This window comes from Mytilus californianus, unplaced genomic scaffold (assembly GCF_021869535.1).
Source record: "Mytilus californianus isolate M0D057914Y unplaced genomic scaffold, xbMytCali1.0.p SCAF_6, whole genome shotgun sequence".
Taxonomy (NCBI): Eukaryota; Metazoa; Mollusca; class Bivalvia; order Mytilida; family Mytilidae; genus Mytilus; species Mytilus californianus.
The window spans coordinates 109479828-109540775 of record NW_026262712.1 but is presented as its reverse complement, the minus strand read 5'-3'; the positions used below and the strand labels follow the sequence as shown (position 1 = coordinate 109540775).

Here is a 60948-nt window from a genome sequence, read left to right as displayed (position 1 = left end):
TATCATTCCATCTATCAAAAGGGTGTTTGAGAATAGAAAGCCGAAATTATAAGTTCCAAGTTTCAGAGGAAAGTAAGTTATTCATAATTATTTCCTTCTTTGGAAGTTTAAAAAAACCTGTAATTACTTGAAAAAATGCCATTTTCAACCAGTCCATGACAATTTTTAACTTACAAAAATAAAGGAAGGTGAAATATGGAATAGTTATTTAAGAAAGTGTCGAAATATAGCTACAATCATCACTTTTACTCGAATTTACTGTTGTGAACTTGCAATTTCCTACGATGCGTGTACGGAGTTATCTCCCTTTGATCTCCACTTCGCCACGAATAAGCCGGTAAATTTGGGGTCGATTATTACCAAGATCTAATCTAAAAAATGGTTTTACTTCATATTTTATACCCCTCCATACGGTACCATACCTTTTTAAGGAATAATTAGGGATTTTCCGTGGACCTACGCAAGTTTTCAGAAAAAAAGTTTCACTTCACTCGTCAATTTAGACTACTTTAACACTTTTTAGTAATAAATATAAAGAATAATGAAATCTTATTCACTCAAGATTTGAACACTTTGAGTTTTATTAATTTACGAGTAAAAATAAGACAATACTAGTAAAAAAAACCACGAGGCATGCACGTTTACCAAAAAACCTCAAACTCTGACCTTTTGTCACGTGACCAATGTCTTGATCTTAGAAGCCATTAAATCGGTTGCTGTCCAACTAATATTACTGTCTCACATGGTTACTTCCTGCATATAAGTATGCATTCATCGCCTTGATGCATGCTACCGTGCATTGTCAAATGTGAAGTCTACTTTAAAATAAGCCTGAATTTATAAGAAAGATTGTTACCTTTGCATGAAATGTTAGTAAACATTGGATGGAAAATATAATAAATACAAATTTATTCAGTTTTGGAACGTCGAATCATTGATTATGTCGTTGTGAAATAATGAAAATGGGCTATGATAATGTTTTACACTAGTAAATACGGATTTGAATATTATATTTATATTGACCTTAATTCGAGATAGTTATTGGTTTAGACAACATCCACGGACCAAGGTAGTTTTTGTGATGATGTGTATATCATTAGGCAACCACATTTTTGTAAAAACAAAAGTTCTATGAAATAGACGTCGTCAAGATGCTTAAGATATATTCTTTGCTTTTATTTATAACTGATTGACATTATTTCAACGGAGTCGTGATTTCTATATGAACCATTTATGTTTTCACCGATTTGTTTCTTACTTTATACAGGAGCTTCTTGAAGAAGAGCGAGAAAAAGCGAGTTTTATCACTTACCCTCACGTTCCGCTATAAAAATGATGAACTGTCACTAAGTCTGAAAAAATTAAAGTTTAGTGACTATGTTGACTGCATTTATCCCATTGAGCTTCAAATGAAAGATACGGACATAGTGAATTCTGCTTCATATAGTAGATAACATTTACGCTTAGTGTTGGTTGAGATCTAACCATTATATAAATGTATGTTCTCATTGTCAATTTCCCATTTTTGAAAGCAATATTCCAATATCACCCGTATATGGAGTTTATATCCCTGTTGATACGATATTAAAGGTCTTTCTTTTTTGAAAATTATTTCCTTGATAACGAAACAGCTTTCAATGAATCATTTTAATCAACGGTTCTTAATGGTAATGTGAAATCATCTTTTAGAAAGTTATGGTTTACTCTTGTGGATTGTTTGTGTTCCACTTGTCATAGCCACAATTTTCTTCGGTTACGACATAACCGAATATGACATACCTCCGGATTCTTACTTGACATTAGTTAAGACAAAAGGTGTCATTAGTGGAGCAAAAGCCACTCATTCTTCTAATAAAACTATGTTCACCTTGGTTTCTTGTAATTTGCGTGATTTTCCATTATCTGCACTTATGGAAAATAATTCGTATAAAAAATAGGAAGTGCACAATGGCATAATATGGTGAAAATTTTGAAAGGTTTTATTCAATTCTGCTAGTTTAGGAGGAAAACCAAATACAAATTTGTCACTTTCGTGCAGAAATGAGCCCCGAAAATCATTCGGATGAAAAATTAGAAAAAAGATGAGTAAGACAGGTTCTGTGAAAGTTTAACAAAAAACTGTCACACACAGTACACGAACAATAGCGGATACAAAATGACAAACAGACGAATAAAAAAACGGACGCACGAACACCCAAATCAAGTTATACCACCGCTTCATACAGCGAGGGGTAAACAAATGGTCATCAAAGCAATAGTACATACTAGAAAAGAACAGTTTACGAAAACTTAAACTTTATAAACAATTTGATAATGTTGAAATAGGGAGAAATATTCCAGACTGATATGTACTGAGCTATATATGATAAGTGTATATTGAACTTTAAGTTAACTTAAGTTGATATATGATGTATGATAATTGAGAATCTGGCCGAATTACGAAATTTCGACATGTGGATGGGATGTGAAAATGAAACCAGTAAAGATACGAACGTCTACGACCCAACCATAAACGGGTTTAAAAAGAAAAACTATAAATAAACATAGAATAATAATTAAAACAAAACCTTATACAGAAAACTTGAGATACAGCAAAAAACCAAGGTCAACTCTGGTGGTTTTGAAGTTTCTGCTCTACATGCTGCACCCGTCGCATGGCCACTGCAAGTGAAAATCCGGAGATGAGTTGCATTGTGTCATGTCATAATCGAGTTAAAAGGCATAGGATTGATGTTACGAAAGTGGTCATTTGTAACACAGATATTCCACAACGGTTACACAAATCAATATGGCGTCCGTAAAACTTTCGAAACAACGACTCAAACTTTACTACTTGAAATTCATGATGCAATAGCTTCCTTGTTAACAAAAACCCTCTATCAAGTAAATCATGTTAGGAAATGCAAGCCATTGAATATCGTATCAACTGGGAGATATACACTCTATATCCAGGTGCCGCTGGTAAGAAATAATCCTAGCTGGAAAATTGAAATCATCTCATTTGTTGTAAAGTGTAGTTCTCAACCGACCTGCATTGTTGTTAATTCCTGGTCAAGATAAGAGGCAGATTTATCTTTTTCTGTATCATCAATTGTCCGAAACTGAAACATTGGCTGAACATTGTTTTCATATCTTCCCGATAAGACTTTTCAGGTTGGTTCATAAAAAATATGTTCGCAGTCTAAAAACTGTTAGATTTACCAGCTCTGAAATGTCGCTCTAGACTACATTTATTATCTCTCATAATAAAATTCAGAAGTCTGCAATACATATTTTGTTTACATATTGATCATAAAATATTATTTTTATAACAAGATAAAAAAATGTGTTTAATTTATACAAATAACAATGACCCTCAATGAAAGCATACATTTTAGTCTTAGATGCATGATTTTTTTGGATTAGTTGTTATTGGCCTTGAACTAGCTGTCAGTAACTGCGAGTACTCTCAGATCTGTACGTGTATGTTTGTTGTGTGGATGTATAAGTACCCTGCCACATCCACTCTGTTTTTGTTAGATGTATTTCTGCTTTGTATCTTTCTGATGAGTTAAGACCTTTTCAACTGATTTTTATAGTATGTTCTTATGTTGTACTGTTACACCACTTTCCCAGGTGAGGGGAGGGTTGGCGCGCCTTCAAACTAGTTCAACCCCGCCACATTCTGTATGTGCCTGTCCCAAGTCAGGAGCCTGTAATTCAGTGGTTGTCGTTTGTTGCTGTATATCATATTTGTTTTTCGTTCATTATATTGTTCATAAATCAGGCCGTTAGTTTTCTCGTTTGAATTGTTTTACATTAGTCATTTCGGGGCCTTTTATAGCTGACTATGCGGTGTGGGTTTTACTCATTTTTGAAGGCCGTACGGTGACCTATAGTTGTTAATTTCTGTGTCATTTGGTCTCTTGTGGAGAGTTGTCTCATTGGCAATCATACCACATCTTCTTATTCTTATATAACTATGATCCTTAATATGATTATTGTAAACATTGTAAAACCATTCACATCACAAATTTACAAATTCAATGCCCTAATTGTTTATTTTCGAAACTGTCAACCACAATTGAAATTTTGATCGCTATAAACTATTTTCATAGGAAGTTTACATTTGTACGAAAATGTATATTTCGTCAGGATAAATATACCGATAAAAACCGTTGAAAATAAACATTCAAAACGTATTCAAATGGATTCAATTCGACAAATTGTACAAATTGTGCATTGCTTCAGAAACAACCATGCAAATACAAGACTTAGTAATGATGTTTACAATGAATTGTTATTGTATGTTATTTGTTTATCTCACATTACTATATTTGAAATATCGTGGCTCATTTCATAAACAATCTTACATGAAACATAATGGTAAAGCATGTGCATTTCAGAAATAAACAAACGATCAATTCTAGAAATCATTTTTTTAGATGAACAATGGGAACAAAATACAAAGATTACTAATAAAAACATTGTGATCTTTATAACTAAGTTTGAAATATAATATTTTGATAAACATGAACACCATGAAAAAGAAATGATACAGATTGTCCAATCTTTTGAAATGGTTCATTATGAAGAAGGTGAAAACATGTCCTTTCGTTGAAATTCATCCTTTCAATACAGATTACACTTCTTGGCAGGATTCATTGGAGAGTTAACTGGACATCTAAATGCTTGTGAAAACTCTCTAACATGTGACATTGCACTGTTTGTACTGTAATGAACAAAATGCGTTTTAAACAAGAAAAATAGATATTTTAATATGCGATACCATTTATGTACTATTAACAATTAACTAATACAAACAAATTCAAGTGTATAAATTCATCACTATATTTTGGTACGCTTAATTTTAGTGGTGAATAGAAAATCGAAAGAATCACAAACTCTTTAAAATCACTGAACTATTAATTGTAGGAAGCATATATCTAGATCCCTGTCAACGAGCATGCGTCTCTTTCACATATTTTGAAGACAATATTAATATTTAATGCGAACACTTGATTTTATCAAATGATATTTTAGAGTTTTTATATGAATTAAGGAGCCACTTAAAGGGCTATTAAACAAAATTGTACGTCCAAACATAGTTAGCTTCAGTGGAGGGACCCTGTCGTTAATCGTTAAATTATTCATCTAACATTGAAACAAAAGGTTAGTTATTTCAAAGAACGATGGTGATTTTTGAACCACTTGTGCCAAAACAAGGAACAAGTATTTTTTTTCTTTTTTTTTGTAATATCCTTATATCTTATACGATCACGAAAAAATATTAAGATCATAACATGAAAAAAAATAATCATAGAAACAAATCCAAACAATCAAAATATATCATTTTATTAATGTTATACATGCATCTGGTGGTTTTTTTAACTGGAATTGCGTATCTTTAGATTGTATGAATCTAGGTTCTGCTACCCTTCAAAACGTTTCTTGTTGCACAACTTATCTTTTCAAGGAATAAAGGGAGGAAAACATAGCCATTTTGGGAATTAAAAATGTGTTCTCCTGAACCGTAAATGTTGTGGTACAGTGTTATGACATTCTTTGATCTAATAATATTTTACTTGAACCTTTCAATGAAATTGTTGTGTTTGAATTCACTAGCGATATGTTTTTGCAGTCTTATATCTTAAGATACCAGAGTAGTAGTTTAATCTCTAATTTAACCGATTATGGTCTATTCCAGATTGTGACATTTCGACTCAGTGTAGATTCGTATAACGTTTGAAGCATGAAAAGCAAGAGACTGTCACCTTGTAGAGGCAGCCGGTCTCGCTCCTTTTGAAGTTCGTGAGGATTCCCTTGACTTTGATTTGTCTTTTTAATCAACTGGTGAAATACAAACATCAGTAAACTACTTCATTTGAACTTTGGTGGATAGTTGTCTCATTGGCAATCATACCACATCTCTGGTGGATAATTGTCTCATTGGCAATCATACCACATCTCTGGTGGATAGTTGTCTCATTGGCAATCATACCACATCTAATTATTGTTATACTGTTGGCTATGTTAATTAGATATAGAAACATCATAAAAATACGTTTGATAAAACAATGGATATACGTACGCTATATCTTCAGATACCCTGCCTCGTATAGCTCTGTCATATGCTATTCTGTCATTCCTATTAAAGCATTCACTCTGAAAAGTAAAACATTTATTTCAAGTACTTACTATTTCTGGAATATGAATAAAAAGATAATTCGGTCATACGTCAACAAGACAGCAACCAGACGAAGCATAAAACTAAAAGTGTCAGAGGTCACAGTGGCGGATCAAGGGGGAGGCAGAGGGCATAAGTCACCCCCGTTTCGTTCGCCATAAAAAAAAATCATGTTTCTCACGATTTATATGAATTTCTAGTTTAAAATTGTCAAAAAATATTTCCCACCGTATATATTTAATTTTCCGGAATAACGCCCCTTTCAAAAATCATGGATCCGCCTTTTGGTCATCATACAGTCCTCAGCAATAGACAAATGTCCTTTCAGTTTGTCAAGCTCTTAGTTGGTCCGATTCGTCTAAAATAGTTGTGAACAAAAGAATAGAGGCAATTTTCTCTGAATTCATTTCCCACCAGGGCCATTTTCAGAAAGTCTTTCTATCTTTGATTTAATGTATAGTATCACAGTCAAATATGTCTACATTAAAGTTCTAACAATGATTTGGGTCGATGCCACTGCTGGTGGACGTTTCGTCCCCGAGAATAAAACCAGCCCAGTTGTCAGCACTTCGGTGTTGACATGAATATCATTTATATGGTCATTTTTTTTTATAAATTTCCTGTTACAAAACTTTGATTTTTTCAAAAAACTAAGGATTTTCTTATCCCAGGAATTGATTACCTTAGCTGTATTTGGCACAACTTTTTTGAATTTTGGTTCAATGCTCTTCAACTTTGCACTTGTTTGGCTTTATAACTATTTTGATATGAGCGTCACTGATGAGTCTTATGTAGACGAAACGCGCGTCTGGCGTATTAAATTATAATCCTGGTACCTTTGATAACTATTTACACCACTGGGTCGATGCCACTGTTGGTGGACGTTTCATCCCCGAGGGTATCACCAGCCCAGTAGTCAGCACTTCGGTGTTGACATGAATATCAATTATATGGTAATTTTTTTTTTATAAATTTCCTGTTACAAAACTTTGAATTTTTCGAAAAACTAAGGATTTTCTGTTCCCAGGAATAGATTACCTGAGCAGTATTTGGCACAACTTTTTGGAATTTTGGTTCAATGCTCTTCAACTTTGCACTTGTTTGGCTTTATAACTATTTTGATATGAGCGTCACTGATGAGTCTTATGTAGACGAAACGCGCGTCTGGCGTATTAAATTATAATCCTGGTACCTTTGATAACTATTGGATGAATTCTAAACCGGCTGTCAAATTGTAAACGCATGAATTATGTCAAGATCCACAACTTTGAGAAATTTGGCCAAATACCAATCTACAACTCTTTGGTTCAACCATACTTCCACAAGACAACCGTGTCGGTTACACTACATAAGAGAACATACCTGTGCATACGACACAAAGAACATTTGTTCATTCGATAGTCCTAATCCTGGAGCTAATTTCTCAATCCTGTTAGCAGCCATCCATTTTTGATAAGCCTTTCAATAAATCAATTATTATTAAATAGATGATAAACAAAAGACATTTTTTTATGTTTAAAGTTTAAGATCACCCCCAGTTTTTGGTGGGGTTCGTGTTGCTTAGTCTTTAGTTTTCTATGCTGTGTCATCTGTACTATTATTTGTCTGTTTGTCTTTTTATTTTTGGCCATGGCGTTGTCAGTTTGTTTTCGATCTATGAGTTTGACTGTCCCTCTGGTATCTTTCGTCCCTCTTTTAAAGATGTCTCAATTACATCTTGAGATAAATGTATATCAAGACTGTAGGAATTATCAAAAAAATCAGATACCATGCTATTGTGATTGCATTGTTTACTGACTTCAGATAACAAATTATTTTGATAAATTAAAATCTTTAGCTGTACTCTTACTTTCTCTGGCAAAACTATGTAACTTGAGTCTCGGGTCGAGGTAACAGGTGTTGTGGTAGTTAAAAACGTAATATTTATTTAATTATTATTATGACATAATACGCTTTTTTTCACATATTTAATTTTATGTTTTTAATAAATATACTAGTTACTCTATTTATAAATAATGTGAATCATGTAATAAAGATTTTACGTAAAGAGGTTTGTATGAAGCACAATTAGATAAATTCAAATAAAAGAATTTGACTGCGTTTTCTCTTCTTCTTTTTTTCACAGTATAGAAATGATAAAACTTTTACAAAACAACTAAATGATGAAATTATGGTTAAACTCTGTACACAATTTCTGACCAATTAATATCCCTCGGTCCTGTAGTCTCTTTTATACTTGTTTCATGTATTTTGCATTTTTTTAATTAAAATATTGCATCAAAAACGATTTATCAGTACGATGATTTATAAATATTTTTTCGTTTATTTTATTTTGTCAAATTAACAATAGGTATTTTGAAACAATAGTCTGCAGCGCCGACTGAAATGGAACATGGATGTCTTACGTTTATATCAGATCAATAAAATGACATTGACAACAACTAAATTGATTTCACCAAATATAAAAATCCTTCAAAAACAATTAACCCTTTATAAGATCTGACAATTACCCTGAATGCTAGCTTGACTCCACTTGCGATTGCCATTCCTTCACGAGCATATCTCCGTCCATTTACAGGAACCTTGGATGAAAATATACAAAATGCAGAGGGTTTATATGTTATCTTCTTGTTCAAATTTAATACTGGTTCTATTGCAGTTTGATTATGTATTCATTACTACATTTATGAGACTGGCTCGTTAGGCTAATTTGTCAACATTTTTCTGTTTCGGTTTCGGGAGCTTGGCAATATAGACATTTTTTAATTGTTAAAGACAATATGATGACGTTTAAGCCTTGTTTTTTTCTGTTTTGTGAGATTGCTGTCCTAAAAATGGTTAAAAAATAAGGTTCAAACTCCTTCAGGCAAAGTTGAATTACAATATTAGCCTCTTTTAGCCTCAAGCATACCTCATTTATTATGTTAAGTTTTTTCACTTCAAATGTAAACTACAGGACATTTGTTTTCACAATTGTTTTAAATAAATATTAATGGTTCGGTCCATGTTTTTCAATAGAAAGCCCAAAAATAAAATCTGATAAAAAACACACCTCATGTTTACATCAACAGTTTTGCAATTGCATACCACAAATATAATCCTTAAATCTGAGAAAAACTAAATATCTTATTTAAAGAAATAAAACTAATACTTTATAAATCTATTTCGTACGATGCTCTTGTAATGATTTACCTACAGGAGGCTCATACCCAACATATGAAAGCCAAAGATGTATGATAACTACCTAAACATGCGAAGAGCTTAATCATCATCAAAAGGGACTAAAAAAGAATAACCAAATCAATCTGAGGTCAACTTTTGATTTATACTTTGAATTATACTGTAGCGATCAGTTGATATTTGTATTTTACTTTATGTAAAGACATGCAAGCCTTCTAATGGTAAAATAACAGTGATTATGTGTTAGTAGTGAGAGAAATTGTGAGTGTGAATAGCCTTTTTTTCCCCGGTAACTATATTCTTGTATAATATAAATTACTGATTTAAAACACAAAATGGATAGTCTTGTACATATTATTCAATGTTTACCCCCAAAACCATAGTCAGGTGTTGGTTGTAGGGGTATTATAGTCATGACTACTGAAAAACAAATAAAAGATAAAAAAAATTCTGCATCAGGGAGTTGGAACCTTAGTTTTTTTTTATTCTTTTATGGTGCATAGCCAGATAAAGTGTATGAATTGAAGCAGTTCTGCTAAGTTTCATTTAAACGGACAGATGAACGCACAGTTAGACAGAACAAGAACACAACGCCTCTTTTTGGGATTCATTATTATCAAAACTATTACTGTAAATTCAGAAATTATTGCGTGCATTTATTATTGCGAATTTTAAAGAATGGACTAAAATGTGAGATTAATTATTGCGATTTCAGGAAAATCTGCATACAGTTATATGTATCAAATATCAGAATGCGAATTTTTATTATTGCGATACTCATTCATTCGCATTATTCGCATTAATAAAAACCTCGCAATAATTTCTGAATTTACAGTATTCAAAACCAACAATATGATTTACATTTCGGATGCCCTTCTGAAACAGAAAACATACCGCTTGTAGAGAAAATTGGCCAGGTACAGCAAAGGGTCCCATAGTTTTATTATTGAAATAATCAATAAAACAATTTGTGGTAGTATTATATGACAGTTTGGTTTTATTTGACCACCATCCTTGCACATTGTAGTCTCCATTCTTATCGTAAATGGAACCTAAAAATAGAATTTAAACTTTAGAAAAATGAAATGTACTAGTTTAGAGAATCCTTTCACATTTGCAAATAATTTTATTTATCGGTGTCATAAAAAAAATAATTCAAAATTTTTGAACTAGACTGTATATAACCGTTCAGAATTTATGTATTAATTAATTGATTGTGTCTGAAGAAAACCTCTGTATAACATGTATATCTCTTATTTTTACATTTTAAGTTTGTACATACCAAATCGGTCTATTGCATGTACAAGATAATGCCCCAACAAACTACCCATAGAACCAAAGTTTATGTAATGTGGAAGTGAATAATCATAGACAGGAAATTGCAGCAAACCAGCTGGCACAATTAGCTCATGCCAAGGTCCATAGTATTCCATATAAGTGTCGTAAGTATGTAAAACCCATCTTGATCTGTCTTCTCCGACACGTAACCTGTTGTTCCAGTCTTTTAGTTTGAATTTGTTAAGGCTCAGTTCATTTTCAAAATAATCAGTTCTGCTAACTTTTAACTGTAAAAGTAAAAATTTTGATTGAGACAAATATAAGTTCTGATGTAAATTTGCTGAGACAACTGATCAGATTTCGTACATAAGCTATTAGGAATTCAAGCATGTCATTAAACAACGCACCTAATGTATGATACTGAAATTACTAATATATGGGTAATAGGAAAGATATAATCAGGAAGATTTGGACAATTGGGAATTATAAATAAATCCAGTTCAGACAATATATTTTAAGTGCTAAAGTTACAATTTGTTAATCCGTTTATCTAACCTTTTACGTTTCTTTGTGTTTAATTAATTCTATTGTTAAATATATGTTTGTCGTGATGGAAATCACTCTGACCATGACAAGTTAATCCGTTGGACACTAACCCTTTTCTATAGTAACTGTTTTTTATATATGCTTTTGTATGTTATTTTGTAGTCAGTTTAGGTCTTAGGTCTGGTACTGTCCGGACCTTGCTAATAAAGTTTAAAGTATTGGTATTCCGTCTTTGAGTTACTATAACACGGAAAACTCCCCGGTTATATATTGGTGGAGGTACCCGCGGCACGATCTTGAGCTAGTTCCCCCAAACTAGTAATGAATACCTCTAGAAGCAACTATATGGAAGGAACCTGGAATTACCAGCCTTGCAGAAATGGACATCCGTTTCCGATGAGAAAAGCAGATACCTATTTGGACTTTCTGTGCAAATATTGCGGTAGGACATTGAACGTTTTCACCTACCATCGGTGTTATGCAGCTAACGCTTATTGTTACAAGTGCAGACATCATGGACATTTTGCCCGTATGTGTAGTTTTCACGTTAAGTCGTGTGAAAACCCAAAACCGAAGAAGAAATCAAAGTCAAAAATTCAAAGAGACAGCGACCGAATGAGAACGTTTATTGAGAAGAAACAAATGTCTCAATTTCCGTTTTAAGAACTCGAGGACAAGGAACTCTCCGCTTTTACGTGCTCCATACAGGACGAATCCGCGAAACTACACATTAACAAGTTGAAAGTGTCTAACCGAAACTTCATCAAACACTAGTAACGGGTTTTACTACTGAAACGGTCATTTTAAACTGAACAACTCTTAAATGCCTGAATTTACCGCAAGGAAAAATGTCAAGATCTTTTTCAGTTGTTCAGTACATGTTCAGTACACTAACTACTGCGATCGATTAAGTACCAGTTAGTACTGGTTCAGGTAATTAAGAAAAAACGCCTAGCGTTAAATCTAGTACTGACAAGTACATTTTAGTATACTTCAGTTCATCGATAGAATCGTTGTCCAGTACTTTTCAGTGTATCAAAATAATATGAGGATAGCTTCCCTTTGATTAGCAGAGGAATCGAAATAAAAAAATAAAAAAAAATCGAAAAAAAAAATGAATAAATAAATATAAAGAGACATGATCGGCAACGGGACTGTAGATACACGGTTTTGTTAACATGCGTTTCATTTTCATAAATTGGTAATTTATAACATAGATAATAACTGTTAAAATATTTGTATGAAAATAGCAATAACCAAATAACATTCTAATAATTATTCTTTAATGGTTATGCAAATATAAAATATTGATGACTGTAAACCGAGACTACAGCTGTAAATCGATTTCCGTAAAGATTAGAATGATGAAAAATCCCGATAGCTTTCGAAAATATCAACGCTATGATTTCGCGCCGTTTGTCTGGTCTTTTAGTAGTTTCTTGCTGTGTCCGACTGAATTAACGTAAGTATATATTTTGAAAACATTTTGACAGTTTCGATTGATATACATTCCTTACTTTACACAAGGATTTGCTATACAAATCCTTGCTTTACAAGAGTGTTTGTTTGATTTGTGAACTAGTTGAATGATCATTATCTGTTTATATCGACGACTTTCACAAGAAAGGGGGTTTGGTTATAATACATCTGTTCATTGAAATTCCTGTTCTTCGACATTTAAAACAAAATAATCTAAAACGAGCAGCTGATCAATATCAAGCATTAATAGTATAAAATTTAGCCTTAACATCAAAATAAACATGGACAGCAGGGGCGGATCCAGCCATTTCTAAAAGGGGGTTCCACAGAAATCGCTGTGCTGAAGTGTGAAAATTCTAAATTTGATACCATAGTGAAAGATAATGCAATGTTGAGTAACAGTTTGGACAAATTAAATTTGGAACGTTTAGAACATGGCCGGATAATTCAAAAGATCGAACATGAATTAGCCGAACATACAAGTCGAACTAAAAATTTTGAAAAAGAAATAAGTGGTTATACAGATAGAAATGAACATTTGGAAAGAGTAATAGTTCAACTGAAAGAGGAAAACCTAAATTTAACGAACACCAGACAACGCTTAACAATGGAGTTCAAAAATTCTGACATGCAGTACAATCGCATCTTAAATGATATGGAAGACAAAATTCAGAGACTTAAGGAAGAGAACGTAAACAGTAGACACGAGATTCAACATCTAGATATAAAACATTCAAACCGAGATGTGCGTTCGACCCTTGCAATTTGCTCGCGTGGCAATTCGCAGCAACGTCATCGGCGAGGAGGAGGATACCCACGAGGATAACAAAATTCATTCGGCAACATCGGAGACCGAGTTTAGGTGGAGTAGTGGCGAATATAACCAGGAAGATTTGGACAAATGTGAAATAGAAATAAAGCTAATTCCGACAATATATATTTTAAGTGCTATAGTGACAATTTATTAATCCGTTTATCAAACCTTTTACATTTCTTTTTGTTTAATTAATTCTATTGTTAAATATATGTTTGTCGTAATGGAAATCACTCTGACGATGACAAGTTAATCCTTTGGACACTAATCCTTTGCTATAGTAAATGTCTTCTATATATGCTTTTGTATGTTATTTTGTAGTCAGTTTAGGTCTTAGGTCTGGTACTGTCCGGACCTTGCTAATAAAGTTTAAAGTATTGGTATTCCGTCTTTGAGTTAATATAACACGGAAAACGCCCGATTATAAAGACGCCATGTTATTTTTGTTACCCATTTTTGCATATTATGTCACAAATCGGAACTTGTGTATATTTTCCGCTTATCGTTGACATAGCCCCGTCTCATTTTCCACGTTTGAGACCGCACTAAATGTCACTTATCATCGAATGTAAACTTGCGAAGAGCAACAGGTGGCACATGAGCGGTTTACCCTTTGGTAGCAGCTTAATTAATCCCCCTTTTTACAGTGGGGTTCGTGTTGCTACATCTGTAGTATTGTGTTGACTGTTATCTTTATCTTTTAAATAAGGTGTGGACTGCTTGTGCATCCGTTAGTACAAGGGTGTGCATTTTAAATAAGGTGTGGACTGCTTGTGCATCCATTAGTACAAGGGTGTGCATTTTAAATAAGGTGTGGACTGCTTGTGCATCCGTTAGTACAAGGGTGTGCATTTTAAATAAGGTGTGGACTGCTTGTGCATCCGTTAGTACAAGGGTGTGCATTTTAGATAATGTGTGGACTGCTTGTGCATCCGTTAGTACAAGGGTGTGCATTTTAGATGATACATTTCCATTTGTTTTATGTTGCTTTTTTCTTTTCTGTTATTGATTTTGTTTATTGTATGGTTGCTTGCTTGCTTGCTTTGTTTTGTTTTGTTTTGTTTTGTTTTTATTGTTTTTTGTGGGTTTTGTTTCTTGTTGAAGGCCTACGGTGACCTTGATTAATAAAATCTTTGTCCTTTAATCTCACTGACACACATAATACATCTCATTATTTTTATACATCTAACATTTAATCAGTGTAAATTTCCACAATAGTATGATTGCCGTTCCGCCTATATTACAGCAAATAGATGTTTCAAAAGTAATATAACATTTTGATTGGAAAATAAGTTGAACAACAATACGGTGATATTCATCTCCAATGAAACGCAACAACAATAACTTCCTTTTAACTGTGACAAAACCTTTCTGAATTTTGGATCCAAAATGCTCTTCAAATTCTTTCTTGATTTTTTTTAACTATTTTGATTCAAGCGTCACTGGTGAAACGCGCGTCTGGCGTACACAATTGTAAGCTTGGTATCTTTGACGAGTTTTTTTTCACGAAGTCTCCGTGACGACATTACAACAATTTGTAGGAATATTTTAAAAAGAAACAAAACTTGCTTTAGTATTAAGACATTTTAATAAGAACCCAATGTTTCTACAATTAAGTGGCGTTGTAAAAGTTTTGACTTCGGCGAACGTTTTATACCCCAATGAAAAATCAAATAAAGGCATTCAGTTCTTTAAACAAGAGTGCACACGCTGAAATATCTCGCCTACTATACTGACCATTGATTTTATGTTGATAGTCCTACATATAAAGTTTTACTACAAGTATCACATTAACATTTATGATCCAAGAAAATGAGGTCAAGGTCAGATAAACAAAGCCGGAAATATATGTACACCTTTAATACAATCATTCCATACACAGAATATAGATGACCTATTGCTTATAGTATAAAAGAAACAGACCAAACCGTGCAAATTCTATACTAACTAATGAACCATGAAAATGAAGTCAAGGTCAGATGAACCCTGCCAGACATACATGTACACCTTAAAATCATTCCATGCATTAAATATAGTTGACCTATTGCTTAAAGTATCTAAGAAACAAAGTTAACCCGGAAAACTGAACATTGACCAATCAACCATGAAAATGAGGTGAAGGTCAGATTATACCTGCCAGACAGACATACACACATTACAATCATTCCATACAACAAATATAGTTGACCTATTGCTTAAATTTTAAGAAAAACAAACCAAAACACAAAAACTTAACATAAGCAATGAACCATGAAAATGCGGTCATTGTCAAATAAAACCTGCCAGAATGACATATACATCATAAAATATTTCTATATACCAAATATAGTTGACCTACTGCATACAGTATTAGAAAAACAGACCAAAACACAAAAAACTTAACATTGAGCAATGAACCATGAAAACGAGGTCAAGGTCAAATAAAACCTGCCAGACTGACATGTACATCGTGAAATATTTCCATATACCAAATATAGTTGACTTAATGCATACAGTATTAGAAAAACAGACCAAAACACAAAAACTTAACATTGAGCAATGAACCGTGAAAATGAGGTCAAGGTCAAATAAAACCTGCACGATTGACATGTACATCGTAAAATATTTCCATACACCAAAAATAGTTGACCTACTGCATACAGTATTAGAAAAACAGACCAAAACACAAAAAACTTAACATTAAGCAATGAACCGTGAAAATGAGGTCAAGGTCAAATAAATCCTGCCAGACTGACATGTACATCGTAAAATATTTCTATATACCAAATATAGTTGACCTATTGTATACAGTATTAGAAAAACAGACCAAAACACAAAAACTAACTTATGACCACTGAACCATGAAAATAAGGTCAAGGTCAGATGACACTTGCCAGTTGGACATGTACACCTTACAATCATTACATACACCAACTATAGTAGACCTATAGCTTATAGTATCCGAGATATGGACTTGACCACGAAAACTTAACCTTGTTCACTGATCAATGAAATAAGGTCGAGGTCAAGTGAAAACTGTCTGACAGGTATGAAGACCTTGCAAGGTACGCACATACCAAATATAGTTATCCTTTTACTCATAATAAGAGAGAAATTAACATTACAAAAAATCTGAACTTTTTTTTCATGTAGTCACTGAACCATGAAAATGAGGTCAAGGACAATGGGCATATGAAAGACGGAAACTTCATATCATAAGGCATCTTTCTACCTTTTGAAATATTAGGCTTTTAAGAAGTTAGTTAACGCCGCCGCTGCCGGATCACTATCCCTATGTCGAGCTTTCTGCGGCAAAAGTCGCAGGCTCGACAAAAATGGTGCTGCCTTTTAATATCGAAAATTTGCTATGGCAAATTATGTCATCAGCGAAGTTTACTGAATACGTCCGAAATTTACTGAATATGTCCGAATGTACAATTTATTGACCGACTAACATGTTGAATAAGTAAATGACTACTCACTGACTGGTATATAGACGTGAGTTGATCATCGTTCATCATAAAATCAGGGTAGCCCATTTTGTCCAAAGATGTCATTATCTGTTATAAAATAATCAATACAAAATTGACATGCTACAAAATACCAAATCTCATAAACTTAACTTTACGGAAATTTTTTTGTCGAATTATCCAATTGTTCTTTTTTTATTCTATCTTCGGATAAATTGCTTAATTGGTAAAAAAAATAATATCAATATACAAGGGACTTCGTATTTATGCGTGTTAATTTTGTAATGGCACTGAAAATGAGGGTTATTGGATATGGACAGAAATTTATCCTTGCAACAGGCCACCTACGTACCATCAAAGTGTTGTTGCAAAGGTTCTCAACGTCAAAGAGCGTGGCACTCTCTCAACACGTTAGCGTCCCCATTCTGACCGGACGTGGCTGCGAATTTATACATCCCGCACAGCAAAACCGATGTTCCACTTTTGCAAGGGTTTGAATACCAATCGCCGATGAACAAGAGATGACCATATTTCTATACCAAGTCACCATGTCGTCTCGTGCATTTACATGTATATAAATTATGTTCAAACGTACATTTGATAGAAATTCAAGTGAAATATTGGAAAAAGGCAGGCGAGGCAAAAAAAGCAGTTCAGAATAACATGGGTAACATTAATATGATAACAGAACTTGGAAATTGAATTAATAAAACAGAATGGAGAGCAACCATAAACTACGGGCTAAGTGACATAAATCATATGATATATGGTTATTTTTCTTGAATACTCTGCACAGTTGTATGGTTGTATGTCAATTAGCATCTTTGAACTATAGCTTCAGACTTAGGTATACATGTATATCAAGGTATCCAATAGTACCACATGACATTTCCGAGGTCAACGAAAAAATGATAGAATACCTTCTCTTTTGCCAAGTCTTTAGTAACACGATCCATAAACACATTCTGCACAATACCGTCTGACATTGCCTTTTTAATGTAGTCCAATATTTCGTGAACCTACAGGAAAAGAAATAAAGATGCAGCTGAACCAATGATACATTCATTAAAAAATGACGTCAACATATTCAAAGAACTGGATTTCTTTAAAATATTAATAAAACCATTGCACAATGATGTTCTCCTTCAGAAATGGAAATAAACATTAAGGGGACAACCTTATATTATGAGAAGTGCAGGAGCATTTTTTGCTGATTGCATATTGATTTTTATCTGTTGCTATGCATGTTTATATTTTGTCACTTTTGTATTCAATTATATTCTGCATTTTGTGTTGCAGACTATTGTTTGCATCCTCTCTTGAGCAAGATTATTCAATTTCAGTTCTTAACAGGCCACGATAATCATCTTCAAAATCCTCCTCCCCCAACCCAACCAGAAAATCAAATGATGGTCCCCTAATGTAGACTAAAAATAAATTGACGATGTCACAGATTTTTGTAACATTTTGCTTAAACTAGTTTTTCTTCACATTAAACTGGAAATAGAAAAAATATTGATTTAATTGTTTTATTTTCTAAAATATGATTGTATATACAATGTCAGTTAACTGCATTTGTTGTTAAATCTGAGGCATCACTCATTGAATATAACTAGACCTTTATTAACATACATTTGGAGAATTTCAGTCTAGCCCCATTCTTTGAAACTAGAAATACATCGTGCAATGTATTAATTTTATTGACTGTAACAATGCTGACCTTTTGTTTGTTTCTATCAGCAAAATGATCCTTAACATAAAGTGAACTAAGAGCATCTCCCATATTTGTATCCATGTTGTAAAAACAATAATACCACGTGCCAAGGAATTGTGGTATACCATATCTATCTACGTAAAATTCGCGATTAGCATGAACATACTCCCAAGACAACTGTTGAACATAGCGATATGCCATCCTCCATGTAAAGTAGTTGTTCAGCATCCTTTAATGTAAAGAAAAGAAAATGCTCGTCCTTTGAAAGCTTTTGTTTTAAAATGATTCTTATACAGTTCTAAAGTGAATACTAGTATACAAATTATATTGACATATATAAATATAATAAATTAATAATTTAGATATAAGAGTAATGCCAATATATAGTATGAAGTCTATACTTGTCTGAAATAAGAACAATACCCTTTTAAAAAGTTAAAAATAAAGATACACAATTTTCACAAATTCAGCGCTATACAAAAATAGTATGATTGATTGATTGATAATTTTTTAAGATATCAATAGGGAAATAAATATATAATGTGAAAAATGTATATAAAGACACGATCATCTTCAGCTGCCTTGTCCTGTAACAAACCACGTAAACACTAAATTTAAAAAAAATATATTCAATTGAAGAACAAATTCAGAGAATTTGCGACTAATCTATACACATCACTAACACGCAAGACAGCACATAACAGGAGTATTCTATATACTAGTAACTGGTTACATCAAGTATTGTATATTTGTAAATATGTAACAAGAAGAAAGACTTAATCACAAACAAAGTTCTTTTTTCGTTAAAATTAATCTTAGAATTAACAAAAGCTCGATTAAAACATCTAGAGATAATCATATTGACGAGAGAAAAATACAAGTTTTTATTTGTTTACAAAAAGATATATAAAGCCAAGTATGCACCGATTTTTATCAGGTCCTAGATTTTTCACCATGTCAACCATCTGTCTTAACCAATCATCCTCCATAATGACAACCTTTGTATAAGCGTTTACACCAGCTTCTCTAAACATTTTGGTTAACATGGAAGTGAAGTCAATCTACAAGCAGAAAAGGTTTTTTTAAATCACTTCGTTCTGATATCATTAAATCAAGAATGTATCTAAGTAACTTGGATTGAAAAAATTAAACCCCTACATGTACTTCTGTAAACAGACCTATAGAATGACAACCAAAAGCATATAACCTGTAGGTCAAATAAAACATTTTTAAGAACATTTTAAGTGTCCTTATATTATATTCACTCCGACAGGGGAATTTAAGAGCTGTGCCTTGGTGTTTGAAAAATTATATAAATTGTACTATCTTTTAATCAGTTTAATGTACAAAATATCGACAGTGTTTTCACAAGGTAGTGTGTAAACACCTTTCGGAGCATTTTCGGGCTTGAGAAATTGCATGATGATATAAATAAACTATGTAGTAGTTCGGATTCCCGGAAAACCCGTCTTTTAAAGTAGAATTCAATAATGTATTTATTCTGATTTTGCTTTCACTTTATGACTGTGAAAACCTTTTGGTATCATATGGGAATATATACTCTTTTCTTTGACACGTAGAAAGAAGTTTTATAAAAATATTTTTCTGATGACTATGATAATGATGGTTTAGGGCTGCATTATCTCTCAACATGAAAAATCAAAATGACGGCAAAAATATACTGAGGGCAAACTAAACAACCCTGTTACACAATTGAAATCGTTTATTAAGATATTTGAGAATGTGGAATATTTGAATCTTCTACTAGACCTTATGTAAATTTAACATCAAATCTTTGCAAATTAAATAATTCTAAAAATGTGTCCATAAATGTTTACTATCACAAATTACTCATGAATGCTTGGTATATAAATTGCTACTGTATAACAGTGCATGGTCAAAAGTATTCGTTACCTACATTTTTTTGAAAATTAATTTTGAAGGCATTTATGGTTGGATTTTTACAAATCAGGTGTTGAAAGACACAGAATTGGCTAAAGAATAGTTATTTGTATGGTCGTAGTTTTGTCTTCAATTGTTTTTTTTTTCTATCAATGTGAACACGTATAATAATTCTTTACAATTTAATTTGGTTGAAATATATAGCAAATTTCTAAACAGAAAATAATATTTGTGTTTATCTCATGTGAAAATGAAAATACTCCACAACAATAATACAACCAAATAAACAAATAAAACCTGTGACAATTCTGCTTCTGTTGGTTCCAAATTGCTTCAAATCAAACCAGAAATGACCCCAAAATAACATAGTTTTATATGAAATATTAGTGAAATATGTCAAGTATCGGATACTTATGGCCACGCTCTGTATAATAATTCCAACTTACGACGTTTCCAGTTTGTGCTGTAAAATCTCGTAAAGAAATTCTTTTTTCATCAGCATGAGGATCATATGTGGGATAGGTGTAAGCAGTTAGCTAAAAGAGATATCAGAACGACTCTTTATTGGAGTTATTGCTCTTAAAAGAAGTTTTTTACCAATTTTTAGGGTTTTTACCTATTATCTTAAAAACTATAAAACTATAATAGATCATAGACACTTTTTAAAAATAGCAAAAATGATCAGAAAGACAAGATCTGCAGATAAGTCAACATGGCTAAAATCGTCAGTCAATTTCTTCAATGGAGTTATTGCTTTTAAAGACGATTTTTACCTATTTTTAGGGTTATGCCTTTTATCTTGAAAATTATAAAAGATAGAAAAAATTATCAGCAAGGCAAGAAATTCATATATCAAGTCAAATTTTATGGAAGTGATTGATCTTAAATAACACGATTTTTTACCCTTTTTGTGTTTTGAGCAAAAACCAAAGAAGATAGAGAGAAACTGTGGACAGAAAAAAAATATTAGAAATGCAATATATAAAAAAAGAGATTCTTGACATTCTAAACATTTTTTTTTTGTATTCGCAAATTTAGAGAGAGCTCCAACTAAATAATTAATTACAGTTTTTATCTAATGAACAAGTTACATCCCTTAAGTTAAGTTATTTTTTTTTTTGCAATTGTATACTCTTGATATTTAACCCTAACACATACATTAAAACAGATATTCAATGTGTTTTTTTGGTAGAAAAGTCGATTGTTGACATCTTTCGGTCTCTACATTATGAGGAATTTTCATAATGTTTACAAAATCTTCAGTTTAAATCTCAAAATTATCTTTCAATTTTAATTGCATAAAAAACCCAAAACCCATGACTTTAAAATATTTCAATTATTTTAGGTCCAACAGGGCCCCTTAACATACCAAAATCAATATATGATTTAATTGTACTTACATTTGCAAGTTTGAGTTCCATACCATATGCGTCGTTAACAAAGGTTTCAATTTTCTGAGTGGAGTTTTCTATTGTCATATTAGAATCTCTCACTAACAACGTTCCAACGGTTTTCATAAACTTCTTCAAATCTTGGGAATACTAAAAGACACACCAAAATAACAGAAATATATTTGTGTCATAAGAAGTTACTTACCGCGTGTGACTGTCACTGAGACAACTGTCCACCAGAGACCTTGTAACGAGGGATTAAAAAATATGGCTTTTCGTATGGCCTTCAACAATAAGCGAAATCCATTGCTTTGAATAATCCATAAACTGCACAAACAAAATGTAAAACAACTCAAAACAAAAAAACCGACGGACATGTTTATGCTAAACACAATAAAAAATATAACAAATATGGCAGACTGCAACCAGGCTCCTGACTTAGGACAGGTATACAAATAATGTGACGAGATTAAACAGGTTTGTGAGCGCCCAACCCTCCCCTAACCCTGAACATTGATGTAAATGTACAGTTGGAAAGGGTTTGACTTATTAGCACGACAAGTAGCATAAGCACAACCATAAAAAAACCAAAGACATAAAATACCGACCAAAGAGTCCTCGCGGTTACTGAAAGCTAATCCAAAGCCAATTTTAACCAATGAATAATCCATGTCTTCCCAGACTAAAAGTTAATCTAAAGTTTTAGGACGTGTATAAAATATGCACTTGGTTTTCATCAGAAGATATTTACAAAATACAACAAACATGCCAGCAACAATAACCTTGAACTGTTTGAGTATTTCAGTTTTAAGTCCTTGTTATTTGTTTGCTTATAGTTTCAAATAAATAAATGTTAGATAATCTGAAGCGTTGCGTTATCCTCAAAATGATGTAGATCGATGTTGAAACACCAGATCGCTTTATCTTTTTATTAGTTACAAGCACTTTGGTATACTGGATAGTTCTTAAATGAAAAACAGTTTGCGTCCTGTCTGATCTTGTTATGAACCCCATATAAGAATATAAAGTTCACCTTCTGAAATAGTGTCAAGGATTTGACAGATTTTAAGAGTTAAGAGGGTTGTGATGAACTTTCTCGTCGTGCGTTTAAACACCTTTTCGTTCGCTACGATAAGTACGGTAAAAGTCACGTGCGTTTATTTTCTTTTATTGTCCCCCTTTAACTCGTACTTGTCAGTTACCATTTGCGTCAAATAGAGTAAAACACATATCGTTAAAAAATATATAGTTAATCGTTATTTGTCTTACCCCATTCCCACCCTCAATCACGTTTATATTTGGTCAAAAAGGACACATGCGCTTGGGAACATGATTTGGATTATTTTTTTTTTTATTGTTTGCACTGACTATTCAATTTTCTATTTTTATACCAAATACTGAACGCTACTTAGCTTGTCTTTCCTTGTGTTTGGATGAATATATCCACTATGATAAAATTCCTCATTTTACTACCCATACTTAAAAACAAGAAGGTAGCTAACTTGGAGCCATTTTGTTTAAGATTTGAATTTTCGTGCCCTGAAGTTTATTAAAAATGCAAGGGAGACTGCTTTCCCCCGAACTTTTACCAAAGGGAAACGATCTTTTCCAGGGCTTTTTCGGGGCTCGTCCCAACGATTTATTAATCTCAGAAGGGATGTTTCGAACATCTACCCCTAATTAATCATCCGGACATGAGAATTCAGGCTTAGAACAAAATGGCGTTGAGTTGGCTGCCTTGTTGCTTTTATACATTAATAGTAACATAGTAATATACCACTAAAATACAAACACATTTTAGATTATAGGTTAGACCGTTGGTTTTCCTGTTTGAATGGTTTTACACTAGTCATTTTGGGGCCCTTTATAGCTTCTGTTCGGTGTGAGCCAAGGCTCCGTGTTGAAGGCCGTACTTTGACCTATAATGGTTTACTTTAAATTTACAAATTGTGACTTGGATGGAGAGTTGTCTCATTGGCACTCATACCACATCTTCCTGTATCTAAAAATTAATTTATTTTGTTTAATCGTTTAGATGGTTTTGTCAGAAATTTCATTCAATTCTACTCAATTCGAATGATATGCAATTCGCTAGACAAGGGTAACGATCCAGTTCTGATCCAGTCCACTCCTAGAACTGTATCGTAACCCTTGGCTACCGAAGAGGAATGATATCAGCGGATGAAAAATGTATAAATGTTTCGCTTTAAGACCACTTATTGTAACCGATACAGACGACAAAGTAAGCATTACTATGTTTCGCTTTCGGAACTTTCGCAACTAAAAAAGACAGAACTATCATGTAAGGAAGACGATTTTACATTTTGATTAAAATTTGTCATACCTTCTCATCTTCAGCGTGAACGTAATACCACCAATACATGCTCATACCAGAATAATCTATCTGTAGGAAGAAAATTTGCGACATTAAATAAGGAAAACAAATGACTGTACGACGAGAACAAGTTAGTTCTAATTATATTTTTTTGTTTCTTAAAACATGTGCTTAATCAGTTCAAAATGCATTAAAAAAAAAGGACATGCGACTCTTCAACAATCTTGATAATCAGTATTCGATGGTTGTGGGGCCAAAGGTTGTCTGTGATATTTACATAATTTAAAACAAATGAAACTAACACTTAATAAATTGTGTCCGATCGCTTTTCATATTTATTTCTCTCATGAAATTTCAAACCAAATATTTGGAAGCCATGCATGATAAAATATCTAAAAACGGCAATAGCTTTGCAACAAAAAAGGGACTTAAAAAGAATAGTCAAATTAATCTAAGTTCAACTTTGTCTAAAGGAGTTGGAATTTATCTCTACTTTTAAAAATGTTTGCCCCAAACAAACTTAGATAAAACCATTATTTTTTTGGCTAGGACAGCTACAACAAATCTGACATTTTGCGCTTTTACAATATAAATTCTATTATGACTATTATAATGTTGTTTCAAAATATGTTGCAGTCGAGCATACATCTTAATGTTAAATACAGTAAGAACAATATGCATGCAAGTAAGTTTATTATAACTTTATCGTTAGGTAAAAGCTCTAATAAAACTTGAAGTAAAGAATATTGCGGTATTGCATACGTTTAAGGTGGTACACAACACTACAGGGATATAACTCTGTAAAAAGCAGCTGAACGTTTTAATCACGTTCTATTGTTACTCAAGGAAATATTAAGCTTCTCAATGATCAAAATTAGTGTTTGTCAAACTGCTATATATCCAATGAAATTTTTCCGATAAAGTGTGTGGTTCAAGTTTTTTGAAATTTTTATATTTTCGTCAAAGGGTCAAAGTAAATATTTTGTCAAAATTTTATGAAAATTAAATGAGCCAAATTAATTTTAGTGAAGGTGTTTGGTACCACCTTAAATAAAGGCATACGATACAACTGCTAGCGTTTTTCATTTGAAACAAATACGTTAGGTACATATCTGCCGAAAGAACAGAAATGTTAATCAAATTAAATAAATATCTAAAATTTCGACCCCGTTTATCTCTAAAAGTAAGCACATCAAGGTATAGTTTTTATTGTATTTTTGAACTGATCAGGTAAACAAATAGCATGTATGCAACTTTTGTATAACGATCACCGTGGGTTCAAAACTGTATCGCATGCCCTTAAAGAAACTGGTAGTTACATTCTAATAAAAAGAAAAATTAATTTTGAAAAAAATTATTTTAAGACTTTCCTGTAAGCATAACATTGCAACTAAAGAGGAAAATGTATAGCGACTGAAAAAAACTTTCAAACCAAAGAAGACAATGCATGATCATAGTGGTAAATGTATAATATCAAAACTACAGGAGTATGAGCATGTATGTTGACAGAACATCGACTATTCTGTCGCGCAATTTCATTATTAGCCACTATATTAGCTTGCTTTGGGAGTGGAAGTCGTAAGTTTTATCCTGGAGCGACTCAAGGACTGTAAAATAAGTACATTTTACTTCTTACAGTTACATAAATATGACTTGGGCTATGGCATGGTATTGGTTGCAAAAAAATGATATTTTTCATTTAAATGCAATATTTTTATTTTAATTGGTATATTTCTTCATTTAAATGCAATATTTTTTTATTTGAATGGTATAATTTTTCATTTAAATCTGGGACTATTATACTTACGGGACTGGAAACCGTTACACCAATCAGTATAATGATATCAACATCACGGTCGTTAGAATGAGACTTTACCTGCGCTCTTTAACGATACGCCATATTGTTTTGACAGTGACAGCGTGCATTGATCTTATAATTTCGGTAATTTGTTTTTTTTATTTTATAGTTATTCGAAATGATAATCCTTAATATAAACATGATTACTATAATGATAAAAGATATCTCGATCTTTGACAGTTGTTATTAATCACCAAATCCCGTCTTAAGTGTAAAAAATGACACATAAATATTGAAATTTTCAGGATGAAAATAACGTGGGGACGATGTGGAAAAAAGTATATGATTCATAAAATTTCTTATAACTGTTGATTAAAAAGAGATACGCAAGTTCGGTTTGTTGTAAAATCATATTTATAGGTTATAGTTTGGATTTGTCTATTTTTATTGTCATATTTTATATTTAAAATAAAAAGTGGAATATAAATCTCTTTCTCATTACAACCGGAACCCACATGCACGGCTCAAATAAATTATACTATTCCTATAAAATTACCTACTCCTTTTTATGTGTACAATATTTTTATTATAATCAGGGTTAATTTTGCTTAGTAATGGTCTTCTGGTGGCATTAGCAAATGACTTCGTGAAAATATGTACACTAGGTTCCATAATTAGAACTACAAAAGTAGGCCCATTCACAGCCATATTGAAATTTTGGTGTAAACACGAAGTTCACAAAAGTTCAAAACAATGTGACTATATCTTTATGAGACCCGGGTAACTTTTGTTATATGAATTAATTATGAACTGAAATTGTAAACATTGTTTTTATTGCACACTTATTGTTTTTATCAGGATTAATTATGATCTGTTAACCTTTGACACGTTGTTTTCTTAGCGGTCAAGTAAAGCGCCGGCATTTCGACTATATCTGGTTTATTTTCAACACTAATATATTGACTACTTATTAATAATTTTTCGTAAACAATATATATTTTTTAGCATTTAAACTAATTAATTTAATAATTATTTTTTTATTTCAAATCCACCAATTTTCACAGTATTATATATATGCTGACTTGTTTACCAAAATCTATTGTTTAATTTTGTGAACCGAATGCTAATTTACTACGTGACACGATAAGCTGTCAATCAAAACAAAAAAATCAATAATCCGCTATCGGGGCAATGAAATCTCAACAGATCGATCAGTTTCCAGTTCCGTTAGTATAATAGTCCCAGTTTAAATGCAATATTTTTTATTCAAATGGTATAATTTGTCATTCAAATGCATTTTTTTTTATTTGAATGGTATATTTTTTCATTTAAATGCAATATTTTTTATTCAAATGGTATAATTTGTCATTCAAATGCAATATTTTTTATTCAATTGGTAAAGCAGGTTTTTATTTATATGCAATAATTGCATTATGGGAAATTCTTTGGCGTCATAAGGTCAAATTTGCAACAACGTTTGTGATTGGTCTGTAATTGTTTGGATTTCTCCCCTTTCTTTCTAAACATGAGTGACCAAGAATTAAAAAACTCGTCAGAATATCGGTGTGAGCAAAGACTACGTGTTGAAGACGGTACTTTGACCTATAATGGTTTACATGTACAAATTATGACTTGGATGGAGAGTTGTCTCATTGGCACTCATACCACATCTTCTTATATCTATATACAACGTAAACCAGACGTTTCTCAGACTGTTTTCTTTTTTTACTTGTGTACTGATTAATACTTCAATCTGGGAGAACAAGATTTATTTCAGTACTAGTTGTAATTAGCTTTGAGCAAACTTCCAGTAATTGCAAATACTCTTATGTCGGTGCTTTGTGTCTATTGTCTTAATATTAGGGTTTTTTTGTGTGTCTCCTTCCGATCTTTTGAGTTAATCTAATTGCAACTGATTAGTGCAGGTTGTTCTTTTATTGGACTGTTACACCAATGTCAGAGCTTCGGGATGGGTTGAGTGCTCACAAACATGTTGTTGTACTGTTACACTACTGTCCCAGGTTAGGGGGAGGATTGGGATCCCGCTAACATGTTTAACCCCGTCACATTCTGTATGTATGTGCTTGTCCCAAGTCAGGAGCCTGTAATTCAGTGGTTGTCTTTGTCGCTGTGTTATAAATATTTGCGGTTCGTTCATTTTATTGTACATTAATTCGGCCGTTAGTTTTCTCGTTTGCATTGTTTTACATTTGTGATTTCGGGGCCTTTTATACCTGACTATGCGGTGTAGGATTTGCTTATTGTCGAAGGCCGTACGGTGACTTATAGCTGTTGATTTCTGTGTAATTTGGAGAGTTGTCTCATATGCAATCATACCACACCTTCGTTTTTATATTAACCCTGTCATATTCTTTATTTGCGTGTCCCAGGTCAGGAGCCTGTAGTTTAATGGTTGTCGTTGGTTCATGTCTCGACTCATATTTGATATTTTGTAAATTGTTTTGCTATGTATAATTAAGCCTTTAGTTTTTCGTTTCAATTGTTAACACTTTTCATGTCGGGCTTTTTAAAGACGACTTTACAGTAATATGTTTTTGTCATTGTTGAAGGCATTACGATTGTCTATAATTGCTTACATCCACTTCATATTTGAACTCCGGTGGATAGTTACCTTATTAGCAATCATATCCAATCTCTTCGTTTTTATATTATATACCTGACTTCTAAACTCGTGTTTTCCCGAACAAGCATGAAATATTTGTCACTGGGCGTTAAAAATTAGCAACAAACAATCAATCAATTTAAACTTGTGTTAAATAAGAGGAAAACCATTTGATATTAATTTATTTGTTGGGGTGGGGGACAGAAGGATTTCATATATGAATATGGTTGCCTGGTATAAGAGCTGAAAAATAGGCATGATTAGCGACACATTAAAATGAATAATAATGCCCTCTCTTCCAATCCCCATCCTTCATCTATAAATTAAACTGACCACCACGGTATAGACCAATAGTGTTGAAAGTAGCGTTAAACACCAATCAATCAAAATCCCATCCCTAGAATATCAAATAATAGTCCCTTAAGGTAGATGGGGTGTCTAAATTATAATCCATAGAATTTTTTAATAATTTGCCAAAATGTAGTTTATACCATGCTTTTTAAAAAAAAATAATAAAAAGAATGGGTCACGGGCCTTATTTTCACGCTACAGGTTGTGCAAAATTGACAGATTTTGTATAGATTATGCATGGAAAACCCAATTTTCTGCCATAAAATGAAAACTACACCATAGAATTTTGAGATAAAATATGAGAAGATAGCTCTAATAGTATGATTTCAGATAAGAAAAAGAAAAAATGGGGTCACCGGACCCGTTTTCTTGCTACATAATAAAATAGGTAAATTCCTAACATATTCTATAGTAGAAGTAACTTTATGTGAATTATCTGCCCTTACATTTGAGTTGCCTCCCCTTATGTGGCAAAGTTGGAAAATATAGAATCAAACAAAAGTATTCTATTTTTTTGTAAAATACAACCATAAATATGATAAAATATGTCATTTTCTATGTTGAAATGAAAATTCTTACACATGAATTACCTACTACTCTCAAAATTTGCACCTTTTATTATAGATCTAGACCGATTGTTTTCTGGTATTTCAAAATCCAAGATGGAGGAAGACACCCTATCTACCTTAACTGTTATTGTCCGTGTAGTTCTTATATTTATCCAGCTTATCGTCCTACAGGGATGTCCTACTAAGGCTGGCATACCATAAAAACGTTTATAACACAGCACACATTCTAATATATCTGCATTCATAAATTTATTAATGTCATTTAGACTGAACGACGCCATATTTGTTATGTGCCTCTGCCGTCTAAACAACCTATAAAAAAAGAAGAGATGGAAGAGAGCCAGAAGATCTTCCCAATGCAAAAATACAGAAATGAACTTCTTCTGGCTCACTACCGAAGAACAAACAAACACGTCCTATTAATATGTTTTTAAAAACGCCTTGCCCCTACCTTTTTTCCAAAAAATTGGCATTGTTAAATATATATACATATATATAATCATCATTAAAATGCTATTATATTTTTATAGGACCTACTTTATTATATGATCTGGGACTAATGACATCTATCTATAAGTCCAAGCATACAGTAAATTATTATAATATGAATATGTTTCTTGTTTTAATAACCACATATGATGCTATGCATGAGTCACCATTTATCAGGACAGGAATTGGGTTTACATAGAGAGAATAATGTGCAAAAAATAGATAAGGGGCGGGACCAAACCTATAGATAACATATAAAAAAATGATGAAATATTAAGAATACATTGATTGTTTTTTGGTTGCCTTATGTCCAGTGGCAAATATTTCACGCATGTTTAGGACAAATATAATAGAGATCAAAGGATAAAGAAAAGAATGAAATGGTAAAAACTAAAAGATATAGAACTATAGAAACGATCTTTGATCTGAACACCCTCCCCCTCCCCTCACACACACACCATAACCATTACTGCCAATATTCGCATATATACATCTCTATACAAATATCTAAATCTGACCCCCCCCCCCCCCCCCCACCTCCCCCTCTAGACACAGAGGTTCTGGATCCGCCCCTGTTAAATGTATCTTATTATATACATTTTGTACGGGTCTAGATAATAGCTAAACGTACAATTCTATAATTTGTTGGATACAAATCATTAGAGATTTGTATCTAATTATATTATTTACTATGTCACAAAATAAACTTGTATAACCCCCCTCCCCCCTTTCCAAATGCAGTATTGAAAAGTAAATCATTTAAAAGTCCTGAAGAAAAAATATGTTTTGAAATATGCCCTGCATACTTATTTATGCAAAGACATATAGTAATTATTGAACTACTGTGGGGCTTGAAAAAAAATTTATTTAAGGGGTTCGGAGATGGGAACATTTAAAAAAAGCTCAGCAACGAATCCTAAATGTAAAATGATTTGCGCCTTATACAGTGTACGTCCTATGTCATAGGACTATTGTTGTAACATGGGTTAGTAACTGGTTCCAATTTATCCCGAATTGTCTTTATTAAATAATTAGTTCCGGAGTATCACAGGTCAGGTCCCTTCTTGTGGGTCTCTGGTTCTGCTGTCGTAATTAGGTGATTTTTTTCTACATGTAGCAAAAAAGACGGGGCTTAGTCCAAATAATTATAACGTCCTGGAAGGCTTTTTATTCTTTTTTATGTTTGCCTTCCTGCAAAGGTCAAGAAAAGTAAAAAATGATATAGCATCAGAAAACGTCATGATTACATGTATCTGAACGTAGAGGGGGAAAAGAGGGGGGGGGGGGGGGGGGGCTAGCTGTTTTTTTTTTTTTTTTTAATTTTTTATTTCAATGTGTAGACTGAGAGGAGTTTCTTCAGAAAGGGTTTTCATTTGAGGCGTTTTTGCCATGCACGCAGGCATCTCTTTCTATCCATGAACAGGTTGTGTGTCAAATTAATTATTATTACGTGTCGAATAAATAATTATTATTGGCATTAACAGCCAGTGCACGAACTCGCATGAACGCCAAATTTAGTTAGAGGGGCGATATTCCGACGCGTTTATTTAATTCTTGGTCACTCATGTTTAGAAAGAAAGTGGAGAAATCCAAACAATTACCAACCAATCACAAACGTTGTTGCAAATTTGACCTTGTGACGTCAAAAAATTTCCCATAATGCAATTATTGCATATAAATAAACAAGAGTGCACACGCTGAAATGTCTCGCCTTCTTTACTAACCATTAATTTTATGTTGATAGTCCTAAATATAAAGCTTTACTACAAGTAACACATAAACTTAACATGATCCAAGAAAATGAGGTCAAGGTCAGTTAAACCAAACGAGAAATACATGTACACCTTACAATCATTCAATAAAACAAACATAGTTGACCTTTTGCTTATAGTTTCTAAGAAACAGTCTTAACCAAGAAAAATTAACATTGACCAATGAACCATGAAAATGAGGTCAAGGTCAGATGAACCATGCCATACAGACATGTACACCTTACAATCAATTTATGCATTAAATATAGTTGACCTATTGCTTATAGTATCGAAGAAACAAACTCAAACATGAAAACTTAACATTGATCAATGAACCATGAAAATGAGGTCAAGGTCAGATGATACCTGCCAGACAGACATATACACCTTACAATCCTTCCATACAACAAATATAGTTGATCTATTGCTTATAGTTGAAGAAAAACAGACCAAAACACAAAAACTTAATACTGAGAAATGAACCGTGAAAATGAGGTCAAGGTCAAATAAAACCTGCGAGACTGACATGTACATCATAAAATATTTCCATACACCAAATATAGTTGACCTATTGCATATAGTATTAGAAAAAAAGACCAAAACTCAAAAACTTAACTTTGACCACTGAACCATAAAAATGAGGTCAAGGTCAGATGACACCTACCGATTGGACATGTACACCTTACAATCATTCCATATACCAAATATAGTAGACCTACTGCTTATATTATCTGATCTATGGACTTGACCACGAAAACTTAACCTTGTTCACTGATCCATGAAATGAGGTGGAGGTCAAATGAAAATTGTCTGACGGGCATGAGGACCTTGCAAGGTACGCACATACTAAATATAGTTATCCTATTATTCATAATAAAGAAAGAAATTAAAATTACAAAAAGTGTTGACTTTTTTTTCAAGTAGTCATTGAACCATGAAAATGAGGTCAAGGACAATGGACATATGACAGACAGAAACTTCGTAAGGCATATATATATACAAAGTATGAAACATCCAGGTCTTTTAGCTTCTAAAATATAAAGCTTTTAAGAAGTTAGCTAACGCCGCCGCCGCCGCCGCCGGATCACTATCCCTATGCCGAGCTTTCTGCGACAAAAGTCGCAGGCTCGACAAAAACTACTATACCAATTGAATAAAAAATATTACATTTGAAAAAAAATATTGCATTTGAATGACAAATTATACCATTTGAATAAATAATATTGCATTTGAATGACAAATTATACCATTTGAATAAAAAATATTGCATTTAAATGAAAAAAATATACCATTCAAATAAAAAAACATTGCATTTAAATGAAGAAATATACCAATTAAATTAAAAATATTGCATATAAATGAAAAATATTTAATTTTTGCAACTAATACCATGCCATATTGGGCAGGTCAGCTTGGCCCAACAATTACGTATTTAGTGATATATTTCCCCTTAGACTAACTCTGGCTCAGAATGTAAGATATATTCACATCGTCTTTTTTAGGTTTTGACGCTTTCAGACATTTTATGTATTTGGTTTCCCTCTTAAAACTTCTGGTCTCAAACGTACCTGACGAAGATTATTAAAAAAACAAGAACCAGTCGGGAAATCAAACATCATATTCAAAATAGAATTTTTTAAAACTCAGAAGACATTTTTTTTTCAGAAATAAAAGTTAAATGTAAAAATACAGAAACAGATAGACTCAGTTCAAATTGAAATATATAAATCAAAACTAGAAAAGTCCCGAAAATGAGAAGAATATCATTTGTTGCATGCATTACCTGATTGTGAGACATTTATTAAAGAATTTGAAAAATGTATCATCGACAACAATATAACTTTTCTTGGGTAAAGGGACGGAGACATACTTTTGGATGATAGAAAATATTTCCCAGTACATCTGATGTTATTAGTATTAGGGGCTTTTCAATTTTATATGCAGTTGAAGAGGCAAACAAAGTTGAGCAGACACTATGGACCGATTCGCATTCGACGAGGGAGGAAAATATGTGACAGTGAAATTTATTTATTTCTGGCGATAAATTAGATAAAATTCTATTCAATCATTTCATTGTTATTTCATTATTCTGACTTTTTCTTTTTTCTTTTTTAATTTTACATGTTTAATCTGAAAGGTTAAGTTGATATTTACGTACTACGACATATAAATCGTTTGTAATTTTTAAGTGTCTGAATCTTTAACAAACAATTTCTAATTGAAAACATTTAAGTGCTTTTCCTATTTTTTTAATTTCTAGTTAAGTATGAAATATAAGGTAATTCAACGTAAAATCTACGGTTAAGTTCTTTAGGAATACGACAAACTAATATTCGGTCGTCGAATTTATGTTTATGGAAACCCGTAGCGAAATTTTTTTTAAAACTATACTTAGCTAGGTAATTTAATTCATACTCAACTTTTTTATTGTCTTTGTTAGTGAATTGAACATTACTATAAATTATTATTAAAAACTCGTTTGATGTTTTTGCTCAGATTGTGATCTATTCCTTAAACATTAACAGGGTCATCTAGAACATCCTTGTTACACATATATACTAACGGTAGTTGGTGTGCTTTCTTTGAAGGATGTCAAAAGACCATAATGCAAAACTCGCGTTATATCAATTAAAAACAGATACACATTAACATAGATACATGCCTCTACAACCCTTTTCTTCCAGTCATACCAATCAGTAGCCACTCTAAATGTAAATAACGCATTAGTCCAGTAGTCCATATGAACTTTTTCTAAAGCATTCTGCATGTTCCACGTAGAACTATTCCACGTGCCTAAAACATACCAACCTCCTGTGTTTGGTAAAATTTTGTTCAAAAAAGGATATCCCTTGGCTCTTTCCTTCAAATAAGAGTTTGTGCAAGACGCAAACATGTCTTTAAGTTTCCTTTCAGCAGAATGCTCGTTGCCATTAACAACAGGAGACTCCAAAATATTTTTCAACTTTTCTTCATTTTCGTAATATAATTTGGTGTATACTGTTTTAGAATACGTTTCAGCATCCAGACGGTTATTATTAGGGAAACCACCACAAGCGTATTTGTAAAAGTTTTTACATGGGTCTACAGATTTATTCATGTTTCCAGCGACATAAGAAGCGCTTTTCAAACACGCCGCTGTTACGCATACATTTTCCTCTATTACAACAGCGGGCTTTCCCTTGGTGTAAAGTATCACAAATACAACACAGACAAGCGAAACAACAAAGACTATAACAATTGAAATAAGTTCTGTGAACTTCAATCCAGAAATATGTTTTACAAGTCCGGGAACAATAGGTATTTTATCAGTCTTTGCCGAGTCAAACTGTTTATACTCCTCCGTCATTTTGGAGAGAAACTAGCAAAACAAGTTATAGATGTACGTTCAGCTGACTGCCAAGTGAATACCAAAAATACAACCTGTCAGAATGGGACTACATACTATAATTTGATGCATTTATTCATGTTGGTAGTTACATGTAACTTCTTGTAATTTATTGAGCTAGCGACTACCAGAAGATGGTACAGTTTCAATGAAAAAGTAAATAATTAAAGACAAGGCACGTCTGAGATTATATCTACCTGAGTTACTGTCTTATCAGCCTTTATACAACTAACTGACCATCTTATGACATGTATATTCATGCTATTTTTCACACATTATTAGTAGTTACCACCGACGGTAAAAACGGGTTAATAGTATAAAAATATCGAAGAAAAATAGCAAGAGATAAAGCTTCACGAAAAAAAAAACATAATGCTTTCCTGTAATGATTTTGTAATTCTTAATTTCTGTTGCTTTTTCAATATATCAGCGTCACATTAAAACGGTTGTACTGTTACATCGTTGTTTTCGTGGACACACTTTGGCTTATGACAAGCAGAAAAATTTCTTCCTAAAAATAAGCAATTTTTAAACAACATAGTGTATTGATCATGCTGAAATTCTATTGAAATCAGTGATTAGATAGTGATTTTCACATGTGTTAAGCATATCACGTTTGTGAAATATAAACTTATATCTAACAGATATTGCATCATGCTTTTTGTATTCAGTCATTTAACAAGTATAAGCTTTTTATAAAAGTTTATCTGATATGCGATATTATTGAAAGAATGAGCTAATTGTGTTTTATAATAAGAAATTTATTTTTTGTCAATTGGTCCTTTTTCCAAAACAACATAAAACATAATTTTGGAAAGGTGAGTCATATAATATTTGTTCTCATCCAATCAATTTGTGGTCAAGTAAACTTTAATTTTGTTATCAATAAATTAAAACATAAATAAATTTGTATTGCTATGCAGTTATTAACACTAACGGTTCTACAAACTGTCGATGGCATTGATTGATATTGCGTCTTGGATATAGGACTCTTTTGTTAGTTGTTATTGACTTTGAACTAGCTTTCAGTAATTGCTCATATCGGTTCTTTTTGTCTTAAGTATTTCTGTCCGTAGTTTTTGTGCTTTATATTTATCTAATGAATCTCATGTTGTGCTCTTACACCACTATCTCAGGTCAGCGGAGGGTTGGGCGCCAAAAAAAAATGTTTAACCCCGCCACATTCTGTATGTGCCTGTCCCAAGTCAGGAGCCTGTAATTCAGTGGTTGTCGTTTGTTGTGTATATGTGTATCATATTTTTTTTTACGTTCATTATTTTGTACATAAATTAGGCCGTTAGTTTTCTCGTTTGAATTGTTTTACATTTGTCATTTCGGGGCCTATTATAGCTGCGGTATGGGTTTTGCTCATTGTTGTAGGCCGTATGATGACCTCTATAGTTGTTAATTTCTGTGTCATTTGGTCTCTTATGGAGAGTGGTCTCATTGGCAATCATACCACATCTTCTTATATTTATATTTAGGCTTAATCAAGGACTCAAAATGAAAAAAATTATGCACGACCACATTAACATTTATTTAGGCCAAATATTGTAAGTGATACAAGTGGTACTGTTGTCCAAACATATTTAAATCACAAAAAATGCAACAATAAAATTTTCAATACATTGTCACGACAGTACTTAAACTTTATAGTATACAATAATATTCATATGTAGTAAATTATTTCAAAAGCACTAATTTCTCAACGTACATTTTCCATTAAATTCATATACAAAAGATGCATATACAAAATGTACAATAGTTTTCAAGTTTGTCAGTCTTCTGTAATCAGAATGTCTGGCACGTCAATCTTCTAAAATAAATTGAAGAAATGTGAGCAAATTATACATACTTATTCTGCGAAATTATGTAAATTAGATTAACATATATCATTCATATTTCATATTGTCATATTGTCAACAGGTAAAGTAAAGTAGTAAAGTCTTGTTTTGAAAAAAAATGAAAATCTTTTGCTATATTTCGTTTATAATAGACTAAATTTTGTAAGTCTTAGACCACAAAGAACCTTGTGATGCGTTATTTGAAATTCATGGTTGGTGTTTGGACCAATCTTGTTTCGTTTAAGTATGTTGTCACATGTTGTTGTTTGGATATGGTGTATTGTTTTACCATGTATTCACTTTCATTGTATGTGAAAAGAAGTGATTGACATTGTCTAACTGATCATGATTGAATTGTTATAAAGAGTCTTAAGATTTTACTACAAGTATCACATAAACCTACAATATCAATATCAATAATCCATATGCAAAATGCGGTCACGGTCAGATGAAGCCAGCCAGAAGGACATGTACACCTTACGGTCATTACGCACACCAACTATAGTTAAACTCTTGCTTAAAGTATCCGAGAAACAGACCTAACCACAGAAGTTAATGTTGATCAATGAACCATGAACATTAGGTCAAGGTTTGATGAACCTTGCAAGACTGACACGTACACCTATCAATCATTCCACACACCGAATATAATAAACCTGATGTTTATAGTGTCTAAGAATGGACCAAATCGTGAAAACTGAACATGACCATTTAACAGTAAAAATTAGGTCAAAATCATATAAACCCTAGCTGCCATTACTATATACACCTTACAATCATTCACGCATCAAATATAGATCTTCTACTTATAGTATCTGAAAGACCAACCTAATCACTAAAACTTAACAGTGACAAAAGAAACTATGACATTGAGGTCAAGGTCAAATCAATCTTGCCAATCTGACATGTACACCTTACAATCATTCCATACACCAAATATAGTTGATCTACAGCTTATAGCATCTGAGAAACGGACCTTATCACGAAAACTTGAACTTTTAACGGATTTGTGAAATGAGGCCAAGGTCAGGCGAATTCTGTCTAGCGGACATGCAGATATTGCAAGGGTTCCCTATATGCCAAATAATGTTATCCTATTTCTCTTAAGTGAGAAATGCACATGATAAAAAAATTTATGCATGTTTTTTGTAGTCGCTGAACCATGAAAAAAGTCAGGACCATGGTCATATGAGATGCTTTAAACAAATATTTACGCCTCTGCTTTTCTGTGATTTTTTGTATGAAATACAAGTAGACGGAAAGCCTGTTACATATATTTGGCAAACAATGCATATTCAACTTCATGTGGTAAATATAACTATATTATTCGGACAAAAACAATCAATGTAAACTTCTGTCCTTTCGTAATACTGATACATACCTGTTGCTTTGCTTCTTTTTGACTTGATGGTCGTTCGTTTAACAATCTTTCTCTAGCTAGGTTAGAGTCAAAACTATCTGGGAAGAAAACCGTTTGTGCCGTATTTAACGGTGTCGTCAAATAAAATGGTGTTAGAAAATTCGAAGGTGAGAAAAAGTTAGGCGCGGGAAAGAGAAATGGCGTTGACGACTTTGGAATAACAGAGATTTTTGTAGTATTCTTTGAAGTTGGTATTTGTTTAGTGTTAGACGTTGGTATTTGTAGACTAGTATTGTTATACTTTGACATTTGTAGACTAGTAGTGTTAGACGTTGGTATTTGTAGACTAGTATTGTTAGTCTTCGACATTTGTATACTAGTATTCTTAGGTATATGTAGATTTTGGTGGTTGTCTGTAATGCTGGGTCTCAAACAAAAAGAAACACTGGATTTTGACGTAATGTTTGCTTTGTTATCATCATTATTATTTGGATCATTGTTCATTGATTGCTGTTCACGAAAACTGTCCGCCACCATACTTCCCCCATGGGGTGACATGTTCATGGAACCGCCAAGAAGCATCATCGAAGCAATTGTACAATTTGGATCTACTGTCATTTGGGACGTTCCTTTGTCTAAAAAAGATTTATCGTGTGTATAAAGTATTTGTTAATTCTATGTCAATCATTTTCCATAACTACATTTCAGCTAGTATATCGTTATTATAGAGTTAAGCATTTTTTTGTACTGATTTCTCTTGTTTATTCCTTTATATGACTTTTGTTTTTTCAACGACTGAGATAAAAGGGTAAGGTTTAGGATCTCCAAAAAACTACTTTAATCCCTTCACATGTCCATGTACCTGTCCCAAGCCTTGAAACAGTTCAGTCATTTCTACTTTATCTTCAATCATTTTTTTGTCTTTGTAGACTTTGTTAGCAATGAAAGATCTCTGATAGTCTGTAACATTTATTGACCACTTTTTCGGATCTGGGTCGATTTAGAGTTTGACAGATTATATAGACACACTTGTCTAAATGTTGAAGACCTCATGTTGACCCCTGAAATTTATAATTTTCCATGCAATTACAGATTCTAAATTGTATAAATACTAAGCCCACTTGTTTGATCAAGCTAAATTCCTATTTCTGTATAAAAATGTCATATATTAAACTCCTTATAGATACAAGACTTATGATTTTGTAAGGTAGATGTGCGTTTCGTCTACAACAGACTCATCAGTGACGCTCGAACAAAAAAGTTAAGAAAAACAAATAAAGTATGAAGTTGAAGAGCATAATAATAGACAGTAAAACAAAGAATATTCTTCACCCTAAAAAGCAAACCCTATGTTATACTAAAGCTAGTAGATTCATTACATTTTATCATTAAGTGAACGATCGATGGTTGATTGATTGTTGGCTGCTTAACGTCCAGGGGTGAACAAACGAAGACTCAAACACACATTATATATATATGGTAATAAAAATAAGGTAAAGTGGTATTGGTCTTGACCACTAAGGTCATTCAAATACAACGAATACACTATTTAGTACGGGGTTTATGCGTAGAGATGAAATATGTCCGTTTATATAAACGCATAAACAATTGAGATATATCATGTACATTCATGACATACGCTCTAATACTTACATACACATAAATGTATCTCTCTACCGGTAGCCCCTTTCAGTTTACACAGCTTAATAAGATTGTCTTCATTTCCCTGAAAGGAAAAATAGTTATTTCAGTGTAGAAAAAAATGTTCATTCTATAAAGCGCACAAAAATTAAAAAATACCCAAATAACAAATGAATTCACAAGTTAGAGAAGGCCCGACATTATCATGAGTAAATTAAAAAAAACCAGACAAACAAATTCTTATGTTTTCTGTCAAACCACTGACTTAAGTCAGGGAGGATTGAGCGCTCACAAACCTTTTTTACAACGCAACATTCTGAATGTGCCTGTCCAAAACCAGAAGCCTCTGGTCCAATATGGTTATCGTTCGTTGCTGTCTGTCATAAATGTTTTTGTTAATTGTTTTGTCATAAATCAGGTTGTTGATTTCCTCTTTTGAACTGGTTAACATTTTGTAATTTCGGGGCATTTTATCGCTTATACATGAAAACATTAATCTGACTTCGAGCCTACCAGTATTTGCTGTTAAATATCTTGTGCTTAGTGGAGAATACCATTTTTGAAGCCTTTAGTTTGACTCGACAGGGTTAACCTATGTCCTTCTGCAATAGAGGCGAACACGCTAACATTTGAGGCCAGTTTTTTTCTGATTGAACATTTATTAGTTGATTTGATATGCACGTATTTGCAGTGACGTCTCAGATTTAAATAGACATAAATATTTTAATCGCAAAAAAAACAACTAAAAAAGAAAGTTTTTGATATATCTTAATGTTTATTTGTGTTGGGTAGCTGTCTCACTGACGTATACCCACGTCTCATATAATTCATATTTACAATTGCGATATCATAATTCTTTTGTTGCATTGATTCAGTTGTTATCACTATTAACCCTTTTAATGCCAAGGCGACATATATGTCGTTTCCGTGTTGATGCCAATGCGACATATAAGTCGTTTGGGGGTTTGATGTCAAGGCGACATATATGTCGTTTCCGTGTTGATGCCAATGCGACATATAAGTCGTTTGGGGGTTTGATGCCAAGGCGACATATATGTCGTTTCAACAATATTACATTAAGTATATATTATAAATCAAAACTTTGCAACCTATACTTCACTAAATAGTTAAAGCTTTTTAACAATGTTGACCATCGGTCATCTAGTGTATTTTGAAGCAATGACGTAATATCCATGACGTCATTGTGACGTTATAATTATGGCACAAGTAAATTGAATTTTCTTTCTCTAAAAAAAAACGTGTTCCAGCGGCAAACGCCAACGTTGGTTTTTTTTTATATTTGCAAGTACGCACATGACACTGGTGCTGAAAATTAAAAGATTGACATAAGAGCTGGAAACACAAGATAATTGAACAAGACCGGGTCGCCCTTTTTTTTTGGCATCGTGACTTATCAGACTATCATAATATAAAATACTTTATTGACCGCATTTCCGACATATTCGTCCGACTGTGTGTTGAAAAATGTTTTAGAAAGTTTCGCACATTACGTATGTTCGAATATGAATGATTATGTGTTTACCCTATCAGTCTGAAACGGGAAATCGATCCACTCATGACAGAATCATTGCCCAAGAGGACTCGGTAAATATTAAAAGAATATTGAAATTTGGAGTTATGCAAATTTATAAAACACTAATTTTAAGCATGGAACTCAAACAGAAATCCACTAACATTGTCGATACAATACACACTGCCAATGCACACATTTTCTTATCTAAATTGAGTTCCTATTATCCAAAAGGTGTTTGATTGATAAGCGACAAATACTTCACTTTAATTTGATAAACAGAATTTCATATATATTTGTTTTTGCCATTCGGAATTTAACCATGTTTTATACTCCTTTTGCTGTTCCAAGTGTTCATTATTATTGCTAGCTGAGTTCCTGCCATGAAGGAGGAAAGGCTTAATTTTTTTTTACAAACATATATTTCGTAAACTTAGACTGTTTTATTTGTGTGAATCCCGTAGGAAATGTTTTTACAAACATTTTAGGATGAAATGTTGTCATTAAACATTACATGGTGCATTATTGACGGACACTTTCAGTCGGCTTCACGTAGTAGATAGACGAAATATTAAATTTAAATTTTAACTAAAGCTATTTTAAAACTGAATTTACGATTAATTAATTGCATGCCATTTAGTTCAGCGACAAATATTTGGTATAACTGCCAATGAGACAACAATCGACCAAAGTTGAAATGAAGTGGATGTTAGCAATATTGCAGGCAACCGCACGGCCTTCAACAATGGAAAAAAAAAGAATACCACTAGTCGCCTATAGATGGCCACAAAATAAAAAATGTGAAACAATTCAATTGAGAAAATTAATAGCCTAATTCATAATACTATATTTGGCTTATTCATACTCGTGTACAAGTATCACAAATAAGTTTGAATCATTTAATTGAAAATAAATGAAAAATTACTGAATTTTAACCTTTAGAGAGATGTAACGGGTTCTGTATTTCTATTTCCAATATGATTTCAAGGAGATGATGGTATTGCCACGGTTTGATTATGAACAGGGATTATTCATCAACATTTAGCATCAGCTTAATTAAATTACAGATAGACCCCGTACAGATTTTGTTTTAACTTACCGGTTCATGGCATTATTTGGTATTTTTATCCATACATGCACCATCTGTATCCAGCTTGAAATTTTAAATGGACCAGTGTTTTTATTTGAAGTCTGACTTCTCCGGATTAAACAGAAGCTAGGGATTTGATTTTCACTAAACAGATACCACAGACCTGGTCATGAAATATTCATAAATAAATTATAGAGAATAAACTGATGAAACAATATGTTCTCCGAGTGTTCGACATTCATTTTTGTAATTTCACTTAAATGGATCTTGTCGATAATAGTATTCTCTATTTCTCAGTGCGATGATTCACATTAAAAAAAATCCAAAATGAACACACAATTTGTTTGCATTCGTTAGAAGAGAACACGAAAAGATATATAAGAGGAGACACCCTCTACTGGCACAATTTTTTTTACACAAATCCAGCAGCGGTTATTACGGCCTCTAAAATCTGCACCTATTTTTAATCTTTTGATTCGGTTAATGATGTAACATTTACCATTTGAAAATAATATAAGTTGTTTTGCAGGTGAAGAATACAAGGAGTATGGGTACTAAAATTATTTTCGATAATAGTTTCGGGCAAAACTTTCTTTCATACTGTTTTTTATTTGCTATGCTTTTTAAATTGAGGTTGTTCTACAGAAATTTACACAAAAGGAATCTTGTGACCTTCAATACCCCATCTCCAAGTTTAAAAAAAGTGGTATAGACCTACATCAAAAGACACAATAAATTAAAAAAAAATCATAACAAACAGAGGTTGACAAACATTCAATATGCAATCACATCTATATAACTTCATATATTAAATAGTCCCGTGTCGAGACAAGTTAAGATAAATTTAAGCCCGTCTTCTGAATTTATCCCTAAACATTAAATGCAAGAAAAAAATGTTCTTACATGTAATATAAAAAAAGACTACTGCTCACATGGTTTATGTATAGAGACAGCACAGGACAATGTTGCGAGGTTAAAATATCACGACATTACTCGCCTCCTTTTTTATCGGTAATTGTTAAATCAAAATGTTACTTATAGAAAAATAAAAGTTCTTGAACATGAGGAAAAACGATTATAACTGACCCTTCATTACCCTTTTAGAAGAAATTATGCCGGTACAAACCCTTTTTATATAATGGCCGAGAAGTATTTTTCACGAACAACTTTTGGCTCTTTATTGTGTCTATCAAATACAGGTTCAAGAGTTTAAGACTCTTATTGTTTTGATCTTTGAAAATATGGTTTATTTTATTCCCGCCAAAAATATAACGTCAGAATGAAAAACGTTTCCAGTATTAAAAAATATCTACCAGTGATTTCTTCATAAAAATTTCAAGAAAGAAAGTGCCATGTGTACTCTATAAAATAAAGCAAAAAAAAGTATATGTCACCGACCTTTCAAAAAAGTTATGAGTCATTTTCATATTTTTTTCTAGTTCGTTTTGAAGAAAAGAGTTGTCGTTCTTCAGAAAATTGAATCTGATATCATAGTACATGTTTTCCTTGGTGGAGCACTGTTTGAAAAAAATCTCAAATTGGACGTTTGAAACCCACATTTAAATTTTCCAGAATAACAACTATATTCATCTACTTTATTATCTGGTAATACAAGAGATCACATGTATGTATCAGTATCAGATCTCATGATGTTGTTGCCGCACAAAATTAACCTTCAGACAAATCATCCGTCGGAATGAAAAATTGTTCGAAATAACCTTTTACGCCGCGTTTGAAAGTAAAGTCTGTTTTTGTCCTCTCCCACTCATTAGCAAAATCTTTTAAAATAAAAAGAGAAATGAAAGATTACACTGGCTAACTTACAGACTATTTGACTATATTAGACTAGATGTGTGGGCTTTTTCGTCGCGTCAGTTTCAGAAGTTTGCCCTAGCGCACTTCTTCGCCACTGTTGACAGACGGACAGACATAAGCACGGACGGACTTCTTAATACCATTATGTGTTCCGACTAATACGAGCGTATACAAATTATTCCATCTAGCTTGTGGATTCATTATTTTTGAATATTTAAAATATAAAGACATTAAAATTAAAGGTATAGTATATGAATTAAAGTTTTTGATTCTAAAACGTTATACATTCATTTATCATAAAATACGATCACCGTTATTACTATACCTCACGTGTAATGAATAAACGAGATAGTAAATGTAAAATACAAATAAGTTTTTAATTCAAAAAATAATTTAGAATCTAACAAATTATTTTCCGTTGAAAACTATAAAGAATTTCTCAAAACAGGATGAAATATTATGTATCTAAATTGCTCATTTTGGCAATTAAAACAAAGACCAGGCTGTATGTATAAATTGCCCGCATTCGAAATCGAAATTTGTTTTCAAACTTTCCGGTCATTATAGCTTTTTGAAAGTGAGAAATTTAAGGTTGGATCTTATTCTTGAAGCATTTTTTTTGTCATACAAGATTAGTTTTAAACACCGTAAATTCTGATTTTAATTCACATTCACTGAGTATTAATTTCTTATATTTTTTGCCTTCAGCTTCAGTGAGATCAGGCGAAATCTTTATTATTTCTCCTTAAGACCATGTAAAATGAAACAAATGACAAAAGACAATGAACCTTTATCATTTTTATTTAACTTCATTGCAAGATCAGATATTATTTTACAAGAATCATCGAGAAATAAGTTAATCTCAACATACATATGTTGCCAGTATATCGAAACTTCTCTAAAGTATTGTTTATCGGCTAATTTAAAACCTTCTGAAACTCAATTTTCAAGTTCAAATTCTAAGCGTAAGTCATTAAAATTTATCAGTGTTACACGGACGTACGAAACTTGCGCCGATTAAAAACATTTTCGATCTTTAATTTGCGCGGATTTGATTCTTTCATCAGTGCCTATTTTATTTTGTTATCACTAGCGCCGATACTATATTTGCTTTACGATTAAATACATGTATATGCAGTAAACCTAGAATGTATATTGGTAAAATATGGATATAAACAGTGTTCCCTTATGTTTAAGATCAATTTCGTCATGTTTTTCGAGAACTTCGGTTTGACACGAGAAAGAAAAGATGGACTTCGTTGTTTGCAAGTACAACACGTATAGAAAAGATGAAATGACGTGAAAGGAATATATCATTTGAATTGTTTTACATAACGGTGGAAGTTTTTAACGACATTGACTGGCTATACAGCCCTTCCACGGTCCGTTGTTTTAAATTTGTTATTTCGAGGCCTTTTATAACGGACTATGCGGTATGGACTTTGTTCATTGTTGAAGGCCGTACGGTAACCTATTGTTGTTAATTTCTGTGTCATTTGGTCTCTTGTGGAGAATTGTCTCATTGGCAATCATACCACATCTTCTTATTTATATACCAGATGTGTAGCATATAAAATACTCGGCAAGAACAGATAATAATTAATTCATTGTAATACGTTTTTATGGATTTTATTGTGGTGCTTAGATAGAAATAGAAATAGAAATTTACTCCGTGATTTGTATTGATGTAAGCAGAATGCACAGATATCTTTTAAATTGACTTATCCTGCTCAAAATTCTACTCCCACCGCCCCTTTGTGAGCAGGGGACAACAATTATATACCTTATATAGTTGACAATTCATAACATATGTATAGCTGGATAACGGAAGAGGTTTATATGATAAATCAAAAAAATAACTTTCACCTATAATTACCTGTACACAATCGGCGCAAATGAAAGACAAAATAGGCGCAAGTAAAGGAAAAAAAGTTAAATGCAGATCGGCGCAAATGCAAAAAGCCGAGTTCAAAATTTATATTTCATTATTTTATTAGTACGGAAGTTACAGATAGTGCAGTATCTTTTGTGTCCATTCGTGTTTAATTTCCACTAAATATCAGCGCGACGCTTAATTCCACTTTTCTTGGAAGACGTAATTTTAAGCGTACACCATGTTGCAATCCGTGAAAAACGCGAAAAAGGACGTTATAATTTGACATTTTTTTCATGGCCAGAAACAACGTCATAGAGCTTTTATGTCACTATCAAGTTGCGTTAGTTGATGCGCATAAACAATAGGCTGTTTGGTCTTTAACCCTCTTGATGCCACATTTAAAAAAATTCGTAAGGGTTCAGCGGAACCCAGTGTCTCGCCTACTTTTGCTGTTAATCACAGGCTCAACAAAAATGAGGAAAAAAATTAATAAAAATATTCCTCTCTATACTATCTTTTGATTGTAAGTAGCTTCTGTCCAAGTTTGGTAAAAATCCAGGATAGTTTATGAATCTAATAAATGTTTTAAAAACTGAAACTGCAGACTGTATGTAATGTTAACTGGAAGAAAAACTAAGTCCATTTATAAGTAAAATACGGAAAAAATGGAACAAAATTTCCTTCTAGATACTAGCTTTTAATCATAAACAAGCTTCTGTCCAAGTTTGGTACAAATCCAGGATATTTTAAGAAAGTTGTTAAAATTTTAAAAACTTTAACCACTAAGTGAATGTAATGTTAACTGGCAGAAAAACTAAGTCCATTTATAAGTAAAATACGGAAAAAATGGAATTTGTTTTTACAAAATTTACTTCTGGATACTATCTTATGATCATAAACAAGCTTCTGTCCAAGTTTGGTAGAAATCCAGGATAGTTTAAGAAAGTTATTAAAATTTCAAAAACTTTAACCACAGAGTGAATGTAATGTTTCCTGGCAGAAAAACTAAGTCCATTTATAAGTAAAATACGGAAAAAATGGAATTTGTTTTTTAACAAAATTTACATTTGAATATTATCTTATGATCATAAACAAGCTTCTGTCCAAGTTTGGTAGACATCCAGGATAGTTTAAGAAAGTTATTAAAATTTCAAAAACTTTAACCATAGAGTGAATATTTGTGGACGCCGCCGACGACGACGCCGACGGAATGTAGGATCGCTATGTCTCACTTTTTCGACAAAAGTCGAAGGCTCGACAAAAATCAACGTTTCGACGTTTCTAATAGGCAATGACAATTTGACGTCGCCAGTACCAAATTCTTTTGACGTCGTCTTTTTGGCGTTTTTTTTTTCTCATATTGATCTATATAGTTGTTTTTTTCTACGCGAACGGCACTCACAATGGCGGTGACCAGGAGATCATTTTGATAATGCTATATTGACCGATTAAAATCTTTCTATACAAATTTGCTTCTTGATGGACCATGGAGATTCATGAATGTAAAGTTAACTGATAAATTTTATGAAATTACTGTTGAATTTGTGCAATTTACGTGTTAATTACTTTACCCATTTAAAGGGAAATCACACTATTGTTTATACGCATCGCTCTCGGCGCCGCTATAGTGTCGTGACCGTATTATGACGTCGCCGTTTCGAGTCCGTCGTAAAGGTTGCTAATTTCTAAAATTTCTAAAATGGCGGCCCGCTCAAAGGGACGTTCACTAAAGCAAGAGAAAGCAAATGACGTTTTGATTTGAGTGCAAAAAATGAAAATGCTACTCGAAACGGACAAAATGTATGGCAAAAAAATAGCAGAAAGTGGTCTTGATATGGTCTTGAATTACCTTACGATTGGGTTTAATTCAAATGAGTTACTTTCTTTAAATAAAGATATTATTATTATTATTATTATTATTATTATTGAGTTAGTATTTACATACAATACCATTTATACAATTATTTTTCTTAAAGGTTTATTAATTTCACCAAAAAATATTGTTAGATATGAGAAATATCAACATTTTTTGTTGATCTGGTCTTTATTATTTGTAGCGAAATCCGTCAGCTCAACTTTTTTTGTAGAAAAACTTTTTTTATTTACTGTAAAGTTTATATTTTCTTATATTAACATATTTATTGATCTCGCAGATTTCTTAGTTTCACGAAGAAAAAAAATATTTAAAAACAAAAGAGATATTTATAACACTTTTTGTCGATCATTTCAGTATAATCAAAGCGTACATCGGCGAATGTGAAATCTGTCCGGTCAACTTTTTTTTTAGAAAAACATTTTGTTTTACTATGAAGTTTAAATTTTCATATAAGATAACTATTAATCTCGCAGATTTTCTAGTTGTATGAAAAAATATTGTAAAAAAAAAGAGATATTACTAGTAACACTTTTTGTCGATCAGTTCAATATTGTAAAGCGTACATCAGTGAGTGTGAAATCCGTCCGGTCAACTTTTTTTTGTTAAATATTCATAAAATATAGTCATATATTTCTAAGGTCTTCAAATATTAAAATAATCTATCAAATAACAAAAAAGTTCTGACTATTTATATCTCATCCGGTCAATACGGGCAATTGTCCTGTCATTAGTGTAACCCAACTGTTGGCAGCGTATCGTCGCGATGCGGTATGTGGGAATATACTGGAAAAAATAACAATATACCAAGAGTAACAGCATGTAAGCGTACAGCTTCCGGAATTTCTAGTTTTCTGTCCAACAGAGGGATGTAAATAAGAACAATGAGTTTCGATGTTCCTTTGGTGTCAAACGCCTCTCTCTCTCTCTCTCTCTCTCTCTCTCTCTCTAGATCTCTCTCTCTCTCTCTGTTTCTTTTTTTTTGGGAAGGGGGGTATAGGGGCACAAACACATGAACACGAGTGATTCGTAGAGTAATCATATTTGTTGAAATATCAAACGTTATATAAGAATAACGCCAGTTAAACATCACTGTAAAAGAAGCATACATAATTTTACATCGGTTGCTGTCTGTCGAAATCAAAGAAATTTAGCACCGTATTATATAGTACATTATACTCAATCTTCCTTTAATGCTTTGTACAGGCTTACATAATTTGGGCACACAAAAAAATCATATTTTGTAGTATTTCTTCAAACTGTCAATTATAGCGAACTGTACGAAAAGGAAGTTAAAAAATAAGGCCGCTAGACGTCAGAGCAATCTGGGAATATCAAACACTATGCCTAGTTATTTTTGTACTATTGATGACCGTACTGCCTACAACAACAACAAAAAATCCACACTGTATATTTGGCTTTACAAGACTCCAACAAGAGAAATATTTAACACACACACATGTATTTATGTAGAGTAACATGTCTTTCAGAGTGCTAATCTGTAACCATCACATTAAGGTCCGTCTTGTGAAAGAGTATTCATCTCATATAGAAAAAAATTTTGTGCTGATATTCATGTTATATTTGCCACTGAAAGTTTTGCAAAAATCAAGAAAAAAACGAAAACAAAAACAAAACAAAAACTAGTAGTTCAGATGTAGGTTCGTGTTCAGATCACTCAATGTGATCACTTGCATGTCAACAAACAGTGATATAGGGAGATTGTCAAATTCCGATCATGACTGTAAAGGACAGAGTACAAAGGTAGTTGATTTACTCTTGATACCTTGGTTCTTTAAAAAAAAAATGGCCAACATGATATAGCAGAGTGCTGAAAGTGGCACACACAATCAATCAGATATTTTCAAATTACCTATCATTAATCAGTTTTGGCAAAAAAAAGTATATAGGCTATACCATACTGAAACATAAATGTGATAAAAGAATATACAATTCAAGAAAGAGAGGTGCACCAACAGAAAATAGAAACTGCAATCTTTCTTTTAATTTCATCGGATCTCAGATCTCAAAATTTTAACTCTTACCAGAATTAATTCTATCTTACAGTATAACTCGAAAGTTTCTAAGGTGAACTCGAGCTTTAACAAGAACTCTTACTCGAATTAACATTCGAACTAAAAATAAAACTGGAACTTTAACTCTAAATTTAGCTGGAACTCGAACTCTTATTCTACATCAAAGGTTATCCACACTCTCATTTGTCATCTGATAAAAAAATTCGTAAGGGTTCCACGGAACCCAGTGTCTCGCCTACTTTTGCTGTTAATCGCAGGCTCAACAAAAATGAAGAAAAAAATCAATAAAAATATTCCTCTCGATACTATCTTTTGACTGTAAGAAGCTTCTGTCCAAGTTTGGTATAAATCTAGGATAGTTTATGGATCTAATAAATGTTTTAAAAACTTTAACTGCATACTGTATGTAATGTTAACTGGAAGAAAAACTAAGTCCATTTATAAGTAAAATACGGATAAACAGGTATGGCATTTTTAACACGGCATTTCAGGTTTTATCTTCCCGGTGCGAATGGACAAGCTAGTGAAATTATGGTAACGAAATTATTCTGCCTGCAGTCTAAAAGGAACGTGTTACTTTTCAACCCGGATACCCTCAGTCTTCCGAGGTAGAAGATTCTTTATCTGGAAGCCGAAAATTATTTCTATAATACGGCATGAGGCAAACATTCGTTTTCCCCATACAACAAATGCAATTAAAAAAATGAGATGACTTCAACTTTGACAATTACTTTATAATAAACTGTTATTGTATCTATGTTTAACGATTCGATAGATTGATAAAGATATCAACGAATAATCAAAATACCTTAAAAAATGTTCAAAAATGATATTATATTTTGTAGTGAAAAGGTTTAATTCAACCCAAGCATTGCAAGAAATGCTGTTATACCAGCAACGTCGTTCTATAACGTTAAAAGGTTATAGTTCCCGCCAAAATTCAATAATAAAGATTATTTCCGTTTTAGCGGATTTAAAACATCGGTGACCCCCCTGTTTTATTTATGCTTTTAAAATCTTCCCTGAAGCTGCAACTTTTGCAGAAGTTTGAAGGGAAAAACATTAGTAGATTTTTTTTATTTCAAGAAAAATCTATTATAAATAGCAATTAAAAATGGCGGGAAATGTTCAAATGCCTTCAAAAATAAGGAAACCGAGACAAATAAATGTTCATAAGGTACAAGTTACATTTGACTGTTTTTGTTATTCCAGTTAAACATGTTTTTTCAATAAGTTTGTTTTTTTTAACAATTTAGAGCGGTATTTCTATATTTCGTTATAACGCGATTCTGTAAGTTTTGATGACGTCATATCTCGAAAACAACATCGGTGACCCCAATTTTTTTTTCGCCTAAAATATCTTAATAAGTATGATCTGTCTACATGCAAAATTTCAATGAATTATTATTAGTAGTATAAATGGTGTGATTTCCCTTTAAATTTTCGACTGTAGTAATTCTCCAAAACGCAAGACCAATTATTAAAAGTTCTTTTTTTAATTGCAAGGGAATATTGTAAAGTATATGCAATACGTATTTGCCACCTACAATTTTTGGCTTCATATTTTCATATCATAACTGTATTTAAAAAGATATTTTAGGGTATTTATTGGCGGATTTTACCAAACCATGAGTTGAAAAACACAGAATTGTCGGGAGTATATATTTGTTTATTTGGTCATAATTCTATCTTCGATTGTTTTTGTTTTCTACTGATGTGAACATTGATATTTATATTTTGCAAACTTATTTGGGTAAAAATATATGGCAGACTTCGGGACAAAAAATTATTGTTTATATCACCAGTAAAAGATAATTGTCCAAGGATAAATATAACTTATAAACAAATAGATTTGTGATAATTTTTTTCTTTTGGTTGATTGAAATCCAATTAGAAATAACTTTATAAAATTGATATTTAAAAAATGTAATATATAGCCAAAAGTTGTTCGTGAAAAATATTTCTCGGCCACTGTATAAAAAGGGTTTGTACCGGCATAATTTCTTCTAAAAGGGTAATGAAGGGTCAGTTATAATCGTTTTTCCCCATGTTCAAGAACTTTTATTTTTCTATAAGTAACATTTTGATTTAACAATTACCGATAAAAAAGGAGGCGAGTAATGTCGTGATATTTTAACCTCGAAACATTGTCCTGTGCTGTCTCTATACATAAACCATGTGAGCAGTAGTCTTTTTTTATATTACATGTAAGAACATTTTTTTCTTGAATTTAATGTTTAGGGATAAATTCAGGAGGCGGGCTTAAATTTATCTTAACTTGTCTCGACACGGGACTATTTAATATATGAAGTTATATAGATGTGATTGCATATTGAATGTTTGTCAACCTCTGTTTGTCATGATTTTTTTTAATTTATTGTTCCTTTTGATGTAGGCCTATAGAGTGGGGTGCTCATTTTCGCCATAATTTTCCATGTTTTCTGCAGTTCATGTTCAAACCTTTAAGTTTTTGAAGTATGCTGATATTTCTATATGAAGATAACATCAAAAGCAAAATACTCTTAGCTTGAAAACGTGTTTTTCTGAAAAAATTCATCTGAAAAGTTAGATAAAGGCTATTTGAAATTTCCTGATGTTTTGTCATAGGGGGACACATAATCGCCGTTTGTACACATCTATTTAAAACCAAATAACTGCAGCTTTAAACAATATTTATCAAATCAATTTCATTATAGATATATAGCAGACCTTTCAAAGGTGTAAAGAACTGAAATTTAGGGCAATCAGTCAAAGAATTACTAAGAAATACTTCTTTGAAATCTTTCTTTTTTTTCATTCAAGAAATTGGCCGAAAATCGTTGTCCGTTTTTCGGTCCTTTGATGTAAGTGCCGAAATTTTTTCTTTTAAAAAATAATCATATTTGTTATAAGAATATAATTTACCGGCATATTACTTCCATTTCAGCTATCCTTTGAAGTTTCTACTCCTCAAAATCATAAAACGGCGACATTGTGTCCCCGGCGAATATGTGCGCCCCACTCTACCAATTTTTTTTAAAACTTGGAGATGGGGTATTGAAGGTCACAAGATTCCTTTTGTGTAAATTTCTGTAGAACAACCTCAATTTCAAAAGCATAGCAAATAAAACAAGAGTGCAGATGCTGAAATGTCTCGCCTTCTTTACTAATCATTGATATTATGTTGATAGTCCTAAATATAAAGCTTTATTACAACTGTCACATAAACTTAACATTAACCAAGTAAACTAAACATTGACCAATGAACCATGAAAATGAGGTCAAGGTCAGATGACACCTGCCAGCTAGACATGTACACCTTACAATCATTCCATACACCAAATATTGTAGACCTATTGCATACAGTATAAGAAAAACAGACCAAAACACAAAAACTTAACTTTGACCACTGAACCGTGAAAATGAGGTCAAGGTCAGAAGACACCTGCCAGCTAGACATGTACACCTTAAAATCATTCCATACACCAAATATTGTAGACCTATTGCATACAGTATAAGAAAAACAGACCAAAACACAAAAACTCAACTATAACCACTGAACCATGAAAATGAGGTCAAGGTCAGATGACACCTGCCAGCTAGACATGTACACCTTACAATCCTTCCATACACCAAATATAGTAGACCTATTGCATACAGTATAAGAAAAACAGACCAAAACACAAAAACTCAACTATAACCACTGAACCATGAAAATGAGGTCAAGGTCAGATGACACCTGCCAGTTAGACATGTACACCTTACAGTCCTTCCATACATCGAATATACTAGACCTATTGCTTATAGTATCTGAAATATGGACTTGACCACGAAAACTTAACCTTGTTCACTGATCCATGAAATGAGGTCGAGGTCAAGTAAAAACTGTTTGACGGGCATGAGAACCTTGCAAGGTACGCACATACCAAATATAGTTATCCTATTACTTATAATAAGAGAGAATTTAACATTACAAAAATTCTTAACTTTTTTTTCAAGTAGTCACTGAACCATGAAAATGAGGTCAAGGACATTGGACATGTGACTGACGGAAACTTCGTAACATGAGGCATCCAGGTCTTCCACCCTCTAAAATATAAAGCTTTTAAGAAGTTAGCTAACGCCGCCGCCGCCGTAGCCGCCGCCGCCGCCGCCGCCGGATCACTATCCCTATGTCGAGCTTTCTGCGACAAAAGTCGCAGGCTCGACAAAAACAGTATGAAAGAAAGTTTTGCCCGTAACTATTATCGAAAATAATTTTAGTACCCATACTCCTTGTATTCTTCACCTGCAAAATAACTTATATTATTTTCAAATGGTATATGTTACATCATTAACCGAATCAAAAGGAGTCCTGCGCATGCCTGTTCTGGTAATGGACGTGTTTTCTTTTGCTCCAAGAAAAATTTGAAAATGTAATCCGTAAAGACACTTTTTACCTCTAGGAGGATATGAAATGGTTGGTTAATTGATCGTTGAGGATATATTTCGTCAAAATGTGGATTTGATGTATAAATTTCATTAGTATATAGCTGTGTATATAACTTATTTATTTATATCTGTGAACTCTTCTCAACGAAATTGAAGGTAAATATGCAACAATCTGTCACCTGTAATTGTAAACACTATTGTAATCAACTTTACATATAACATTTAACAAATGCAAACACCTGATAACACCAATCGACTTCGCCGTCTCAGCAAGCCATCGCCACCTGAAAATGAATCTGTAAAAAGATACATTATGTCGTCTCAATCTGACCCAGACTCTCCTCCTGTCGATATTGACCCATCTGTAATACATCATGCTACTGTTTCAGCAGGTCTCAGTTCACTCCAATACCAACAAGTACAAGAGCCCATCATACCATCACAAACTATTACTTGCTCCTTGGCTGAGTCCGATATTGTAAAAATAGCTCTTCAACTAAAAGAACTTTTACATGAAGAGATAGACTATACCATCAAAGCAACAATACAACAATACAAATCCGAAATAGATAAACTATCAAAGGAGAACCAAAGTCTACGCGACGATATTGATGCCTTAGAACAGTACGGTCGTCGCGATTTACTTCGTATTAATGGTATACCGGATGGAGGGAGTAGCGAAACATCAGAACAAACGACAGAGCTGGTCAAAGAATTATTGAAGTCTGTTGATAAGAGTATTGATATTAACGACGTTGTTCGATCCCATCGTATTGGTCAACCTCGTACTGGCTCCGATAAGGCTAACAGTGCGAGAAATTCTGTTCCACCTCGTCCCAGACAGGTGATTGTTAAGTTGAAAGACCACTTTGCTAAGAAACGAATACTGAAATGTAAAAAAGCGATGAGAGAAAACAGAGATCTCAGGTATATCAGGGTAAATGAGGACCTCACAAAAATCAGGAACACCATTGCATTTAAAGCTCGACAGCTTCGTATTGAGCATCACATAAGAGATACATGGACCGTGAACGGCAAAATCTTTGTAAAGGATAATATTGAACAGGTCCACCAAGTCAATACAATGGCAGCTTTTCTCAACTTCGTCTCTGTCTACTGTTGTCCAGGAGCTAAAAACTTTCTTGACAGACTTGACTACAACAGAAAACTGCAAAGACCGCCGAGTTACGAAACACCGTGCAGGCTTCGAACCTATGCTGAAACATTATCTACAGCACCAACAGTATCCGACGCAAATCATGAATCTGGAAGTGAGCCTCACTCCTAAGTACTGTTATCGTAAATAGACTTTTATAAATGAAATTAAAATGTTTTTTTTTTCTTTTTACAACTTTATATTTATATTATGCATGGCCACTTCAATTGTATTCTTAAGAGACAGTTTTATAATTTTATAATTTATTGTCATTCCTTTATAAAGCTAGCACTTTACAAATTATATTTCTTTGTGGGTAACTTGTTTTCACTCTAAGTAACATTTTTTTCGAATCGCTTAAGATAATGTGCGATTAAATTCTTAAATGTATACTCATTGTGAATTAATTCCGTAGTTTACAGAAAATATTCTAAATATCGACCACTTTTCAAATGTTTATCACTTAAAATTTAATTTCCTTCTATATATGAGTAAAATTTGGTTTTTATTTTTATTTTTACAGGTCATTTTGGAATTTACTATCCCAAGCGCCGATAGTAAAATTATTTACTTGTGCGTGACTTCTTGGCCAATCACATGTCTTATTTGCTCAAACTTGTCTTTGATTGGACAATTTTTTTTGGGATCCATTCAATAATAACTATACATGTGAATTGTTAACAAAGTTGTAGTATTGATCTTTTCTTTAATCATAATAATTAAGATTTCTTTATTCTCCTACGCCAGAGGTACATATACCTCTACATAGTCACATAAATGTGCCTATTTCTTTTTTTATTTGTATTAAATGCATTGTTGTATATATTTTGTTCTCACAAACTGTTTGAAATGATGTACTTCCCTTACTTTTGTAAAAATGAAATGCAAAGATGTATTTGTTTAGAAGTTGGCCGCTCTCATCTTCAAAGAGACCAATCAGGTGTTACATAGTAAATGGGTATTAGTATTGAACAATATCGCATGAGAGTTGGCCTATTTATTCCAGGTACTAACATAAAAAAGAGACTTACATATCTTGATGTATTCTGTATCAACCTAATACTTTTTAGCAAAACAAAATTGAAAGCAGTCGCACTAGCACTGTTGATCAATTTCTTAATATATAATAAAAATGCTAAATCCCAAATTTGTAAAAATGTTAATGTATGTACTAAAAGCAATGCTTCCTGTGATGTATTATTTATATTTGCGTTCTCTTTCATACTTGTTATTGTTCAAATGCTGTTAATAATAGCAGGGTTAGAAACAAACCCTGGTCCGAATGATGATTTAAACTCCTCAGGTAGTACCGTTAACATTGCTGATTTATCAAATTTTTCTGAATTGTTCTCAAAATCTGTGTCATTTCTTCACCTAAATATTCAAAGTATCGTACCAAAATTGGACCTTATAGAAGCGGAGTATGATGATTTTGACATATTAGCTTTTACGGAGTCTTGGCTAAACAATAATAACACAGACGAATCAATAAATTTACTAAATTATCATAGCCCCTTCCGTCGAGATTGAGGACCACAAAAAACAGGCGGTGGAGTTGTCGTATATGTTAAAAATAATTTAGTTGCACATCGACGCCAAGACATAGAAATGGACAACCTTGAATCTGTGTGGCTAGAACTAAAATTACATGGTAAAAAAGTTCTCTTTGGGACTGTCTATATCCCCCCTAATTGCGAGCAAGATATTTGGGTGAAATTAGAAAACTCACTAGATATGGCCTTAAACGACAATCATGTAGATTACATAATGATTACTGGCGATTTTAATGATAATCAAATAAGTTGCGCTAACTCTAAGATTATACCTTTATTAACACAGTTCAGTTTGAATCAGTTGATAGACGAACCAACACATTTTACTGAACAGTCTTCTTCATTGTTAGATCTTTTCATTACAAACAACGTAAATGCTGTTACGTACTGTGGCGTTGGTCCGCCACTTCTTGATCAATTGAGGTACCATTGTCCTATTATTGGTCTTTTAAATTTTCCCAAAACCTGTCATAAATCTTTCAAACGTAAAATATGGTTGTATGGTCGTGGCGACTATACAAAATACAGAAATATTTTGTCCGGAAATAATTGGAATTCAATAACAGATTCAGATAATATTGAAGACATGACGGCAAATATCACACATATTATTTTAGATGCAGCCGATAAATGTATTCCAAATAAAATAATAACGGTTCGTAAGGATCAACCCCCTTGGCTTACTAATGAAATAAAGAAAAAGATAAGGAAAAAGAATCGAATACACAAAATTGCTAAAAGACGTAATAATTCGAAAGACTGGAATAAATTTAGGAAAATACGAAACGAAGTTACCAATTTAGTAAGAAAATCTAAAGAAGATTTTAATAATTCCTTGATAAAAAAGGTATTAATAACAACTCCTCTAATAAGAATTGGTGGAAAATCGTAAATCAAATTACAGGTATGAAATCAAAAGACACAAGTATACCACCTCTTTTAATAAATGATTCTCTTATATTTGATGATATCGACAAAGCAAACGAATTAAATCATTTTTTTGCATCCCAGTCTAATATTGATGACTCCAGTACAATTTTACCCGTTATACCTCTTAATGCTTCAACTACAATCAACGAAATAGAACTTAACGAAACAGAAGTGGAAGACATTCTTAGTATAATTAATCCATCAAAAGCTTCAGGTCCTGATTTAATAAATCCAAAACTGTTAAAAGAGGCTTCAGCTATTCTTAAAAGTCCTTTGTGTAAATTATTCAACTTGTCCTTGCGTAGTGCAGTATTTCCCCATCAATGGAAAAGAGCAAACGTTTCCCCTGTATTCAAAAGTAATAAACCAAATGATGTGAAAAATTATAGACCGATTTCCCTCTTGAGTGTTATATCAAAGTGTATGGAGCGTTGTGTTTATAAACATGTTTACAATCACTTAAAACAAAATAAGTTTCTTAGCGATAATCAGTCTGGCTTCACTAGGGGGGACTCAGCAGTAAATCAACTGGTTAATATTTCAAATGATTTTGGTAAAGCTCTTGATAGTGGTAAAGAAATAAGGGTTGTTTTCTGTGATATAAGCAAAGCCTTCGATAGAGTTTGGCATAAGGGTCTTCTTTTCAAATTACAACAAGCTGGAATATCTGGTAGTTTATTGAAATGGTTTGAAAATTATCTGTCAGGAAGATCCCAAAGTGTGGTAATAAATGGTACAAGTTCTGAATGGCTACCAGTAAATGCAGGGGTACCCCAGGGGTCTATTTTAGGGCCTCTACTGTTTTTAATCTTTATAAATGACATTGTCGAAGATATTCATGCAGAAATTAAATTATTTGCTGACGATACCTCATTGTACTTAGTAGTTGATAATCCGATTGAAGCTGCTGAAACACTAAACAATGATTTAGATAAAATATATAATTGGTCACAAAAATGGCTTGTTAATTTTAATGCCAAAAAAACAGAGTCTATGATTATTTCTAGGAAAAAAACTAAGTTGTACCACCCCCCTTTAAAAATGAATAACCAAGAACTGAAAATAGTCGACAATCACAAACATCTTGGTGTTTATTTTTCTAATAATGGATTTTGGCAAGACCACATCGAATACATAATGAAAAAATTTTATTTAAGGGTTAATATTCTACGGAAAGTTAGAAACGTTTTCGATCGGTTCACTCTGGAAAAACTATATATGTCTTTTATACGGCCAATTCTTGAATACGCCGATGTTGTATGGGACACACATAATGTAAACCTAATACAAAGGCTTGAATATATCCAGCTAGATGCCGCACGCATAGTTACAGGGGGGACTAAACTTACGAATATTGGTAAGTTATATGTCGAAACTCAATGGGAAAAGTTATCGGAACGAAGAGAAAATCATAGATTGATACTCTGGCACAAAATTATATATGACAAAACACCTAGTTATCTCCGTGAACAAATACCAGGTTTAGTAGAAAGTAGGCATAACCATAATACAAGGCAACGTCAAAATATCTTAGAAATCGTTACAAGAACTCGCTTATATTCAGAATACTTTTTCCCTGCAACCGTGAAATTATGGAATAAGATACCTTTTAATATAAGACAGTGCGACTCTCTCTTTCTATTTAAAAAACATATTTGTAAACAAAATAAGAAGGTTCCCACACATTATTACGTTGGAAATCGCATTGGACAAATTCTCCATGCACGCTTGCGAATGAACTCTAGTGCTTTAAACTCCGATTTATTTTTACTTAATTTAGTGGATTCGCCAAATTGTCGTTGTGGTGCTATAGAAACAAGTTCTCATTTTTTATTAACATGTCCTTACTATACTAACATACGCCAAGTGCTACTGAATTCTCTTGCTGATTTTCCGCAGCGTATTGATGTAAATATTTTGCTTTTTGGGTCAGATTGTTTAACTGATGAAGAAAATTGTACTTTTTTGTATTGGTACAAAAATACATATTGAAAAGTAAAAGATTCAAACCATAATATGAAAGCATCATTTATATGTTTTCCTTGCATTTCATTTAGCTCATTTCAATCACTTGTTTTTTGTTTTTTGTTTTTGTTTTTTTTTTCTCCCTTTTTTCTCAAACTATATAGTCAATCTTTTTTTGTATTTACTATTCTTAATATATTTCAATTGACAGAGCATGCTCCAAGTATTCATTATATTGTATGTCAACATTCTTTTGGAGACAGATTAAAATAAGCAATGTTGCTTGTTTCTGATTCCCATTGTTTATACTGTATTATATTATATAGCATGATTTAACATATCGAATAAAATATTGTTTAAACCAAAGATTAAAAATAGGTGCAGATTTTAGAGGCCGTAATAACCGCTGCTGGATTTGCGTAAAAAAAATTGTGCCAGTAGAGGGTGTCTCCTCTTATATATCTTTTCGTGTTCTCTTCTAACGAATGCAAAGAAATTGTGTGTTCATTTTGGATTTTTTAATGTGAATCATCGCACTGAGAAATAGAGAATACTATTATCGACAAGATCCATTTAAGTGAAATTACAAAAATGAATGTCGAACACTCGGAGAACATATTGTTTCATCAGTTTATTCTCTATAATTTA

General features: G+C 32.6%; 1 protein-coding gene across 1 annotated transcript; it reads right to left on the bottom strand.

Moving 5' to 3' along the window:
* Positions 1-4586: 4586 nt before the first annotated feature.
* Positions 4587-35210, bottom strand: LOC127704857 (endothelin-converting enzyme homolog). The gene is made up of 14 exons (XM_052209083.1): positions 34498-35210; positions 24264-24323; positions 21929-22069; positions 20975-21064; positions 19551-19687; positions 18633-18855; positions 17833-17931; positions 16925-17002; positions 10629-10911; positions 10241-10398; positions 8677-8748; positions 7529-7624; positions 6071-6144; positions 4587-4711 (listed from the first exon to the last, which is right to left on the bottom strand). The coding sequence occupies exons 1-14, from the start codon at positions 35179-35181 to the stop codon at positions 4612-4614; spliced, it is 2295 nt and encodes a 764-aa protein (XP_052065043.1). The 5' UTR covers positions 35182-35210; the 3' UTR covers positions 4587-4611.
* Positions 35211-60948: the final 25738 nt, after the last annotated feature.

Bases quoted from the DNA above. Each gene is read 5' to 3' on its own strand.
- LOC127704857 (XM_052209083.1), bottom strand. From the start codon at position 35,181: ATGACGGAGGAGTATAAACAGTTTGACTCGGCAAAGACTGATAAAATA. The intron at 10,399-10,628 runs GTATGTACAAAC...TTCTATTTTTAG, and splicing joins ACATGCAATAGACCGATTTG to GTTCCATTTACGATAAGAAT. The intron at 7,625-8,676 runs GTAATTGTCAGA...ATTTATTGAAAG, and splicing joins GAGTCAAGCTAGCATTCAGG to GCTTATCAAAAATGGATGGC.